Consider the following 67,164-nt stretch of genomic DNA (forward strand, 5'->3'; position numbering starts at 1 on the left):
ACAGAATCACACAGTAGATTGTTTAATGCCATGGATTATATTAAACACCAACTTGGTGAAGTTGTGCCGGCGGCTACAAAGAAGTTGCTCCCTCCGAGTGTCTGAGAGAGCCATGACATGATATCCAGCTAGCCGAATGCATCAGACCATACCTTTAAACAGCTTTTGGAAACATGTTTATGTTGTTAATGAGAGAGTCAACAGCACTAAATGCAACTTTTCTGGATGTTCCTTTTTGGTGTCTTTATGTGAAAGAAATATATATTCATTTTCATATGAAACAAACATTAATGCGATTGATCCTCATCTGATCTGATTGTCTGTGCAAAATTAGGAGCCAATAAGTTTTTTCATCTAGTGTCTTGTCAATCAAAGGCTTAAGTTTCTAGTGCCTTGCTCTCCAAGCCTACTAGCTAATAAGCTAGGCATCCACTTCAGCAGTCAATATATACAGTGTCTTGTCAAAGGCTTAAGTTTTCTAGCTAGGCCAACCCAAATCAGTCAGCTGCTTCACCAAATACACTCGCACGTACGTTGACCTGTGCGAGAGATTTACAATTGGAAGATATTCCAAAATTGGGGCAAAGTTGACATGGAGAATTCCATTATGAGTAATAAATGATCTCTTTTCAAGGTTATTACGTGAGCTTTCTGCGGGTAGAGATGAAAAATAGAAAATAAAATACTAGCTAGCTGCTGTGATCGGGAAATAGAGGGATGGTGGGGATTAATTAGAAGCATAAGGGTGTCCACGATGTGGACATTTGGATAGTCAGATAAAAAAGAGAGAGAGAAAGAGAGAGAGAGAGAGTTAATTTTCTGTTGCTCATCTGTTTTCCAATATGTATATCGGCAATATTGGACCACCCCCCACTTGCATGCACCATGGCTTAAACAATTCTGTAAAACATAAGATATCCATGCCTTAAGAAACAGAAATATTCATGCCTGTAGAGACCCGTGTTTCCTCATTAATCTCTCTCTCTCTCTCTCTCCCCAATATAAAGCTATAACTAGCTCTTATATATTTATATATATATTTATATTATATGTTCGTCGACAAGCAATGTAGCCTTCTTTTTATCGGTTGTTGCATTATCTACCCTTGAAACCATCCACGTCGCTTTAGTTAAGAGCAACTCCTCCAGCCCAACTTGCAGTGTTCTCACAGCATGCATGATTATCTCTGCATTTTCTTTTTATCTGTTTTGGCGTTCTCTATCCGACCTTTTCTTCTACCTTCCGTAGCACCTCTCTTGTCCAATTCGATCTTGTCCTCCCATCTACTACTTCAATTTAAAACTAGCCTTCCTCTCTCTCTCTCTCTTTTGCATCTCTCTCTCTCTCTGTCTATACATGGCGAGAAAGCAAGGAGAAGTGAGCACTCCTACTCTCTATCTCTTAGGCGCCGGGTTGATTAATTTCCTCATCCACCTGCATATATATACAAAGATAATTAACATAGGTTTGTTTTCCTTAATTAGGTGATGTGGCCAAGATTAGTGGCAAACAAGATTCTACGAAAGCCATTGGGAAGCAACAACTTTGTGACAGATTTTCCAGGAAACGACGGTCCGGATGGATTAGTGCTGGAAGCACCAAGTTTTGATCAACCGTCTTCCAACTCTACGTCCCCCATCTTCAATCATCACAAGGACACTAACACACACAAGTACAAGTATGTAATTACCAATTCGATATTTCTTTCCCCAGGTCCACCATGAATACTTAAATTTGTACGTTTCTTGTTAATTAATGTATTCTTATCTCATTCGTATAATTTGGTTTTCTCTTCATGAAGGGTTTTTGTTAGTACATGGAATGTTGGCGGGGAGGAACCACAACAAGATTTGAACATCAAGGATTGGATTGACACATCCTGTGACATCTATGTTTTCGGGTACGTACGAAATTTCCAAAGTTGGATATATATATAGAGACACACAATTAGTTGTTATGTTAAGAAGACCTTTCAATGTGTTCAGGTTTCAAGAAATTGTTCCTTTGAAAGCCTCCAACGTTCTGGGATCTGAGAATAGTAGCATCTGCATGAAATGGAATTCCTTGATCAGAGAAGCTTTGAACAAGAAAACACACTACTACTCTCAAGACAATTTGAAGCACGACAAACATGATCATGATGGAAACCCAAATATTATCGAAAGCAGCAATAATCCACGGGAATTCGAATTCCACTGTATCATAAGTAAGCAAATGGTGGGGATATTAATATCAGTTTGGGTTCGAAGTAATATTCGTCCCTTTATTCGGCATCCAAATGTCTCTTGCGTTGGCTGTGGCATCATGGGATGCCTTGGAAATAAGGTACGTAAATTTATATATACACGTATTTCATTCATGGTGATATTCAAGTTCAAGTTCTGGCATATAACTACTTTACTTGAGAAATCAATAAAGTATATTATGATCCGATATATTGATTCAATATTACAGTACTTAAATCTTAGTTTATCTTAATTACTAATAATTTTCCTCTGGTGTGCTTGCAGGGTTCTGTCTCAGTCAGATTTCGGTTGCATGAAACAAGTTTCTGCTTTGTGTGCACTCATCTAGCTTCAGGAAGCAGAGAAGGAGATGAGAAACTGAGAAATTCTAACGTCGCCGATATATTGTCCCGAACAAGTTTTCCTAGAGGCCCTTTGCTTGATTTGCCACGAAAGATCCTAGATCACGAGTATGTTTGCTAAACTTTTGAAACGGTCCAAACAAATTCGTTATGTGTGGTTAGTTTATTTATACATATATGTAATATTAGTCTCCTGAATCAACGTAGGTACATGAAAATAAGACAAGAATGTACAAGTAAGCTGAAGCACCATTATTGTTTCTTTTCAACTTTGAATTTGTCGTGACAAATTAAGAGCAGCCAAACCCTAAGTCTTAATTAAACAGTAAACTATCTATATTGTCATTAACATTATGATTTTTTATTTTAAAGTAGTTGACTTAATATGTAATTAGAAAGTTAATATTATACAAACCCTAGCTAGCAAGCTAAACTAGTTACTTATATATATATTCTCAACTAGGCGACTAATTATGCGTGGTTCAATATTAATATTGCAGTCGAGTAATTTTCCTGGGAGATTTGAATTATAGAATTTCCCTTCCAGAAGCAATGACGCGATCATTAGTGGAGAGAAGAGAATGGAATGCCTTACTAAAACACGATCAGGTAGTCAAACAATTACTTAATTATACTATATTCTTAATTACAATATTAATGCTAATTTACTTAATTGATCTCACACCCAAGATTTGACATGAATAATTAATTTTGATTGGGATTATTAATGAAGCTGATGATGGAGCTGAAAGAGGGTCAAGTACTTGAAGGTTGGCATGAAGGGGCGATTCAATTTGCTCCCACTTACAAATATTGTCCAAATTCTAATGTATACTACGGATGTCGTCCTGGAAACAAAGGTGAAAAGAGGCGCGCTCCTGCATGGTAATTTTCAGTGCTCAATTAATTATTAGATATAATTAATCTGCAAGTCACTAATTAAATTCATGATTATTAATTAATGAACATATATATTAATTCATTCTTGGTGTCTTTTAGGTGTGATCGGATAATTTGGTGCGGAAAAGGATTGAAGCAACATGAATATGGTAGAGGTACATCAAAATTGTCAGACCACAGGCCTGTGAAGGCAATATTTACAGCTGAAGTTGGGGTTTTGCGAACATTGAGAGGATACCACAGCTTTTTTCTATCACAAAGGTTAGACAAAATTTCAAGCCAGTTTCAAGTATCCTCCGCCGATGATTTTCTATGTAAAGGTAGCACCAGATCATCAAGCTTCAAAATTTGAGTTATTATATACATAAACAAGCACTTAATTATTTTGGTTGTATAACTCGGCGGATGAATGTACAGTGAAAGTTGGTTTTGTGAAAAGCTGTCTGAGGCATCCTTTCGCTTTCGCTCGAATTTTATATAAATGAATGAAGGTTTTGTTTTGGTTCAACAAGCAGTATAACTAATCTAATAATACAGATGCTGATACAAATGTAATTGCAGATATCAATATACGATGCTCGTGCTCCCCACCAGGGACCAGGGTGTTGTAAGCTAACCCCCATGCACCCATGTATCGCATGCCCTATATTTTTAATCCAACTTTCCCAATGTTTAGTGCAACCCAGGAATCAAAGTGCATCAAAATTATTTTTAGGTCTCATTTTTTTTTTAATTATAAAAATAAAAAAAAATAAAAAAAGAAAAGAAAAGAAAGTGATCGAACCATATGAATATGATGATGGTATATGATTGGGCAGTTTGGATATATGAACAAAGTGGTGAGGCCATGGTTTCTAGTGGGACAGTGGGAAAATCATTCTCTCAGCCATTTTCTAAGTGGAAGATCCATCATCCATCTGATCTTCGTTTCAATATAGCAGATATACCAAAGATATGATTTAATAACCACAACTTGTTCCGAAATAAATTATGTGGTTCTTTGTTTGTGGTCTACCAACTCCACACATGCGCATGCGATTTATTTTGGAACACAAATAATGCACTTAAATAAGAGAACTAGAAAAACACAGATACGTATCGCCATAATAATTCATTTCTAAATTAACTGAAGCATTGCAACTAGCTAATCTATCCAATTGTATAGAATTCAACTTTCATGATTCCCAAAATAACCCTCACCCATTCTCCGTTGATATTCACTTAACAATGTTAGTTTACGTCAAACGTGAGTTAGGTCAGTTTTCCAAAGTAGTGAGCTTGTCCTCTTACACCCAAGTTCGAGTTCCCCCTTTCCGTACCTCCAATCCAAGGTAGTGAGCTTACACTTAAATTTTAGATTATTGCTTATATAAAATTTTTTAATGAAAAAAATCTTAGTTACGATCACTTTGGGCCACAATTTTTGTTGCGGTTTGCACCTTTTTGAAACTCCTTGCGCGTGCTATGTGAGTTTGTCTTTTGCTTATTTGGGCTTCGGCCCGCCGTTCAACCCAAAGAAAAAGGCTCAAACCAAAATAAAAAAAATAAAAAAAATACTAAATTTTGGCTTTTACGACGTCGTCTCTTCTGTTAGTGTATTCAAGGGAAAAAAAAAAGACAAGATAAAAGCAATCTTTGACCGTTCAATATGATGGGAACGGTCATGATTAAGAGGTTCCAGTTAGGATCCAGAATAAAAATGTCCCAATTTCAAAAAATGGCGCTTTGATTGATTCAGCAAAGCCAAAGCCAAAGCCAAATTCCAAATTCCAAATTCCAGAGGCGTAGAGATGCAGAGAGGGTGCGCTTCGTCGGCTCTGCCTCTGCGAGCCCGCCTCGTAGACTTGCTCATCCAATCTGCTCACGTACGTCAGTCTTTTATCTGAATTTATCTGAATTTGCTTTATTTTTATACATGAATTGATTTTATCCTCTTAATTCCTCAAATTATCATCGGAAATGTAAAATTTAGAAACTCCAAGTTGCTCCGACCGTGAAATATACCGCATTGTCAATTTTTGCTCATAGATTCTACCCTCGTTGTTTTTCCAGGTAACTTCATCTTAATTTGTTTCATTTTTTGTTTTTTTAGTAAAATTAATCATTTTTTGGTTTATTATTATTACTTTTTCACTTCGCTTGACTTGCTTGTATATATAAAGATTGGAGGAACAAGGCAATGACGTGGAAAACTGGCTTTTACAACCCCTGAGAGAGAGCAATTTGCAGTTGTTTGCGCTTGTTTCTCTATGGATTTCAACCAAAGTAGGTTCTGAATCATACTAGTGTCTCCTGCAATTTTTTTTTTCTTTTTTATAAACTTGACATTCTAATCTCTGTGTCCATATTGCCATGTTTTATATTATTTATAGATACACACTTCTCCTTGTTTGTCTGTGAAAATATTCAAGTCTTTGGGGGACAACATTATCAAGGAACAACACTACACCATTCGAGATTACTTGGAAGCAGTAAGCCAATTCTTATAATTATGAGGTTGATGTAATTTGTAAATGGCTCTTTGCCAATTCTTATATTAAGATTCCAATAACTGCTTTACATTTCCGTTTTTCATGTCACACTGTGATTGATCAAGTTGTTTTGTAGGAGGTGGTCTTAATGCAGGTACACTCATAAGCTCTGGAATTTCTTTTCTTTTCGTTCATTTTAATTATTTACTATTGCACTAAGAGCTACCTATTCTTAATCCAAGGTAGTGAATTTTGAGATTGGTATGAACAATAGTGTTTTTGTATACTTTGAGGAGCTTTTACTTCAATTCAAGTAAGTTTTCATTACTGTTAGTTCCATCCATTCATGATCTGCTTGTTTTCAGGTTTACTAGCTTCATTCCAAACTCCAATACATCTTTCCTGGATTTTTGAGTTCAGGGGAGTGGCAAAGGTTGGGGAACTTGTGAACTTTGAAGCAGGCATGGACATCATGGATCTGATTTATGAAAAGGAGACATCCATGCTCTATACTAATCCTCATTCTCTTGCTGCATCAATCTTGGCATGTTAAATAAGATTGAACCTTAATACTAGTAAATATAGCCAATTCTGATTTTTGTTATCTTATTTTGATTTTATATTGTTTTGCAGGTTGCTTCATATGTCATCACCGTTCCTAAACAGACGTGGGAATTTCCTGTTGTTCCCTGGGGTAAGTTTTCTTGTGTTCTTGATGTGCTTTTTAGTGTTTTTTTTTCTTCAAATCCATTGGTTCAAATCTACACATAATTGCTAGAACTGCTTGACATATTCATTGTTTATCTTCTGCCCACAAACTATCTAGCAGATACTAACAAGTTTGTAAAATATGATTGAAAATTCTAAAGTTACCATGATGCGTGCATACAGTATAATAGTATTAACTAGTGGCATGTTAAGGACTGCTGATTTGGGAATCTATGGTATATTTGTAGACAAGGCTATACAGTTCTTCCAGTTCCACCAGAACACTCAGTTTGCTGCTTTTGTGTATTTCAGACTTGTAACAAATGCCCTGTCGTGAGATATATCCTTGGTAATAGCTAATTCATGTGAAATATACAACCCATCGTTATCTCAGTTAGAAACTGATACGTTGCACTCTTCTTTTCTTCCTTTTTCTATACCTAAGTTTTCGGTCTCCCTTCTCCTACTTAAGTCGTGGCAATTGGGCATGAGATTTTATTGGCCATACATCTCAAGTAGGTTGTAAGTTTAGAGTGCTTGCTCTTGCTGGTGTTGAGCCCCCAAGTAGTCACTTTATCCCCTAGTTCTTACGAGAGAAGAAATGGATGTAAAGATTGAGATTGACACCCTCTTTGGTCTTTTGCCTTTGTACACTGACTATTTGTCCCTCAGCAGTCCAGCCATCTCCCATTCCACAGCCTTGTTTGATCTTTTGACCACCGGCCATATCTATCATCAATTTAGTGGGCCTTTGCTCATATGGTTAAGTGTAGACAAGGTATTAGGTAGGTGGAATGCTATAATGAGGGGGTTGTGGGAGGGGTTCAATCCCACTAATCCAATAAGAGAGAAAATATTGGACTTAAACCTTTTTAATGATTGGATGGTTGGATTGAACCCCTCACCAAAATCCCCCTCATTGTAGCATAGCATCCCCCGTTAGGTAGGTAGGCAGCGGGCTGTGTTTACTTCTTGACATTTGACAAGTGCTAGGACTGTTCTAGCATTGCACAGATGTTGTTAAACCTTCCATCAAGTTGTCACCTCCCTTTTATTGGTGCTTTGATCAACGATGGGTGGAACATTTTGCAAGCTCTCTACGGTCTGATTTCAAAGTGGCAAACAAATGTTAAACAGGGGATTGGGATTTGTCATTTTAGGTTTCTGTCTGGATTGCTTGGTTGGTTGACAGCTTGACACAGAGTAGTGTACTAATTGAAATAATTTTTCTTATGCAGTCAAGTTCGTAACAGGTTGCGAAGAAGAGGATATTCTAGAGATAGTCAGAGACATTCTTAAGCATGTATTGGATGTTTCTTGCTAGATATAAGTTTCTCTCTCAATCTCAAGGCTGAGAACAGGGCAACGTGTCTGGTTTTGTACATCAAATAGGATTTCACTTGCTTGTCTTGGAGATATTGCATTGAAATTTTGGTTGATGAACAAAACGACACACAAGAAAAGAAAGTGCTTGTGTTGGAATCCAATACGAATATAGGTCGATAAAGGGATAGGAAAAGTTGAAATGATGTAAAGAAAGAGGGGCCTTTTCTTTTCTTCTTCATATTAGCACACAAGAAAGTACTTTTAGACGCACACGGCCATTTGATTGATTTCAGTCGATGCCCCTACTTTCTCTTTGTTGGGGTGGGGTGGGGTCCCATTTGAAAACAAGAGAGATGCTAAAATAGTGCTTCAAGTTGTCCCCTTGTGGATTTGCTCGTCCATATTGAATTGAACTATCGGTATGCTGTTTTCTATTGTAATATTGAGTTTGGTGGAGTCTTTGATTAAATACTTGAATATAAATAATTTGTTGGAATATTTATGTATAATTTGGTTTTGTGAAAATTAGCAAACCGTAAAGAATACCGTTAGGTCAAGTGGGCTTGGACTTAAATACGAATAATTCATGTGATTATAGCTAATTGGACTTAATACGAACCAATCATATTATATTACATTAAAACACTTCATAATTTCAGTATAATATATTAAGGTTACAGTCAACATATGATTTTTTGTTGTTTATCATTTTGTATTCTGAGTCTTGCAAATTTAGACCATTTTATTGATGCAATAGCAGTATAATAATGTCCTTCATCTCTGCCCTCTTCTCTTTTCGTTTATTTTTAGGTTATGAACTTATGATGCATGCAGATGCAGTTATATATAACAGCTTCCCCGCAGCCAAATTCGAATAATGACAATAATTTCCACTTCGAGGTTGACATTATGAAACATTGGATGTCATATATACCTATTCATGATCGAAATTACCACAATTAACAATCATGCTTGTACGAATCTCAACCTTAAATGATGGTTCACTTTAATGTCTTTGTTTCAGGAAGGAACAAGTAATTATGAATTTCTGCTATTGCATGTGCTAGGTGAATGGCTACCAAAAACCAATACAGAGACTATTAAATATGCTACATTATTCCCTATGAAATAAACAAACGAAGTTATTTCATAAAGAAAATAAAAATTAAAAAAAGGAGTTTATTGGTTTTCAACCTTGATTTCATGCCATGTAAACCATTGCTTCAACATGAATTGATAAAAAAAAAAATAGCTACAAAACAAAACACAACTACGAGCAGTGAGAGCACACATTTTGTTTTATAAGAAATGCTAACAACCTTTTTTCTAACTCCACGGTTAGAGAAATTGATTGTATTGTATGTGCTTGAGTTATATCATAATGATGGATGGATGATAATTGAGTCATGTTAATCCTTAATTAAACAAGTATGGGGCATCGCCCTCAAGGCTGTTTAAGGCCACATTCCCATTAATTGTGTCGGCTAATAAATCCAAGCAACTAACCCCACAGTCACATTCATTTAGGGCATAATCGTACTAGTATTCCCCACCCAACAACCATATAATCTATCAATTCTCTTTCTTTTTTCTCCTTTATTTCCTTCAAGGGTAGGCACTAGCTCTGATTTTTATCAACTTTTTTTGTGGACAAGGAAGGCGCTAGCAATTGGCTTTTGTAATGACTTTCATCTTTTTCTCCTTTTTCAATCTCCCTTTCCTTTATATTTTACCTAATAATAATATATATGTCTCCATGTGGCTCGTGGTTAGTAACTTTGTACATAGCAGGAAAGTTGCAGAGAAAATGCCCAAGACTTGTTTGGTAGCCTAATTACCGTCATCATCATTCGGCAGTGTACTAGTGTACCTCTTTACCAACTTCAGCACTACAGTCTGTCTGTTGAAGAATATGAATCTCACGTAGAAAATATAATTAAATAAAATATAAAATATATTGAATGGTTCTATTATTAATATCACTGAGTCTTTTTATAAAACCCCACATATATTAAGTTTGATAGGTAATTAAATTGAAAACAATATTAGTGTTGTTAGCAGTGAGCCGCTGGTCCATCTCTATACATGTATTACAAGTATGTAGTTTTTATTCTTGTTGCCTAATTAACGAAAGTGGTAGAACTAATATTTTTTTAAAAGATGGGATGTATGAAAATAACAAGATTCCACACAGAGATCGATTTTCATGTTATTTTTTAGGCACTTTTTCCTCACTTATCCATCTATCTGACGTGAAAAGCTTTTATTTGGGCAGCAGCAGAGTCGCTTGGATTATATTATTCCTACTTATCGTACCTTTACGAAATGACAAACCTTTTTTTTCTTTGGTAGGTGGGGTGCGCTTTCGTTCTTATAATTTATTTTATTCAAGGACTCCTCCAGCGTTGAAATCAACAACTAGACTAGACAATTGTTATGGATAGATAGAACAGGGCTGGCTGTAGGAGCACTGCAAAAGGAAATGCGTAGGTCACTCAACACAAGAACTAGATATATTATCCCAAAATGGGATAGTTTTTGAGATAATTCTTACTTTAATGATTTTTCTATGCATTCAAAAATGATGCAATTATGCAGGGTAGCTCGCGCTCGCTTCATATATAAACACGTTAAATATTATATCATCTTGGCAGACCAAATGATGGAAATAATTATTTTTTTCTTTTTGTCATTTCAAAACAAAGACAAAAGCGTAAGCAGGGGTTGGGTGATTGAGTGGTATAAAGAAAGAATAGAAATTAATCAGTGTTAGTGTTGGAAAAGTAATTGATCAAGTTGCTAGCTGTGATGGAGAAATGAAAAACAAGTAGGAGCTGAGGGACCAGTAAGTAAGGTAACATGAGAAATTTGGTGGTGAAAGAGATAAACAAGATGGCATGGCAAATTGGCAATGGCATTTTCTTTCTATCATTGTTATGATCAATCACTCCAATCCATTTTGAAAAACAGTGTTGGGTTGGGTCCATTGTCATACAATTTTTAATTTTCATGTCCAGCTATAGTTTCTTTGTCACTGTTCTGTTGCCTTGTTTGACGGTCGCTGGTGGTAGGTACCCAGTACCAACTACTATACTCTTTCTTTATCTCTCAGCATCCATCACAGGATAGCACAACACTTTGAGTTTGAGCTATTAATTAAAATCGATTCATTTAAATTATAAATTATTGGAACCTAATCCACCAAACTGACTAATAATTCTTAGCCATATGTGATAATTTTGTTTAATGACATATATAACTGGTAATTATGCAGGTAGATCAGACGTCAATCATTTTTGGTTTGTTAGATTAGATATGCAGATCTGGTGATAATATATTAGATCCCTACTCTACTACGCAGGTACTTTCTGGGTTTCATACATTAGAACTTTCCTATGCATGCAGTTCCTGTTGTTTTTATTACTAATAAAATATGGCTCTTGCTCTTGGGGAAAAACGTATTCTTTATCTTCTGAACAAAGTTATTTTGTAGACCCAAATCTAATCTAAGAACCCTGAACCAAAACACAGCAAAGCAGCCACAACACAAGCATAATACACATGCAAAGCCCCAACCAATCTTACGTTTTCCGCACTCGTGCGTGCGCATGGACTTTAATTATTTATATATGTTATGTCATTTAATTATGTACAGAGAAACGCTGAATTTTTATTTATATTTTTGGAGTTTGGAGCTAGTCCATGTCAAAGGTTGCATTCATAATTTATGAACTTAGTTCAAGTGTGTCCATCTCAATGATAATGTAATAACTCATACCAATCAATCAGCCGAGTACATAAAGGCTGTCGTTGGAAGTATTTCTGTGTTTCTGTGTTTCTGAGTTTCTGACAGACATACCAACCATATCGATGTATTGTTTTTCCTATAAGCAAAAGCAACCAAACCATTTGATTTGGTGCAATGCAAGGCACATAGGTTAATTATAAATTACCTTCAGGTGCATATTGTATGTACAACAAGCTAGTACGATGTAAATATTTGCAAATTCGGGGGTGAATGTCTTACTCGACGACAGTGACCCACTGGTCTGGAGTATGTAAAGCTTACCACATTATAAACATTTTTAAGATAAGGTGTGCTAGTTCAAATATCTTGCTTGCTTACCTTCTTCTTTGCCTGTAATTCAAGCAATATTCTGAAACCATTTCTGGAAGTCCGGAAACCATCAATTTATAAGCTAAATATATATCAAAGGAAGCAGTTTCCAACAGCAATTTTGCATCTTTTTTGTTGCTTCTGCTTTATTTTATTTGAAAGAAAAGAAATTACCATGGTGCTGACCAGCTGCAGAACACAATATACAAGTACATATCATTTTCATGTGTATAAGGAAAGTTCAAAAGTTATATAGGTCTGTATTTCATAAATAAATACAGAGGAGGGAATTAAAATGTCAAATATCAGCATCTTTTAGATTCTTTTTATTTTATTTTTATGGATTAAAACTTAACATCACACACAGCTGTTATGATCTGAGTTGAGTCACTGTGGAGTTTGCACTCATCCCGCCACCACGCGCCTGTGCCCCATGAATTTCCAATTCCTATTTCTGTCTGGAAACTAAACTCCACGCGCAAAAACAGATGCAGTGCTTTCTCCCTCCTACTGTCTCACACGAGTCAATTCCAGAGAGAAAGAGAGAGAGACAGAGAGAAGAATTAAAGTACATATTTAAAAAAAAAAAGAGAGAAACACAAGAAATAATTTAGGCTAATGTGGCGCGCGCAGGATCAGATCCACCTGCAATACACTTGCGCATTCTAGCCTAACCTCAAGCCCATAGATGGTCATCTTCTTTATTATTTAATAATTGCTTTTGGTTTTCTTTTTTGCTTATTACTAAATAGTAAGTCCATTGCCAATAATTTTCTCTTTCTTTCACTAAAGTCTGAATCTTTACCCTAATCATTTCTCCCTCTTTCTGTTGTTTATTTTTTCTTTTCTTTTTTGTTCCGTTCCGTTCAAAGCCCATCTCCGAGATCCTTTGCTTCTTCTCATTATTTCACATTTTCTTGAAAATTTTGATAAAGAAAAAAAAAAGAGCTAAAGGAACTAGCTTGGTAGTAAAGACTGAAGGGAAGGCTTCAGATCTAGGAGAGCTAAGGTTGTTTGAGGCAATGGAGACATGCCCAAGTCTGTCTTGGTCTCTTGGTCTCTCTTTGACTTGAGAAACACTTATTAATACACTCTCTCTTTTACTCTCTTCCTTCTTGCTTTTCTTTTCTGTAAGCCTTTTCATTTGACCTCTGCATCTTCCAACCTCTGCTTCATTTTTGTTGGGTTCTCTTGGTTTATTGGGTACTTCAAAGCCCACCAAGAAACTTGCTTCTACTTCAATTTCTAGAGAGAGAAACAGAAACTAAGTGAGAGAGATCTGTGGAAAATGCTGGCTCTTGGAAGTCCTACCATCAGAGTCCGTACAAGCACCAACTGCAATGTTTTACTCAAAGAGCTTCAGGTCTTTCTCTATTTTGGTTTCTTGTTCCTTCTAAAGAGTAAAAGCTTGAACTTTTTTTTTTTCTCTAGGAAGATAACGTGTGGGTTCTTCTTCTTCTTCTCTTCTTCTTCTGCTGTTGTATGGAAATTTGCTTTTTTCATCATGGGGTTTTCAGCAACTTTAAGTTGTGTTGCTCTATAAAAAAGAAAGCACTGATTATTTCTCTAAAATGTGTCATAATGAGTCTAAGTGGAGCTATAAATTAGGCTCTTTTTTGGTTATTTGAAGTAGAAAAGAAAGTACATGTCTTTGTACCTTTTTTAAGTTAAAAAGTTCCGTAGGAGGTGATCTGTTCACCATAGTTTTCAAACTCAGTTTCTCTTTTTTCGTTACTGTGGTAGATTGAGCATGGTTTCTATAAAACATTTGTTTGAATAATTTTGTGGCTTCTTATGTTATATATATATATATATTTTTTTTTTTTCTTCAACTGGATTTCTCCAATTTCTTGATTTTTCTTGAATTTCTTTGTAAAATCATGCCAATTTTGATGGGTTATCTGTTTTGTACTGATTGTCTTGTTTCTTTTGTGCGTTTGAAAAACGGGGTCTTGCTGAATTGTAAAGTTCCAGAACAATGTGTTTGCTTTGCTATCTTTATTTCAATCGGATTTTTGAGACCAGTTTTCTGTTAACTTGTTTCTCTTCCTCTTTTGGTGTTTGGTTTCTCCTAATGCGAAGTGGGGTATGACCGTATGAGATTTGACTTTCGTTTGGTTACTTTGGATTGTTTTAGACTTTTTTTCCTTGCAAAATGTTCAATTCTTATTACCAGTTGATAGAAATTTAGGTTATTGATTTTTATATTCTACCTTCCATAGTTCAGCATTATTTCTTTCTCCATCTCAATTTTTTTTTTTCTTTCGGATCTGTTGCTGCTATGCAATTTTTGATGTTGAATAGTTCATGGGAGGAAAAGAAGAACGCAAGGTGTTTTAAATTCTGATTCAATTTGATTTAGCTGTCAGCATTTGGTTACTCTATGTCAAATAAAATGTTTGTGACCCAATTTATATGTTGCAAGTTTGTCAATCTCTCCCTGTTGCAAAGGAGAAAGATAATTTAATCCACTGATTCACGTTTCAACAATAACTGTTTTTGTGTTTGGCCTTTTCTTATGAGTGCAGCAAATATGGAATGACATTGGTGAGAGCGAAGCAGACCAAGACCGCATGCTGTTGGAGTTGGAGAGGGAATGCTTAGATGTTTACAGGAGGAAGGTTGATGAAGCTGCCAATGCCAAGGCACGCCTTCATCAGTCTGTTGCAGCCAAAGAAGCTGAGCTTGCAACTCTAATGGCTACTTTGGGGGAACTCAATATTGATTCACCGGTAAGGAATCCATTGGAACTTTGTTAAATGATGATTTATTGACCATTGTTCTGATTCCTCCTTGAATTGTGCTCTACCAATTTAAACCTGCATGGCTTCCGTTTAGTAGTGATTCTATATATCAGTCCAGAATTATATGTTTTTAATTCCTAGGTCATCAGACGTAGGCAAGAATGATAACAAGTCATGAATTGGCATGAAATTGGCAGGAAATATCACGTCCTGTTTGGTGCCCAAATAATCATATTCCATCTCTAGTTACTGTTTCAAAATTGGTAGTGATGTAGAATTGATTCCCATCACTTAATGTCATGTATAGACTTTATCTGGTTGATCACACATTTGTTTCTTCCAATTTTTCTGTTTCCATGATGTGTTTCCCAGGCTTTTAGAAGCTTCCATTCTTTGTCTCATACAATTATGTAGATGTGCACATACACATACGTGTTTTCATGTTGGATGTACATACTGCTAGGTTTTCTTACATAAACAAAGTACAAACCAATTTTTTTTAAAGTTGGTCATCCGATTCTTCTTAAATTTTACAGATACAGAGGGAGAAGCGATCAAATTCATTGAAAGAGAAACTTGCATCTGTGGCACCACTTGTGGAAGATCTAAGAGTGAAGAAAGAGGAAAGAATGAAGCAATTTTCAGATATAAAGGCGCAAATTGAGAAGATCAGTGGGGAGATATCCGGATACAACCATCTCAACAATGCTCCAGTCAGTTCGTTAACCCTGGATGAACAAGACCTATCAGTGAGAAAGCTAACTGAATATCAAGCACATCTTCACACTCTTCAAAAAGAGAAGGTAATTATATTATGATATGAATTCGCTCTCCAAGTTACATGTGGCTGCTTGATATATAATGAGTTGTGACACCCTGGTTCAATGGTTACCGTGTAATTGCAGTTATAAGTCTGTGCAAATGAAATTTAGCCAGATTGCTAAAGTTGGGGAATATTGATAAAATTATTAGTCTGAAGTGTCAATAAGAATAGTGACCTCATTCGCAGACATTTCCAGGAGGTTACAGCTCCATTGTTATTAGCTAAGAATCATATTTGGCTTTGAACATAATTGAAGCTGAAGTGACTGTTACTTTCTGATAATACATTGTGGGTTAATTCTGATAAGTTATAACCAAAATTTGTTAGATAAAAAGAAAGTTGTCATAGATAAGAAATTGTTTGCATTACTAGATGCCTTGCACTGATGTGGATCACATTAGTTTCTTATACATTCTGATAAGTTGAGTATACTTCTGTTTTGGCAGTCTGACCGCCTACATAAGGTTTTGGAATGTGTAAATGAGGTTCATTCTCTTTGCGGTGTGCTTGGCTTGGATTTTGGCCAGACTGTAAGTGAAGTGGATCCTAGCTTGCACAGGACAAGCATAGAACAGTCCACAAACATCAGCAATAGCACATTTGAAGGCCTAGAACAGACCATTCAGAAGTTGAAAACAGAAAGGAAAGCTCGAATCCAGAAGGTAAATTGCTGATCCTACTGTAAAAGTCTTTTGATTCTGACTTTGGAATCATAAGTATAACCCTTTTCCAAAATGCAGCTAAAAGATATTGTAGCGTCACTCCTTGAACTTTGGAATTTGATGGACTCATCAAGAGAAGAAAGGAGTAAATTTTCAAGAATTACTTTAATTCTTGGAAATTCAGAACCAGAAATTCAAGAACCAGGCTTTCTTTCAACAGATATTATTGAACAGGTTGGATAGCAATCTCTTTATCTTTTCATTTTAATTCTTTGAAAGTTGAGAGTAAACTTTCTTCTCTTCTCTTTGACAGGCATCGGCAGAAGTGGAGAGACTCACTGAATTGAAAGCAAGCAGAATGAAAGAACTTGTTATGAAAAGGAGGTCAGAATTGGAGGAAATGTGCAGAATGGCTCATATTGAACCTGATACAAGTACATCTGCTGAGAAATCAAATGCATTGATAGATTCTGGTATGAATCTTCACGCAGTCTTAAAGCCAGTTATTTAGATGCTTATATGTTAAAATATATTGGCAAGGAAAATATATGAATTTGTATAAAAAAATCTTGTTTTTGTTCAGGTCTAGTAGATCCATCTGAACTTCTGGCAAACATAGAAGCACAGATAGTCAAAGCTAAAGAAGAGGCTCTGAGCCGGAAAGAAATAATGGATAGGATAGATCGGTGGCTATTTGCATGTGAAGAGGAAAATTGGCTTGAAGACTACAATCAAGTAAGCTTTGAGAAGTTCTGGTAGTTTTCAACATTTCATGATACGAGAAGGGAATCATACTTAGGAATTTATGATTTATTCTCTCTCTGGCTGTTTTTCTTTTTCTACTTCACTTCATCTTGTTTAACATACCTCTGAAGTTAACTTCGATTCTTGTACAATGTACATAAACAAGAATCCATCTTTCAGATGCCATGGTTGATTACTAGGGCTTCTAGTTTGTACACTTTTTTGAAAATTTCTTATTGAATTCCAGGATGAGAACCGGTACAGTGCAGGGAGAGGTGCTCACATTAACCTTAAACGAGCAGAACGAGCTAGAGTGACTGTAAACAAAATTCCAGGTATTGTTTTCTCTAGAAATCACTCCTTTGTCTGAGGATTCAGCACTGGTAGAGCTAACGAGTTCTCTTTCCAGCAATTGTTGACAATTTGATAAACAAAACGCTGGCCTGGGAAGATGAGAAAAAGATGTCATTCCTTTATGATGGGGTGAGTTACTTTGCAACAAAAGTTCTTGGATGTATTTTTCTGTGATGTCCGCTGTCTTGACCTTTAATAGCAATATTTGCAGGCACGACTGGTGTCAATACTGGAGGATTACAAAGTGAGCAGGCAGCAAAAGGAAGAGGAGAAGAAGAGATCTAGGGTAATTTAACTAAACTGTTGTCAACAATGGTATGACATTAAAGTAGACAACAATTACTGGGAGCCCATATTGGCCGGGAGCTAGAACCACAGAAACGGGCGTAGTTTCTTTTGTTTAACTTATGGCCTAACTATGTTTTGAAATGATCTTATGGATGATTTCTTTAACGTTCTTTTCATTTATAGGACCAAAAGAAGCTCCAAGATCTGCTCCTCACAGAGAAAGAAGCCATGTATGGGTCTAGACCTAGTCCTAGAAAAAGTACCAGCTTTAGGAAGCCAAATGGATATCGCTCAAATGGGAATGGATCCATGACTCCTACACCTCGTCGGAATTCAGTTGGCAGTGGAACTCCTGAGCTCTTAACACCCCGATCTTACTCTGGGCGGCAAAATGGATATTTCAAGGAAATGAGAAGATTGTCTACTACACCACTGAACTTTGTGGCCGTATCAAAAGAAGATACAATGTCATATGCGTCTGTTTGTGGTTCTGTGCTGGGATCGCCCCCTCATGATTGATCTTAATTATTGGAAATGGTAATGTTTTGTTTTCAACTTTCCCCATTGTTTATGCTGTTGATATTTTATGCCATCACTCTAGTGAATGTGCTAATAGAAATTCTTGCAATTGCACTCTACATATGCAATCTCAAAAGTTACGTGTTCGCAACAAATATTTTGCTCCCTCTGCAGTCTCCACATTTGCATGAATCTTGTTCTCGAGTTTATCTGATTAGACCTGGAATTTGGTGGTATTCCTGCAGGAACAGGAAGCTGTTACAAGCTAGACGAACTTACACTCACATAAAGCAGCAGAAACCTTGTGAATATGGAGGGGGTTACTAGTTTATGATTGTAATTTGTTAGGATTACATGGAAAGAGAGGTGACGACTCTGCTAGGTAATAGGTCTTGGAATTACTCGTTAACTTTAGGACTTGCAAATCAATATAGAGGAACTAAATATGGAGTGTTATAGTAGTGTTGTTGACCATGTCCTTTGTGGATTTTTCTTGTGTTTCACGGTTTCACGTGTATATATGGAGCTCCGCTTTGGTGGCTACCATTACCATTTCATGTGGGTGAATCTGGTATTTTTGGAAGATATGGATGTTTGCAGAATCTTAGTAGTGATGCTGCTCCTGGAAAAGAAATAGTGAAGAAATCTGTAATCTGTGCAATTTGTTCAATTTGTCTCGCTACTAACCCAAAGCAAAGCAAACCCTTGGAATCTGTATGCAGTGAACATGCTTTTCTGTTTGTTCTTGTTCAACTTTTCGATTGGCCATTATACCAAATCCTTAATTAAACATACGAAACCAAAGCCGCCCATGAAGAATGAGCAAATATCTGCCAAGCGAGCGTTTTCATAAGTAACCGTCTCACAAGGTAGGGTAGGATATAGGATCACGTACAACCTTCGAACCATGTCCTTTAGTGCTTCCCAGCTTACTAGGTTTGAGTTAGGAAATTGTTAACTTGTTTATGAAATAAATAAAATTATTATCTTTTTATGAATATAATTCAACCAAATCAAACACCATCCAGCAACTCACAAGTTGTATTAAAAGACAAAAGAAAAAAAAAAAAGAGTGGAGAGATTCATTTCTGAGAATTACTTGCCTACTGTAGCACACTGAAAACTGAAACGAAATAATCGCAGTAAAAATAAAAGGGTTCGCAACAATGTAATAGGGCAAATAACACGAATATCGCATATGGCAGAAAGTTGTGGACTTGCTTAGGGGCCAATCTAGTAGTAGCAGACAGCAGAGAGTAGAGAGTGCGTGTAGAAGAAGAGAGACTTTCTCGAGGGGAGCGAGTGAGTGAGAACGGCCAGTGGGCTGTCAGAGTCTTCTTTTGGGACTCCGAGAGAACAAAAACGGAAAATAGAAAAGATAGAGAAATAAAAGAAATAAAAGTGCGGAATGGATGTGGTGACATTCGGTATTATAATCGGCATAATCTTGCTTTTCTTTGCTGCTGTTTGTTTTATCACCATCGAAGGAACCTGCAAACGCCGTCCTACTTAGTCTCCACTCTCCGCCCAAACAGCTCCTTAAACCCCACAGTCTTTAACGGCAACCTTAAATTTTGATAGGTACAATAAAACCGACCTTAACCGACAACTGGGTTTTCTCAGAAAATGGCGTTTTGTACGAAAGGTATGGTCTTGGTTGTTGCTTTGGTTCTTGGGCTCTGTTTGGATCTGAGTTTTGCTTCTGGGTCTTGTGCATCCGCGGCTTACGAGTCTCCTGCTCACCACCACCACTGCGATCATGGGCATGACCATGACCATGACCACGACCACGACCGCCACCACGACCACGACCACGACCGCCACCACCACCACGACCACCACCACGACCACGACCACCACGGGGAGAGCTTGTTGGGGTCAAAGCTTCCTGAGGAATTGGCCGAGGAGGAGGATATGAAATTGTACGGATTTGGATTTGATCAACATGGCCAGGATCATGGTCATGATCACGAGCATTTTGGTGCTTTGCAGCTCTCAGTTACCGGTATTTCTTTTCATTTTTAATTATGTTAGATGGACTTATATTTATTGTGAATTTTTATTTTGTTTTTATTTTCTGGGTCTTGTTCAGAAACTTGTATAATGTGTGGAAGCACTTGATTGTTTTTGCATTACACTACTGCTTGGTTGCTAAGAAAGTGCATGAAACAAATTGAAATTTTGAAGAAGCCAATTGGTGAGTACAGCAAATTTTCGGTTACATGCACATTGGAGGATAGAGGATGAGATGGTGACAAATTTCCCAAGGGAGTAAGAGTCCATTATTAACATGGAACAAAATGTAACCAGCATAGAGCACAGAGAGAGCTCTTGATTTTTTCTATGTACCACATTGTGTACCACCTCTCTAATAGAAGTAGGTTCCATTGGATAGGTGAACTCTACCTCTATACCTCTATTAGAGAGGTGGTACACAATATGGTCTCCCTAGCATTACTCGTAACCATAATACATGCTTCAGTTCTTTCTTATGTATTGTGTCACACCAAAGGAACTGATTTCAAATGTGTGAGCCTGAAACCTTATTCTTATTTCTTCTTTATTTTTGCAGGTCTCTGGTTTCATTCCTTGGGCTGCTCGCTTTTGGTGAGTATGGCTTCCCTTATTTGCCTGATTATCTTGCCAGTAATATTCGGTAAGTGACTTATTTGTTACTTATAAATTCTTATTGACTTCAGCATTGACTTTTCCCTAATTAAGTGATACATTTTGCTTCAAGTAGCCTGTCCCAATGACCAACACTGAATTTATTGCATTATTGCAGTACAGGGGAAACCATCCAAGGCAGTTGTTGATTCGTTGGCTTTATTTGGGGTCAGATTCTTCAGCCCTGTTTATTTAATAGAATTAGTCAAATTTGATATGGTTTACATCTTGAGTACCTATTTAATATGTTTACTCTAAGTTACTTACTGCTTCTCCTGCTTATCTCTTCTTTTCTCTACCGGTGTTTCTGTCCAAACTTTAAATTATGAGTCACATTCAGATTTGCACAACTTTCTATTTCAAATTTTCAATATTTTCCTGTTGACCTTTATAATAATACTTTTGAAGGTTCAAGTGATATTTCTTTCTTCATATCTGCATAATGTTTAATTGGGTGTTGTTATCTGTGTTAAGATTGTCAGCAATTCAAAATCAGAAATTTAGGCTTTGCGAAGTATTTCTCTATAATTTTATAGAACTTTGACCATTGCGTTAGCTCTTGCATTGAAGTAACTGAGTACATATATTGGTGGTTTTTGGAAGTTCGTTCACTGTTTTACCTAGGTCTGAACATAGCATAGAATCTTGAAGTCAATGCCTGGCCTGATTGCTGTCTAAGTTGCCTAAAATGTAGATTGCTAAAGTATGTGAAATGGGAATGGGAATTTGATCATGGAATTTGAATTTCATTTGCAGGCTGGAGCTATGTTAGGAGATGCTTTCCTTCATCAATTACCACATGCTTTTGGTTTGTCATTAATCCAATATGACATTAATCTTTATATTTTGGTTCTGTTACCCAGAATCTAATATTTGTTGCAGGTGGAGGACACTCCAGCTCACATGACGACCATGTAGGCCATTCCCATCATGATCATATTGGACATGAGCATTCAAATTCACATTCACATTCTATGAAAGATCTTTCTGTAGGATTATCCATCCTGGGTTAGTACTGTCTTATCCATGCATCTCTGTGTGTCTGCATGAATACATGTCTGTCGGCGCGCAGATGTGCTAACCTATGCGTCCGTGGCTGTATTTATGATTCTTTGTGCGCAATGTGCCTGCTATATAGTAGTGCTTTCTGACATGATATTTGAAACTGGTCTGCATTCCCATACTAACATAGAAGGTGAAAGAAAAAAAAGAATAAAGGAGATAGCTGGTGATTTCAACACTGGGTTTTATATGATTCTTAATTGGTTCGACTTATTAATTCAGTTTTAAAAATTGAGTTGGCATGTATTCTATAAATTTCTATTTCTGGTTTGTTTGATACTTTTGTTTTTGTAGAATTTCCATCAAAATCTCTACCCCTGCTAGAAAATAAAGGAAATTTTTTGTCTTGTTTGCTGCCATTTCTTTTAACCAGTGAAAAAAAAATGAAGACATGGAAAAATGTTTTCTTTGGACACTATTCAATGCCTTGTTACCATATTTGTTGTTGCAGCGGGAATTGTATTATTTCTTCTGGTAGAAAAGTTGGTGAGGTATGTTGAGGAAAACTCTGGAGGAAGTAGTGCATGGAGTCATGGTCATCATCACCATCATCATAAGACCAACAAGAAATTGAAGGATGATAATGATTCTCATGATGACTTGCATTCAGAATCTTCCAGTGGAAAAGATAGAAGGAAGCTGAAGATGTCATCTGAAGAAGAAGCGGCAGCTGAAGTTTCAAATGATTCTTTGATGGAAAATAATCAACATGACTCTCATATTCGTAAGGTGAGTTAGTTCGCATATTGATTTAGCTTCCAACTTCATAAATTTTGTGTTCCACCTTCGTTTATATGCATCTTGTACAGAAGTATCTGAATAAGTTTTGTGTTGGATAATAAAAATAAAGAAATATCTGAATTCTGTGGCCAATCTAATTTTGTTAATAAAGTTTAATTACTGGACTGCAATTGAAGTATTGGCATATTTCCATCCTGCAGAGAAACATTACGACTGGTGATAAACAAGATGTAGCTGCTGCAGATGACTCCAACCGTGATGCTAAGTCCTCAGATGGAGAACCTACTCGATCACCATCAAATCTTGTGTTTGGTTATCTCAATCTCTTCTCTGATGGTGTTGTATGTTTTTCTTCTTATTTGCAATCAAGCTTGTATTTTAAACAAAACAGGGTTCATGATAAGCCTTATCATCTTATTGAAAGATTTGTTGCCACTACAGCACAATTTTACGGATGGGATGGCTTTAGGAAGTGCTTTTCTGCTTCATGGATCTGTCGGTGGGTGGTCTAGAACTCTATTCTTGCTTGCGCACGAGATTCCTCAAGAGGTTTGAGCTCTCTTTTTTCGTTCATTTAATACAAGGCATCAACATCTCCCTATGTCAAAGAGGCAGTGCTAATACTGTATCGAGACATGGTAATCAATTATGTTATGGAAAATAAACATAAGCACTCTTCATGCAGGAAATGTTATCTTTGTCTAGTAAGAGAGTGTGTTCCTTTAGGAGTTAATTCAGCAATGTTATTTGTTACTGACTTTTAAGTTTCTCTCAAAGTCTGAATTTCGCTATAGGAGTATGGGTGGCAACTTTTTTGGTAGAAGTTTGGTGATCTTTGGATTGGCAGTAATGAGCATAGTATCTTGCGCTAAGCATTTAATCCCCATGATGCAAAGTGTCCTCTCCTCCCTAGTCCCCCCAATATGTTGCCGAAAAAGTGTATTAGTAGGATTAGGGCTCATATTATGGTGGACTGGCTAATATTATAGCGTGATTTACCTTTGTTTCAGGTTGGCGATTTTGGTATTCTTGTAAGGTCTGGTTTCAGTGTCTCCAAAGCTCTGTTTTTCAACTTTCTCTCAGCACTTGTGGCACTAGTTGGAACCGCAATGGTAGATTATTATCTCTGCAGCAGGGTTATTCCATTTTAATTAGTATCTTCAGTGATTGAAAAAAGAGATTAATCTGTTGCTATTGATGCAGGCTCTGCTTTTGGGCAAGAATCCAGGACAGTCATCTTTGATTGAGGTGACAAGAATCTAGCCCAAGAATGTGTTGTTTGAACATTTGGTTTTCATGATCTCAAGTAAATATATTTTAATTTGTTGAATCTGTTTTCAGGGTTTTACAGCTGGTGGATTTATATACATTGCTGTTGCTGGAGTGCTTGCAGAAATGAACAGCAATGGCAGCTCATCATTGAAAAGCACGGCATTCCAATTAACTGCATTGATACTCGGCATGGGAGTTGCCCTATGTATTTCTCTTTTTGAATGAAAGTTGATTACAAATTGGGACGTGAAAATCAATCCAAATGTACTGCACAGGTATAATAGTCAAATTGCAATTATCTCCTTGTCCACCTAATGCCACGGCTGTTGTACGGTGAATGTGGAAAAGGGACAGGTAGATAAAGGAAAGAAGAATGTGGTTAACCTTGCCTCTGTTCGTTCTGGGTAATGTCAGAGGGTGAATTCATGATCTTTACGGACAGTGATCCATACAAGGTGGTGAACGTGCTCTTTTTTCCTCCCCTGTATTGGAGAATCAACATGCTTTTGTTAACTGCCTATTATGAGATTACAGTTGCTCAATATCTTTTGCTTTTCCTGATTTGGATTAGCTGGTTTTAGAACTGCACAAATATAAAGCTTGATATTAAAATGACTTTATATATGCCGTGAATCGAAGGATGCGTTCTTTAATGACAGAGAGGAAACTGACCACTGTTTATGCTAATTCGTCCTTCAATTAGGGGGGCGGTGCTTTTTCCTGAGGCTCTGTTGTACAGCTTGAAAGGTCTTTTTGTTCTTGATTGGCGGCATAGGAATGCGTGGTTTGAATATAGCTTTTCTTTGTTCTTGATTTAAGTTCCGGTTCTGGACATGTTTCCAATTTTTTGCATTCTCTTATGTGCCTTGTCTTGGAGATAGACTTTTATTCAACGGGTATAGCACTTTTTGTTATCCCAGCCGCGTAATGACAAGTGGAAAAACTTTTTCATGTGCCATTGCATTATTGGCCAGGAATAGCAAAATAGTGCTATCCCCGTTACAAGAAAGTTTTTCTGCTTGTGTTGACATTGCCAAAGGGACTTACTGAGCAGAGGTCCCGGTGAAGCAATTGCTCAGTGTAATTGCCTAAGTAACAAGAAATAGAATCTGAACATACGCCAATGAAAGTAGAAAAGGTCCCTGCTACATTTCAGCTTTCTATATCAGCTACAATATATGTGATCAAGATTCAGGACCATTTTCTCATCACCCAGTAATCAAGACTCGAACTTGTCTAACTGCTGAAGCATTTGAAAGATGGTAATGCTCTGGGTTGGGAGAGAAGGAATGGGTGGCATTCGCCTTAGCGGTGATATCATATGGTCACCGCGGGTGAGAGTGTTGTGATGCCTCTTACGCACTGCTCGAACAGCAGGAGGCGGCTCTGCCACTGCCACCACCATCTGATCCATTCTTGGTTTGCTATAAGTTGCTGCAGCAGCAGATGATACTTCTGTTCTCTTACGCATGGCGCTGCTCTCTGACGACCTTTTCTCCTGCCTTCCTCCATCCTGTAAATGCATTTTACATGAGACAATATCAATCTGCATATGTAACACTACCAAGGGTTACATATATGCCTCATAATTTTTGTACAAAGTCCATGCATGTAGTTCATCAGTATATCATAACAAACTCGAAAGATCGACCTATTATCTCATATTGGAACAACAAAATAACAAATTTCCTTGCAAATTTCCTACAAAATGTTGAAATGCAATGCTGCTTACATATGTTATTTATATATACATGCAATTCAAAAGCTCATTAAGGTGCTTATTTTCTTACATCAAGATCTACACTAACTAAACGAAAAATATATGGAAAAACTAGTATGAGAAAACGTTCATCATAAAATTGTACACATATGTAGTAAGAAATGCATATATATATATATAAGATGAACATTTGATGCTGCATGTGCCACTATACATTTGAAACATTCTCTGGTTTAAGCAAATATGTGTATGTAAGGTGAAATAAATGAATAATGAAACTTGCTTACATTGATAACAGAAGAGTCGGGCATGGGGCATTTGACAGGGCGATCTTCATCAGGTGGCTCCAAAGGATGTTCTACTGGCCAGAACTGGAAGTCGACTTCAAGCTGCACATGATTATGAGGAGCTTCCATACCACACCCCCAGCTGCTGTGTTGCTGCTTCTCCCTCGTTTCATCTAAAAGCGCAACTTCACTTTCCTCTCCTTCCTAATTAAAATGGAACAAGATTAAATAAAATTAAATAACAAGATTAATGGATGTTACCCCACAAACAGGCACACTCACACACCAAATACATTATTCACAGTGTATGGAATGGAAATCTTTCAGAGAGAGAGAGAGAGAGAGAGAGAGATAAAGCGAGGGCACTTACAAAATCATCCCCACATGAAAATCCCATAGAGATGTTGTTCATAGTAGTGTTGTTCTTGCATATGCCAGAAAGAGGCAGAGAAATTTTGTGTGTGTGTGTGTGTGTCTGAGAGAGAGAGAGAGAGAAGGGAAAGATAGAAAAGAGAGCTGAGGGAATGAAAAGTAGGAGTAGGAGTAGGAGTAGTAAGTAGCCTTGTATTGTAGGGGGAGAGAGAGAGAGAGAGACAGAGAGAGGTGGCAGTGTGGGATGGTTTGCACAGTAGAAAGAAAGATTCCCACCATTTTCGTCTTTTTGGATTTCCTCAACGTCCTAACTTTATTTTAACCCTTTTCTTTTCTTTTCTTTATTGGGGGTGGTTTGGGCCCTCCCCTCTCCCCTTCCCCTTAATTGCTGCTCTTTCTCTCTCTCTTTCACTTTGTTGCTTTAAAGCAACAGTACGTTCTTTCGACGGGAAAAAAAAAAAAAAAAAAAACCAACAGTACGTTCTACCTCTGGTTAGTTAAATCCTTTTTTTTAAAATTAAAAAAAACCCTTACAATCTCCTACTTTGTGCTTTTCATGGGTTTGCAGAACATGAGCAGAGGAAACGTGAGAGAGAGAGAGAGAGAGAGAGAGAGAGAGAATGAGCTATGTTGCTTTATTTGCCAAGATCCGTATACTATACTAGCAGAAAGTAAAAACATTCACACAGAGACTCACAGGTAGAAAGCACGAGATGCACACTTTAATTAATTTACTAGTAGCTGGCTACTTAGCCGCTTCATTTGTTCATTCATTTCGATGCAAACTGCAAATTGCAAATTGCTTGTTTTCTAAAAGAAACAAAAAAGCAATTTGCTCCCTCGCTGACTCACAATCTCATCATTTCAAGATTTTGTTGTCTCATCTACTTCTGTTCTGTGACTGTGTCACTGTCACTGTCACTGTCTTATGCCTGCATGTTAGTAATAGTACTACATGTTTCTTGATATCATAATTTCTGAATTTGAAATATGAATTAGCAGTAATGACCAACTTCATGAATTTTTTCTTTAATTAATCCTTTCAACTTCATCAACTTTTTTCTTCAATTTAAGGGAGCTCCAATTAGCCATAATATTTGGGCTTTTACATCCTCTCACTTTACCCAAAACAAATAATAGGATTTGACCTTTTGCCTCAAATTTGGGCCGAAAGTAAGCCCAATGCTTTCTTAAGCTGGATCATATCTTCTTCAGGCTTAAAAAAACAGAGGGCTTGGAGTTGAGTCGAGGGTCAAAGCTCACCTCATTTATTTTCTTTTTAATTTAGGGATTATATATGAATTGTCTATCGATCCTGAACCTCATCCACTGCACTCCGTTTAACTTTAATATTTGATTTCAATCATTATAAATTTAAAATTATCATCATATCTCCCTCACTGGCCATTGCTGTAAATGTCCTTTCCTTTGGCTACAAATAAAATAAAAGCGCGTTAAGAAGCTGCTTCATGGTCATAGACATAGAGAGAGAGATAGAGGCTAACCAACCTTTGAACAAGTCCAATCCAACAACGCATCAGTAAAAAGAATTTCTAGATGTTTCTTATTCTGGTCTCAATAACAGCTGCTACAGCCTTGGTGCTCTTCTGTTCTTGAGATTCCATCACTCATTTCTTTTTAGGAAAATCACTCAAAAAAGATTTTCATTTCTAATTTTCGCACACGTACGTACGTGCACCCAATTATAGCTAAAATAGGGAAAATTAAAAGAAGAAGAAAAAACTAAAAGAATGTAAGAAAGGACACACACAAACAGAGAGCTAAAATAGGGGATTGATTTGCTTGAGAATCTGCCGGGAACCGACCATTTAGAATAGAGTAGGCAAAAACAGAGAGAGAGAGAGAGAGAGGGGGAAATGAAAATGAAACTGTGGAAAAAAGCTGCCGGGCTTATCAAAGACCGGAACAGCATATGGGTGGCCAGCATCTCCAGACGGACCTCGTACCGGAACCCGGATCTCGAGGCCATCATCATCAAGGCCACCAGCCACGACGAAACCCACGTCGATTACAAGAACTTCCACAGAGTCTACCAATGGGTGCGCACATCTCCTCTCTACCTCAAGCCCCTCCTTTGGGCTCTCTCTACCCGCATGGACAAGACTCGCTCTTGGGTTGTCGCTCTCAAAGGCCTCATGCTCATGCACGGCGTTTTCTGTTGCAAAATCCCATCCGTTCAGAAGATTGGCAGGCTGCCTTTTGATTTCTCCAATTTCTCCGACGGCCATTCCAAGTCCGCCAAAACATGGGCTTGTGATGCCCTGGTTCGCTCCTATTTTACGTATTTGGACCAAAGATCCGCCTTTTTTAGTACGTTGGTGATCAAGAAGAACAAGGGCGATCAGGAGGAGCCTGCATTGTTGGAAGAGCTCGGGAGATTGCAAAAGTGGCAATCTTTGCTTGACATCCTTCTTCAGATCAAACCAGAGCTGAACTTGACGATCAGCACTCATAACAACAACAACAGCAGCAACACCACCGCCAACAACAAGGTTTATCTTATTTCCGAAGCCATGATTTGTTTGCTCACAGAGATCTTCGACGTGTATAGCAGGGTTTGCAAAGGGATCGCCCAAACGCTTTTGAAGATATACGCGGCTCCTGGCAAGCAAGAGGCACAGCTGGCGCTTGGGGTTGTTCAGAAGGCAGCAGTTCAAGGAGAAGATCTCTCCTTGTACCTTGAATTTTGCAAGGAAATGGGCATCCTCAGCGCCACGGATTGTCCTAAAGTTGAGCAGATTCCGGAAGAAGATATTAGAGACCTCCAACGGATAATCAATGAAGCTTCAGTGAGAAACGAAAACAGAGACGTGAAAAATGGTGTTGTCGATCATGCACAGGAGGAGGACAAGGCCATTGTGATGATGAGACAAAGAGAAAGCAGCAGGGGTAGAAATAAAATAATGGTTTATGATCAGCAGCAAACGGCATCAAAGAGGGCCTTCCAGACAATCATCACAGACAAATGGGAGGTGTTTGAAGAAGATTTGATCAGCTGGGTCAGCGCAGATACGACTGGTTTCTCTGATGTGAGCAGCAATACCACTATTACAACAAGTACACCGAGTAGTGCTGTGGGTACACAATACAGAAACCCTTTTGCTTCAGCCTCTTCAAATATGATGATACCTTATAATGCACCTGCACATAACCAAGTTCTTCCAGATTTGATTAGTTTCTGACGATTTGCTGTTGTTGGATTAATATTGAAAAGTTTCATTCCCTTGTTCCCCAGCAGCAGCTTCGTCAATACCTGCAGCTCAATCTCTCCCAATTTTTGTGGATCTTATATCCTCCCCCTTGGGCCTCTTACTTATTAATTAATTATCAATAGATGAATTCTTAACTTGATTTCTTCCTGACCCTTTTTTCTTCATTCTCCATTCTTCCTTTTCTGTTTTATCTCAAGTCTTAAGTTAATCATCATATTGATATATTATCTGCAGACTGCAGGTAAGGTAACATACATACACAAAGTCATGTAGATCAAATATAATAGTATTTTCATAACACAACAGGAATCACTCTGCCAGAGAATTGTTTAATCGGACAGACATTACAAATTTGTAACAATTAGACCCAATGAACTAGTGTTTTTTTTTTCTTGTCTTGGGCCCTCGACAGCTTTTCTCTCTCATCGTGGAAGTCTTATGTCCTCTGTAACTCAAAATTTGCTAAAAGTTGCCTTCAAAAGTAACAAATGGCCACCATGTAGTTTTTGCATTATTTTCATATTTCCCCACTATACTAAACCGTATTCACTCCATCTCATCTCTTGCCAATATTCTGAATACATTTCCGAGACAATTATCCACTCCCCTTGGAATTTGGAATGTACACTTTCTATTTTAGTAACACGAAAGTATGTAGATAACTTTGAGCTGTCTCTTGTCTTGCCTAAGCTTTTGGCTCAAGTTATGGCCGTTAAACTTTTCCCGTCTAAACAACAGATCTTCCTACATTCGCCGGTTTATCAAGAGTACGCCGGTTTACCTTCACCAACTGTCAAGTTGTTAATCACCACCACCATTTTTCACAGACTTTGCATCCATCATCTGGATCACAACACTGACCCCAGATTCAGCTTAAAGTACAATGGGTAGATTTTGGTTCTGGACATTAAAAAGAGAGAGAATCGCTGGAGAAAACTTTGCATCTTAAGTTCACAGAATTTCTTTCGTTTCCATTTCATTTGTTTTGAAACATTCTTAAATGTAGAAGTAGGTTACATCGTTTGCTTATATCAGTATTAAAGGGAAACTAACAAAACTATCAAATTACAACATGCTCTCTTTGTTGCGCGTTATACAATTGAGACCATCTAACCATCAGCAAACAATGTGTAATAAGTTACATATTCTGAAGGTTTTTCTTTTCAACAAATCCATAACAAATGCACTACTAACCTAACTACTAAAACCCTGCTATGAAGGGGCTGCTCTTGTGTAATTTTCACTTGTGTCCCTTTAAACATGTTAACTAATTATCCTATCAACTATGTCCTTGATCACATTAACAAGTTCACTTTAAAGACATGTTCCACACAAAAAACCTACTACTGATAAACCTCTAACTGAAACTATCAGTTTCCTTCCAGAGACACCAGTCAATCAATGTTTGAAACAAAAGTAAAAAGATTTGCAAGACACACAGCAAAGTCCACATAATATTAGAGTCTTAAACCCCTTTCCTCAACCTTGTCACTTCTCTAATGCCCTATTTCTCTTGCATACACCTATATCACAGCCCTCCACTAATTTCCCTCTCCATTAGTATCACCTTCTATATCATCATGTTCCTCTCCAAGCCCCTATAGACAAGAGTTTCCAGGTTCTTCTATGCCCGACACTGTATCAGTACAACACTAAGAGACATGACACGAATAGGTAGAGCATCCTACATGAAATCGAATTTAGTAGTTCTAAGCCAGAGATGCAATCCACATACAACATAATACTACAACAGAACTAGTCAAATACTTGGGAATATAGGCAATCATCTCAGACTCCCCTTTGATCAGTTCAAGTATTTTGCTAAAAGTTGTGGGGGAATAAGGTAACATTGCATTCCAGTAAAAAGATAAATGGGTAAAGGAGTTTCAGTGCAAAATATTAAGAGCATTAGATTAAACGGAGATTGTATACTATCCAGAAACAATTCAATAAATGAGAACTCATCCGCACAATCCTGGTGGCCAGAAAATTCAGCCCTTATCACATAAGCCGAAAGGAAAAATAAACAAAAGAACAATTCCAAATTTTAGAAACAAGTATCATCCGTCATGACTGAAAATTGAATGACTACAAAGTATCTGATAGATCTCTGCAAAAGGTCACAGAAATATATACAGGTGAAATAGACCAAATGCAACTGAAGTCCCACTAATGGTACCAACATAGCAACTCTACCTGATTGTGACGAACTTGTTGGTACCATGTCTTGCCCAATGACCCCTCAGATCAATTGGGTTAGCAAAATTATAACCTTCAGCTGCAAGCTTCTCCAACACCTTCTTGAAAGCACCCTGACTCATTTTTCTTCCAGCTATCCTTGCCCCACGTCGCTTAGTACTCATTGGCAAAGGGTACATAGATACGTTTGTGGTGCAACAAGCAGATTGCCAACCACCACAGCCCCACCTATAACACTGTTGTGGAGCTCCAGTGCATGAGCAGACGGGAATTGGAATACCTGAAATATCCATATTAATCCCGTTTATCACAACATCCAAACTCTTCTTTGCTGGCTTCACACGAGGAACTGATGGATTGTTATTATCTTTTGGCTTCCTCGGCTTTTTCACTTTTGGAGTTTTTGGTGCGCCCCCGCCGCCTCTTTTCTTTGATGGGCCACCTTCCTTATTGGCAACTGGCTCTTCTATTCTCGCCACCCTCTCATCCCTTGACGAATCAGGTGGCTGTAAGATCTGCAAGGAGTGAGCTCCTGAAGTTTCTGGCAGAACAGCATAGTTAGGATTGGCAGGCATCATATTGAGGAATTTATCTCTCTGGTTTACCCAACTGTCCCTCATATAGTTCAGTGGAACAGGAGCATCTGATACAACACAATCCCGAGGATGAAAGGCTCCATTGGAGCTAACCATGACTGCGGGATCACGCCCTGGGACAAAAGCTTTTGTATCGCGCTCTGCCATGCTTGACATGAGCTGCAGGCCAAGATGGCCTTTAAAAGACGGCTCATAATAGCCCCAATTGCGCATGTTCAATGCATCATCATCCATGAGAGCTAGAGATTGAGCAGACAAACAAGCATCGTTATGTTTTGAATTGGCCCATTAATGAAAGTTTTTGAATAACAATAAAAGTGGCCATCGAATAGCCCCCTGAGGCCATGGAAACAAGAAACAAAAGGAAAGAAAGAAAAACAAAAGAGATAGGGAGATAGAAACAGAGCATAGCTCAACCAAATCACAAAATTAGGACCTAAAAGGCAGATGTAAACACAAAATCATCAGCAAAAAATGGATCTTCCTATTAAATTAAATATCAAGCATTTGGTTGGCAGCTGATAAAATGAAGGATAACACAAATACTATCGATCCTTCCTAAATCCCCAAGTTTCATTCAGATCCAAAAGAACAAAAATTTAAAATGAACAAAGACCAATTGTGATGAGCATGCAAATATTTTCATCTAATGGCTTATTTCTGAAAAATGAAGATCCTTCCCTATCCAATAAATAAATATGCGAATTCCAGGATCAAAACTTCTGTGCATTTCCTACACTTTCTCAGCAGCCAAACAGAACCCAAGTAAAAAGACCAACACCCAGATCTATATTTCCATCTTAAAGCAAACATAACAGATTAGGGTTTCGAATCTGATAAATTGGGATCTGAGATCTGTGCACAATAAGGAGAAAAAAATAACAAATTCATAATAATTTTGAAGCTTTCAAATATATAAATATGCACAAGAATGTAAATGGCAGGTTAATAGTACAAGGACCCATATATTCAAATTTTAGAAAGAGAGAGAGATAGTGAGAGAAGAGAGAGGAGAGAGAAAACTTACTTAGGTGGGTGTAAACGGCTCTTTAGGGTTTTGCCCTTCTGGAGAGAGAGAGAGAGAGAGGTGAGAGGAGAGAGGAGAGAGGAGAGAGGAGAGAGAAACCTGAGAGAGAAAGAGAGAGAAACTTATGAGATAGAGAGAGGAAAGAGGAGAGAGGAGAGAGGAGAGAGGAAAGAGGAGAGAGAAAGCCCTAAAAATGAGAAAGAGAGAGAGAGAGAGAGAAACCTAAATTGGGGTATCTATCAAACTTATAGCTGTCACTTTAAAATAAGGAAAATCTAAAAGGCTGATGGATAAATATATTGATATATCTTATGCTATTTTTATTTTTATTTTTTCGGTCAAAAAAATACACGATGCATCATATGTTGAACAGCCGAAGTTTGTAAGGGCAAGTGCCATGTGACTTAGACAAATATTTTGGAGTCTTTTTTTTTTCTAAATAAATATTTGAAACTCAAAAATAGTAATTGAGACTTGAGATTGAGTGGAGTCACCACCACTTCCCTTTATTCTATAACTTTCTTTCTTTTTCTTTCTAAGTAGTGACTTTGTGATTTCATTAATCTATAATTAGACACCCCCTCAATGATTTATAGAACATATGTGGTATTTTAGCTTTGGTAATGTTTACAAATATGGAATTGAAGGTTTATATGGGAAAAAAGATTTCTATGTTTGCTTAAAAAATTCAACGAAATAATATCTATAAATCTTAGAAGTAGACATAAGTTTGTTGTGCAACCATTATTTTCTCTCATTGATGCAATCTAGCACAGTTGGAAATGACCTTAATTTGTAAACCAATAGTCGAACTCCTATGACACATTGGCAGTGTGGGTGAGAAAACCTCATCCTCTAATATCTCTTGTATTAAAAAATAAAAAGGGTCTTACTAAAATCCAATTCACCATGAAATATACAAGGATGTCAAGCCCAAAACTAAAAAACAACTAACTCAAATCAGACTTGGGCCTCACAACCCAAAGGAGGATCCTTAAAAAAGAAAAAACTGAAGACTGCAAGGGAGGAGCTCAAAGTGAAGACAAAGCTCGTAACCGATCTTTTAATCCAAAGACCATGAATATTTCTTAAGGTAGGAGGGCTGTGCATTGTAGCTCATGAAGCATGGGAAAAAAGCTTGCAAATTAATTATGTTGACACCATAACTGACCAAGCAACTAGAAGAAACTCTAAGCAAAGCAAGAGGAGTCCCACATCGGAAATCTACAAGAAGTGAAGACTCCCTCTCACCTATAAAAGCATACCACTCTCCACTTAAGAGGGGATTGGAAACTGAGCTGGGCTCCCTCTTCAGGACTCTCCTGTTAGTCTGGCCTTCGAGTCCTGGGTCTCCAGACCCGGGGACTTGACCCCTGGGCTCCAGACTCCAAACTTTGTACCTTAGACCCTAGGCCTTCTTCCATTTATCTTTGGGTCTAATCCCCTTGTACAAATGTAAACAATATCATAATGAGAACATCTTCTCTGTGGACGTAGCCCATTCATTAAGGGTGAACCACATATATCTTGTCTTTTGTATATTCATAAACTGGCTAAGTCCTCACATACACGCAGAAGGTCCAAACCTTCACTCATCATCCATCACACCTCATCACTAAGTTGGACTCAATCTTGGCCCAACCATTTTGAGCATCAACAGTTTGGCGCCGTCTGTGGGAATTGACACAAAAGGCTTCTGTCGTTCTCCCCTTCTCCAGTGCTCTTCGGCACCCATACAATCAACATCACCTAGGCTGCCGTTAGGCAATGCCTTACTGGAGCCACCTTGAATGCCAGGTCAACAAATTGCAGAAGATGATATTTTAAGAAAAAGCCAATCAGTGTGGCTATACTTTGCATGGCTTGCAGGGCCAACCCAACATCTCAGTTCAAAGTACCGACCGACACTTCTTTGAAGAGTAAAAATATGGGGACTTGAGCTTGTCCCACAAGCTCCATCATTCGGCGTGCGCTGCCTTCGGCACCCCACCATACCCTTGCCATGGTCACGACACCCTTGCTTGGCTGACCCAGGTTCCTTACAACAGTACAAGAGACCCCAGCCTTAGCTCCGAAGGTCTATCAGTCGGAGCTTGCCGAACGAACTTGAGTCTTCTCCTTGCAAAAACCCTTGCAGCCATCTATCTATCTTTCAAAAGCTCTTGCCAAAGACACCCCAGCTCTGGCAAAAGCAGTTGAAACCTCACGGCACCAATTGAAGCCAAGAGAAATCGCGAACGCCTTGAAGGACCAGCTAAAAACTTTGCCCACACTTCAGAAGGATCGAAAGGCTCCAATCACTTCCTTGCCGTCAGTCAAGGACCCAGACCCTAGACGGTCCTAGATTGGATGAACCCCCCTCCACGAACAAATGATGAACGACACCACGGACCCAGCTCCAACTCGATGCAAAAACTAGGCACTTAGACCCACTCTTCGCCGAAGACAGATCAGCCCCTCACCAAAATACCTTCGAATATCTCTTGCCGGTCGGCACCTCCTCCGAGCTGAACTACGGACCCAGCTCCGAATATATTTTGGAGCCTAGCTTCCCTGCCGAACGGCAGGGAGCATGCAGAAGGTGAAGGAGTGACTTATCAATTTTTGGCTGACCCAGCCCCTCAAGCTAAAAGGTGACGACATGTCTTAAGCTAATAGGGGACTTGCACCTCCTCTCCCCAAACCCTGGCCCTTATCTCCAATCTTTGGACTCCCTTACCGAAGGTATAAAAACCCTAGCTATAAAAGCACAAGGGCCCAGCTACAAAAAGGCCCCAGCTACGTTTCAAAAACGGAAGGACCCAGCCTCTAAAAATCCGAATCTACCCTCAAAACCCTAGCCACCACCTGGGTCAAGGAGGCTTGCCGAAGCCCAGCTTTGGAACCCGGCCCCAAGGCCATTGCTCAAGCCCAACATCGCATAAAACTCCATTGCTGAAGTTTCAAACACACCTTCGCGCCACCTTGGCCTTTCTACTAAACGAACACTCGGACCCCCATGGACCCAGCTCGTAAAGTGCCCCCCAAGACACCCTTTCCAAATCTGGAAGCCCCCAGCCCCCGCTGAAGCCCAGCTCCACATAGCACAAACCCCAGGCCTTTGCCAAAGCCCAGCTCATGAGGCCCACCTACCAAGAACTTGGAAACTCGCGGGATCAAGCCCCTCATTCTTCCTGCCGAAGGACAAGCCCTTGCCGAAGCTCTGAAGGCCCAGCTCCAAGGACATGCCACAAGCTCAAATATCCACAAGGTACCCAAATTTCTTAAAATAATAATAAAATTTGCACATATGCATTCCTTCTCTTCGGCACCCTCGTGCCCAGGCACATTGCCTTGCCCCATGCAAGCTTTGTGTCACCTTTGGCATCTCATTTGCCTTCGGCACCCCCGTGCCTAGCTTCACCTTCGGCACCCCCGTGCCTAGCTTCACCTTCGGCACCCCCGTGCCTAGCTTCACCTTTGGCACCCCCGTGCCTAAGCCCACCTTTGGCACCCCCGTGCCTAAGCTCACATTTGGTATCCCAGTGCCTAAGCTCCCCTTCGGCACCCCGTGCCTAAGCTCACCTCCGGCACCCCGTGCCTAAGCCCACCTTCGGCACCCTAGTGCCCAAGCTCACCTTCGGTACCCCCGTACCTGAGCTCACCTTCGGCGCCCCCGTGCCTAAGCCTACCTTTGGCACCTCCATGCCTTGCCACATGCAAGCTTGTTTCGCCTTAGGCATCTTCTTACCTAAGCCCACCTTCGGCACCCCGTGCCCTTCGGCATTTTATATTGCGACAAGCAAGTCTTATGCCTTCGGCACCCCCGTGCCCAGCTACTTCCTCTTGCGACATGCAAGCTTGGCACCTTCGGCACCCCATGCCCTCCGGCATTATTGCGACATGCAAGCTTGGCACCTTCGGCACCCCATGCCCTCCGGCATTTTATATTGCGACACGCAAGTCTTATGCCTTCGGCATCCTCATGCCTAGCCCCTTCCTCTTGCGACATGCAAGCTTGGCACCTTCGGCACCCCGTGCCCTTCGGCATTTTATATTGCGACAAGCAAGTCTTATGCCTTCGGCACCCCCGTGCCTAGCTACTTCCTCTTGCGACATGCAAGCTTGGCACCTTCGGCACCCCATGCCCTCTGGCATTATTGCGACATGCAAGTCTTATGCCTTCGGCATCCTCATGCCCAGCTACTTCCTCTTGCGACATGCAAGCTTGGCACCTTCGGCACCCCATGCCCTCCGGCATTATTGCGACAAGCAAGTCTTATGCCTTCGGCATCCTCATGCCCAGCCACTTCCTCTTGCGACATGCAAGCTTGGCACCTTCGGCACCCCATGCCCTCTGGCATTATTGCGACATGCAAGTCTTATGCCTTCGGCATCCTCATGCCCAGCTACTTCCTCTTGCGACATGCAAGCTTAGCACCTTCGGCACCCCATGCCCTCCGGCATTATTGCGACAAGCAAGTCTTATGCCTTCGGCACCCTCGTGCCTAGCCACTTCCTCTTACGACATGCAAGCTTGGCACCTTCGGCACCCCATGCCCTCTGGCATTATTGCGACATGCAAGTCTTATGCCTTCGGCATCCTCATGCCCAGCCACTTCCTCTTGCGACATGCAAGCTTGGCACCTTCGGCACCCCATGCCCTCTGGCATTATTGCGACATGCAAGTCTTATGCCTTCGGCATCCTCATGCCCAGCCACTTCCTCTTGCGACATGCAAGCTTGGCACCTTCGGCACCCCATGCCCTCCGGCATTTTATATTGCGACAAGCAAGTCTCATGCCTTCGGCACCCTCGTGCCTAGCCACTTCCTCTTGCGACATGCAAGCTTGGCACCTTCGGCACCCTATGCCCTTCGGCATTTTATATTGCGACATGCAAGTCTTGTGCCTTCGGCATCCTCGTGCCTAGCTCTTCCCCTTGCCACATGCAAGCTTGTTTCGCCTTCGGCACCCCCGTGCCTAGGCCCACCTTTGGCACCTCCATGCTTTGCAACATCCAAGCTTTGGCATCCCTTTGCCTAAGCTCACCTTCGGCACCCCTTTGCCTAAGCCCACCTTTGGCACCCCTGTGCCTAAGCTCACCCTCGGCGCCCCCATGCCTAAGCTCACCTTCGGCACCCCTTTGCCTAAGCCCACCTTTGGCACCCCTGTGCCTAAGCTCACCCTCGGCGCCCCCTTGCCTAAGCTCACCTTCGGCACCCCCATGCCTAAGCTCACCTTCGGCACCCCCGTGCCTAGGCACATTGCCTTGCCACATGCAAGCTTTGTGTCACCTTTGGCATCTCATTTGCCTTCGGCACCCTCGTGCCTAGCTTCACCTTCGGCACCCCTTTGCCTAAGCCCACCTTTGGCACCCCCGTGCCTAAGCCCACCTTTGGCACCCCCGTGCCTAAGCCCACCTTTGGCACCCCCGTGCCTAAGCCCACCTTTGGCACCCCCGTGCCTAAGCTCACCTTCGGCGCCCCCATGCCTAAGCTCACCTTCGGCACCCCCGTGCCTAGGCACAATGCCTTGTGACATGCGAGCTTGTGCGTTTGGCAAACCACTCTGCCTTCGGCACCCTTGTGCCTTTAGCATCCCCTTTGCCTTCGGCACCCCCGTGCCTAAACCCATCTCTTGCAACATGCCTTCAGCACCCCCCATGCCTAAGCCCACATTCGGCACCCCGAGCCTAGGAACATTACCTTGCAACATGCAAAGCTTTGTATCGCCTTCGCCATCCCAACTCCAAAATTATGTCAGTATCCAAGGGACCTAGCCCCCTTCCGAAGGCTCAGCTCCAAAACAAACTCCTAAGGCCAAGCTGAGTACTTAGGCCTAGCCCTTGCCTAGCCCTATCTTGAGCAAAACAGGCTCAATAAAAGCCATAGATGGCCCTTACTGATCGGCACCTTGGTCCCCCGCCTAGCCCAACACTCAGGCCTAGCCAAATATGCAGCTTAGCTCCTTGCGAAGCCTAGCCTCCTTCCAAATTCCAAAACTCCCAGCCTCTGGACACTCATGCCAGCCCAAACTATAACTAGACTCCTTGCCAAAACCATTGCGGCCCAGCCCTTGCTAAATGCCCAGGCTAAACCCACATGACCCGGCTCTTCCTAAAGTGCCCGGCTCTCCTGTTGAAACATTAAGAGGCCAGCTCTTGATGTTGGGCCCAATTCCATGCTGAAGCCTCAAAAGCCAAGCCCGTGTGGGACTCTATTTTTCTCTCCACGCTCCCTACCGTTCGGCAAGGAAGCTAAACCCTCAAGCTTTGCTCCTTTACCGAAGCAAATGGCTGACCCAGCCACCAAAAAAAAAAACAAAAAACAAAAACAAAAACAAAAAAAAAAACAAAATTTGCACCTGCCGAACGGTAGGCAACATGCAGAAGGAATTTGGGAAGTGAAAATGCCCACTTGGCTAGCTACTTGGCTGACCTAGCCACAAAAAAAAAATAAAAATAAAAAAAATAAAAAATAAAAAAATTGCACCTGCCGAACGGTAGGCAACATGCAGAAGGAATTTGGGAAGTGAAAATGCCCACTTGGCTAGCTACTTGGCTGACCTAGCCCTCCAAAAAAAAAAAAAAAAAAAAAAAAAAAAAATTTGCACCTGCCGAACGGTAGGCAACATGCAGAAGGAATTTGGGAAGTGAAATTGCCCACTTGGCTAGCTATTTGGCTGACCTAGCCACCAAAAAAAAAAAAAAAAAAAAAAAATTGCACATGCCGAACGGTAGGCAACATGCAGAAGGAATTTGGGAAGTGAAAATGCCTACTTGGCTGACCTAGCCCTCCAAAAAAACAAAAAACAAAAAAAAAAAAAAACTGCCGAACGGCAGGAAGCATGCAGAAGGTAAAATGGGGACTTGCCAATTTTTGGCTGACCTAGCCCAAAAAAAAAATAATAAAACCTTCTCTCCCTCCAAACCACTTTGGTTTTTTGTTGCAACTTCTCTCCCTCCAAAGTTCTTCTTACCCGGGGACTTGGGGGACTGGGGATAGTGCACTATACGACTTGGAAGACAAACTACGGTGTTGCTCGGCCAGTGCACTTAAGATTACAAATCCCCAAGCAAGAAGTACCTTCTTACTCGCGAACTTGGGGGACTACTGTTGACACCATAACTGACCAAGCAACTAGAAGAAACTCTAAGCAAAGCAAGAGGAGTCCCACATCGGAAATCTACAAGAAGTGAAGACTCCCTCTCACCTATAAAAGCATACCACTCTCCACTTAAGAGGGGATTGGAAACTGAGCTGGGCTCCCTCTTCAGGACTCTCCTGTTAGTCTGGCCTTCGAGTCCTGGGTCTCCAGACCCGGGGACTTGACCCCTGGGCTCCAGACTCCAAACTTTGTACCTTAGACCCTAGGCCTTCTTCCATTTATCTTTGGGTCTAATCCCCTTGTACAAATGTAAACAATATCATAATGAGAACATCTTCTCTGTGGACGTAGCCCATTCATTAAGGGTGAACCACATATATCTTGTCTTTTGTATATTCATAAACTGGCTAAGTCCTCACATACACGCAGAAGGTCCAAACCTTCACTCATCATCCATCACACCTCATCACTAAGTTGGACTCAATCTTGGCCCAACCATTTTGAGCATCAACAAATTAATTGGCTAAAAGAAAGGGTAGTTGGGCAAGAAATTTTGCGTTTATGTTTGTCCCTCCCTAGGCACATAAGAAAAATCAACATGCAAATCCCAGCTGACCATAGAAATTGGCGGAGCATAAAGTCATACCAATGGTGAAACTGAAACACTTGCCTTATCGAAAGCATGGTGCCTTTAATTTACTCCGCAGCTGCTTTATTCCATTGCCGCGATAGAATTGCAAGGCCTGTTTTTGAAATAAATCATGCACATAGCACTCAGCTATAAGCCTATAACCTGATGAAGAGGCCCTTTTGGGTGCTCACTGCTCCCCAATTTTATTTCCAGGCACAAATTGCGTGCGTGATCTAGCTAGCAGTAGTACTATATCTAAGGCTGGGGTTGGTTCCTCAAACCATGACCTTCAAATAATATTATTTGTTTTTGGTCCAGACATATATATGTTATAATCAGATTGCTTGATCATGCTTCTTCTTCTTCTTCTTCTTCTTATTTCTATATTACTCCATGCCCCTATATAAACTACCTTCCTCTCTGTCCTGGCCGATCCTTGCTAACACCCAACACACAATGACGTCCCATTTAGACTTTAGTGGGTGCAAGAAGAGGAAGAGAGGTGAGAGGGTATTTAGGTTCAAGAGCTTCGGAGAAAATGGGTACCCAGTTGGGTTTGTTGGGTCGTCATTTAGGGAAAATGTAAAGGCCCTCCTTGAATACGGGCATGTGGAGGGTGGTAGCCTATGCAGCACTAGTTCTACTGGAATGAAGTGTTGGTCATTTCAGCTTCAAGTCCATCGCCATGCTCCTGCCCATGTCGTGCTCTTTGTCGTTGAAGAACCTATCGAGGCATCGCTCAATCGCCATTGCAAGCAATGCCAATATGTCGGTAAAGTTCTAATTCCTTCCATCGATCTAGCTCTATTTAATTTAATTTGAAAGAGAGTCAAGCCTAATAATCATATGGTGGTAGCTAGCTAGCTATATATAATATATGATGGCCCGCCGGCTAATTAATTCCATGATATGTATATAGCTCAGGCTGGGGGCAGCATATGGTTTGCAATAAGAAGTACCACTTTGTGTTGCCTTCCGCGGACACAATGGTGGCAGCGGCAGCTTGCTTGAATTGCAAAGGTGGCAAAGTCTCCTCCTCCGTTGGCAATGGGGGCAAACTAGTAGACACGGCAGCAATTAATGGTAATGGGGCTAATTCATCCAATAGTTTAGTGGAATTAGAGGGTCATACGATGCACGGTGTGTTTCACTCTAACGGCTTCGGGCATTTGCTGTGTGTCAATGGGCTGGAAACCGGTTCTGACTTGGCTGGACACCAGATCCTTGAATTTTGGGATCGTTTATGCACCGGATTGCGAGCAAGGTACGTAATAATATTAAATCTGAAATTCTTTTTGATGTTTTACCTAAACAAAGAATGAACAAAAGTACTGTATTATATTTGGTACGTAGGAAAGTGAGTTTGAATGACGTTTCACAGAAGAGAGGCATGGAGTTGAGGCTAATCCATGGAGTAGCATACAGCGAGCCATGGTTTGGTCGTTGGGGTTACAAATTCGGACGTGCAAGTTTTTGTGTCACTCAGCAAATGTACCAAAAAGCCATTGAAGCATTACAAGGCATGCCCTTATGCTTGCTTATCCACGACCATCTTGCCACTTCCAACCATGACATTCCTCTCATCTTCTCAAGGTATCACACACTGTCAGACAATTCTTTGGTCACTCTTGGTGACCTTTTCCATTTCATGCTAGAGCTCAAGTCCCGGTTGCCGCCCACAGACCAAAATTCATGCATTGATTCCTCCTATAACCCGGCAATGTTGGTGGAAACAAATTGTAGATGGTCCCCGAAAAGAGTTGAAATGGCGACTCGGGTGATTGTGGAGGCCTTGAAGAGGGTTCAGTTTAGGTGGGTGTCTAGGCAAGAAGTTAGGGACGCCGCTCGTGCCTACATAGGCGACACGGGGTTGCTAGATTTCGTGTTGAAGTCGTTGGGGAACCACATTGTGGGAAATTACCTGGTTCGCCGCACCTTAAACCCGGTGACTAAAGTTCTTGAGTATTGCTTGGAAGATATCTCCAATCATGTGTCCCCTAATAACCAAGATGGCTTGCTCAGGAACAATCCGAAAATGAAAGCTTCGTGGTACAAGATTTCGAAATTCCAGTTGATGAAGGACATGTTCTACTTGTACAAGCACATCCTCAAAGACCAGAAGCTGAGCAGCACAGGGATCTTTTCAGCCATACCAATGGCTGTAAGAATCATTATTGACTCCAAGTACCTTGTGAAGGATTATTGTGGTGGTGAGGTGCCTTTGGGGGTTGAACTAGGCCTTCAAGGCAAGTCAAACATCTACTGCACCGTGATGCTAACAAACACCGATCACGAAGAGCTTGATCATGATCAAAACTATAATAAGATTACAAGCAACAATGCAACATTGCCACCCTACGAGTGCCTCACGCTGAAGAACAATGCGACAGTTGACGAGCTCAAGAAAGAAGTGGAAAGGAATTTCAGGGAGATTTACTGGGGATTGAGGGGGTTTGTGGTGGAAACAATTGGAAATTTGAAGAATGCGAAGGGGACAGATATGGTTTTTGGGTTGGTTGAGGCGGGTCAGAAGATTGTGGTTGAAGGAAGCAACAAAGATATGAGAGGGCTTGTAAAACAGGAGATGTATGAATGTGGGCGGAGGGAGTATGTTGTGGATTGCCCTTGTGGTGCCAAGGAAGATGATGGGGAGAGAATGGTGGGGTGTGATATATGTGAAGTCAGGCAGCATACGCTTTGTGTTCGAATACCAAACAATGAACAAGTGCCTCATATATTTCTCTGCAATCGATGTGAACGAGAAATCATACTTTTGCCTTCTCCATAGCTCTGCAGCAGTAGCAAGTAGCAACCAATATTACTTTTATTTATTATGATCCATCCCTTTAATTTCTGGTGTCATTAATTTATGTCATTTTAATTTTGGGAAGATGTTATGTAATCTGTCAAGAACAACATCAGATCAGTCAAGTAATTTCGCAAGTATACGTTAGTTGCAGCATCATTCATGCTTGAGCTTTTACCATTTATTTATTTATTTTCATGATTTCATGGCCCAAATCCAATATATCATCTTTTATCTATTCTGGGCCTTCGGATTTAACGTTGAGCTGCTCGAAGACACCCACACTACTGGGCCTTTACATAACAACTATACTAATTTTCTTTTGGGCCGATTGCGATTATACACAAAATGAATTGATTTATGAGAGGACAACACACCAAAAACGACCATCTCATTAAACTGAAATGAAAAACTTATCTCAAGCGTGATTGTTCGTAAAGGATCCTTTAGTGTAGTGGTTTGAAGCAATTACTCCTCTAGTCCTAGCATACATATAGTGTGTGTGAATTTAGTATATTATCGTCCCTCTCAATAAGAAAGGTGTTTAAAAAAAACTAATTAAAGCTTATTTTAACTGGGTACTTAGGGCAATTTATTAAATTTCATTTCTATATCGACAAAGAAAAAGGAAAGAGAAGTGTTAGACCCCATTACAATTTGTAACGAAGGTTTTTGGAACAAGTGTTATCGATATATATTAATTAAACATCCAACCATTTCGTTTAATTAGGGCTAAATAAAACGAGAAACTTGATGAGCACCCAATTTATGCTTGTGGTTGGTTGTTGGAGTGTTGCACGCCTAAAAAGAGAAACATTTCCTTCAACTGCAAGGATCAATTTTTTTTTTCCCCTATCATCTTTCAAACGGCAACAACTTTTTATTGACTTGTATCCCCTAACAAAAATAAAAATAAAAACAAAGGAAAGGTCTACACCACCAAATTTATTTTTAACATTAATTTTTTTGGGGTAAGATCATGATATGAACGTTTTCCTTGTGAATATAAGGAGAGAGTAGAGAGGCGGGTAGAAAGATTCAAATAAATGCACTATTTACTGCACTATGATAATTGCTATATTTGACGTTTGACCACCATGATCATTCCAACTGAAAACCTTCTTTTTAAAGCAGATATGTAAGTATAGAAATCAAACAAAGTTTGAAGTTGGAATCAAAGATCAAAGAAAGCATCCCCTGATCCACAGTGTATTGTTGGAACCCAAATCATTGCTTCATTTTCCCTGTAGAGACTAGAGAGAGAAAGAGAAACGAAAGTGGTGCGGTGTAAAAAGTAAATGGTTAAATGTTGAAGCGGTTAAAACTTAAACTGGATGAGTTTCTGTTCATGGGTATATTTGTCCCTGCGTACTAGTTTGGGTTAAGCTTCCAAGACCGCTTCACTTTCTGGAAATTACTCAGTCCGTAGTCATTTTCTTTATTTTTCTAATTATTATTGTACATTTCCTTTTGGCTAACTTTTCTTCCCCTCCCCGTATGAATCTGTTTTTATTATTACGTAGGGCAGGTAACTTGTCAGACTCTGACATTACCCACTACATCTCTCTCTCTCTCTCTGTATCTCGTTGCATTGCATATACTGTACACAGAACACAAAAATACAGATTTATCCGAAAAATAAAAAATGAAAGTTCCATGAAGGTGGAGAAAACAAACAAACAAATGTTCTCTTCTGTATGGTCTATGCCTTGAGTGCGAAGAAATGATGGATATGCATGGGCATGTTAATCATAGCTAACACTGTGGGTTCTAAAATGTTCGATTTGAAACTAAATACTTTTTATTTTGTCTCCTTTTTGGTTTTCAGTGTGACAGTAAAGAATGGAATAGATGCCAACTTTGGTTCACTTCTCGGGATACCAACACAGCTGAACCAGACAAACGCCTCACTCAGCGCAATAACACAAAGGTTTTTTGGCCCCTACCCATCGTCAATTTCAAATTATTGAAGCACCTCCCTCGTATACTTACTCAAATATTTTTGTTGGATTAATGTTTGTAGTACATTGCTTAATTTGAAGTTGCAAGTGAATTAAATACACAATTCCTGACCAAATCTCATTAAGAGCGAATGAATTTACAAATTACAAATTCATTTCTTGAAAGAGACATGGAAGCAGAACTCCGCCTTATATATGTTAATTAAATTAATTAATGGATCTCAAAAAAGTAAAGTTAAAGCTATATATACATAATTAATTGGACTTTAGGGCTAAGTCAACATAATTTTTTAAAGCTTGGGTTGCCACGTGAGAGAAGGGATTAGTTTTAAGAAAAGGTGATTAGATTTGGAATCCAGAACACTTGGGAGGGAGGGATGATTGCTTTTTTTGATGCAGCAATGCATGCCAGCATGTGATAAGAATCCTTCTCCCATCATCCTACCATTCTTTCCAACTCAACAAGTATAATAAAGTAGGGCAAGCATCTTCTCCTTTTTTCTAATTATTCATTCTTAAAAACCCTACCCTTCATCACCTCCATCCATCATATTCATATTCATATACATATATATAAGAGATTTTCTATTTAAACCTCGTACTTCTCTTTGTTCACCTCAATACTTAAATTATTAAGCTGTAAGTTTTATTATTGTGTAAAAAGACAAAAAAGGTCATCCAACTTAATAATTAACCATAGTACATCTATACAGACACCCCACCACTCATCATATTAAGTTTTAGAAAAATACAAACTTCTCTACATCCTATTGCCATATTACTCTTCTCTTTTAAAGACGTAGAACATTGACGAGCTTACCTCTTTAAATATGTGTGGGAGTTGATGGAAGGGCTTATTGATTGTCAACTCAATAATACCCAAGTGTTAGAATTCCAGTTACAGTTCTTGGAGAGAGGTAAAGCTGTTCTCTTTCTCTAGAAAGTATTAAATTTCGGGTTTGGGGTTCCATTTGTCTGTGTTTTTTTTTTCTGTTGGGAACAAAGAAAATTGTGGTGTTTAAATAGAAAATCTCTTTTATTTCTTATTTTTTTCAATTTGGGGTGTATTTAAGGGTAGTTTAGAAAGATAGTGGGGTTTGCTTAGAAATTGTGAAAATTTAAATTAAAAGATGGGGTGAACTAAGAGAAGTATGGAGTTTATCTCTGTGAACACATTAATTATATTTTGACATGTGTGTTCTGAACATTTGTCAAAAAGTAATATCTTTTTTTTTTATAAAAAAGATTCACATTGTTGTATGTTTTCACTTTTGTTGTTGTTCTTGTGTATTTACTGTTCTTGGGATAGAAACCAAACAAGCCCTTAATTCTTGAGTAACTTTTTGGTATGAGAAGATGCTCTAACTATGGAGAATGAAATCTCAGTTTCTGGCTAGGCAATCATACATTAAGGAGAAAGTTCAACTCTCATTTGCTAGATTTGTAAACCAAGGATAATATATATATATATATATATATATATATATAAAGCTAATTTAATTATAAATATATGTCGCACATGTGTTTTGGTGTCATAAAGATGTAGGGTGATGATGATGATATACATTCAACTTCCATCAATTATTAATTTGATATCAGAGTTATCCCTAAAATAATGGACAATTCTTTGTATTCTATAAAGTTGAAATTCGACCTCTCTCTTGACCGGTAAGAGCTAATAAGCTTTTTTTCCAAAATGTTGATAAATATTAATTGTTAAAATTAATTAATGGTAATTATTTCAGTGTCACTTTCTTTTGTGGGTGGTGGGGAGTAAAAAAAAAAAAGAAGAAGAAGAAAAGAGGTGAGAGAAATATTGAGTATAAAAATTATCCCAAATCCTGCCAGTGATATGAATATGCATGCAATGCAAGAGCGGCAAACATTTTTGTCTTGAAGTACTATTATATAATATAATAATAATAATATGGAAAATTAAACTTAGAGAGAAATGATTACTGCAGCAGCCAGCCCTGATGAAAATGACTAATCGTGCTACCTTTTACCTTCTGAAAAGGAAAAGCTGCTTCAACAAACATGTTAATCTGGATTAGCTCGCCATCATGAATCATGAAACCAGTACATGTGCCGAAACTCCTTAATTATTTCTCTTATTATTGTCATTTAATTTAATTTATAAACCCAGATTTTACCTGTACCTCTTGTTTTTTACTTTATGTAGAGAGGGCTGAGGAGAGAGATAGCTAGAGTGGTCATGTGAGGGGGGAGATGAACTCACGTGGAACGGGGTTGCCTGGGCCTCTGCATTTATACATGCAAATTACAGTGTGACGAATAATGACTGTTTGTTTTCTTATGGGAAGGATGTTTTTTTGTTTCTGTCTAATTCTGTGTGTGTACTGTGTGTATGTGTGGGGCTCTAAATTTTAAGCATCAGTGTGATTGGGTCAGCCAGCCAGCCAGCCAGCCCCAAACCCCCACTCCCAATCCCAACCCCAAACCCAACCCAACCTCCTCTCTCTCTCTCTCTCTCTCTCTCACACACAAACACACACACGCACACACATGCTTTATCTCCCTATACTCTCTTTCTATCTCTTTTTTTTTTTTTTTTTGTATAGGTAGAAGAAAAGAGCTTTATAAACAAGACTTGCCACAACCTTACCTGCTCAAGGTGGGGGGTCATTGAAACAAAGAAAGAAAAGCTCACTGAGAAAGGAGGAAAAAAAAAAGCTAGCTAGCCAAAAAGCCTTAAAGCTTAAAGAAAGTTGATTGCAGAAAGCAAGAGCTTTTCCTCTTTCTCTCTCTCTCTCTCTCTCTCTCTCTCTCTCTCTCTCTCTCTCTCTCTCTCTACATATGAAATGGAGAGATTAGAGTAAAGCTGAAACCCACTAGTCCAACTTCACCTGCAGCGCCCTGTACATGTGTGTGTAAGGATTGATTGATTCTAGTGCTCTCTCTACTTAATTCCCCCAACATATAGTCTTGAAAAATTCACCCATGTTGGACAACCACACTGCTTCTTCCTCTGCTGCTCCATCTTCTTCCTCTCATGATGCCTTAGAAAATGGAGGAGCCACTCACAAAAGAAAAAGAAGACCAGCAGGCACACCAGGTAATTTATTTATTTAAAACTTCATTAACAACTCCAATATCCCACAAACCCTCTTCTGATTTTTAATCTTCCTCTTGTTTTTATTTTTTGGGGTTTTGATCGTTTGATTCACACATGTCTGTTTATAGATCCGGATGCAGAAGTTGTGTCTCTGTCTCCCAAGACCTTGCTGGAATCAGACCGGTACGTATGCGAGATCTGCAACCAAGGATTTCAGAGAGATCAGAACCTGCAGATGCACAGGCGACGGCACAAGGTGCCGTGGAAATTGCTAAAGAGAGAAATTGCTCAAGATCAGGTCATCAAGAAAAGGGTGTTTGTCTGCCCGGAGCCCAGCTGTCTGCACCATGACCCTTGCCACGCCCTGGGCGATCTTGTTGGGATTAAGAAGCACTTCAGAAGAAAACACAGCAATCACAAGCAGTGGGTGTGCGACAAGTGCTCCAAAGGCTATGCGGTTCAATCTGATTACAAAGCCCATCTCAAAACCTGTGGCACCAGAGGACATTCTTGTGACTGTGGCCGTGTGTTTTCCAGGTTTGTTCAATTTACCATCATCATTATGCTTTTTTCAAAAGCGCCTAGCTTTTTCAACTAGCCAGGCCAAAATCATCATCTGAAATCTGAACATGGTCGGTCAGGCTTTCTGTTGTGAATCATTTATTGCAAGAGGCCATTATAATTTATAGTACCATATACAGTGTACTGGTTGATAGCTAGCCATAGCCTAGCTAGCTCCATTCAAATGTTATGGCCTTTCTTCCATTTTCGTTCAAACCCTAAAAGCTCATCCCGTAAAAAGCATGTTAATTACCTGTCACAGATAAGAACAAATCTTGAAATCCTACAATCTACCTTTTTTCTTAAAATAATGATTTATCTTTCTTGTTCTTGATGGCATCGGTTTCTGACCATCATGCTTCTCATGTATGCATTCTTCTGTTCCACTCCCTCTTTCGAATACTGTATAAATCAGTTTCCTAACAGTAGCACATGACCTCATCGATCCTCATGCTTGCTAATTGCCTTTTTTTGTGTTCTTCTACTGCAGCTTACTGTTCCCAATAACATACAGTTTCCGGCAATATTTACCTATCTTTGATAAAAAAACTGCCATACTATATTTTACTTAATTATTTCTTTATATATATATATATAGGTACCCCACATGATTTCTTTTACTTACTTTTTAAACTCGTATTCTGTTTTAATTTATGGAACCTAATCATATAATCCATACTACAGATACTCCCAGTCTATCAATTTAATATTCATTTGCTTCTTGGTAACCCTACATATATATATATATATATATATATATATATATATATATATATATATATATATATATCTCAAGGGCTTATGGCTAACGATCTTGTGATAATGTGTGTGTGTGTATATATAGAATTATAGATCTATATATTCAGTTTGAATCATTCTACCTTATCGTGATTTCAGAGTGGAAAGTTTCATAGAGCACCAAGACACTTGCACAGTCCGACATGTCGTCAGGCCAGAATTCCAGGTGGCACTGCAGCCGGCCTGCTCGTCTCGAACCGCATCGAGCACCAGCCCCTCCAGCGACACCAATTTCAGCATCAACAACAACAATAATAATAATGTCCCTCAAGTCTTGCCTGGTCTACCAATGCGGCCAAACCCAACTCACCATCACGATCATCAGCGTGCGCATGCTCTTAATAATCCTCACAGTTCTTGTAACCACCAGCAGCAGCAGCAGCAACAAGTCCATAATAATAATATTCTGGAACTTCAGCTCCTTCCATCCTCCAACACCCGCACTATCTCCCCACCAAATTTAGACGAAAACCACGCGACCCATTTGAAGCTTTCTATTGGCTCATCGTCATGTGATCAGCGCGGAGATGAAAAGAAGGATCAAACAAGGCAGCCCAGTTCATCAGGTCTAAGAAGAAGCTGTTCAAATGCTGAGAAGATGGACGGTGCTGGGCGCACGTTGGAAGTGGCAAGGTTGAAAGAGTTCGCGAGCGAAGAGTTAAAGCTGGCCATGGCTGAAAAGGCGTACGCCGAAGACGCTAGGCGAGAAGCCAAAAGGCAAATAGAGATGGCTGAGCTGGAGTTTGCCAACGCCAAGAGAATGAGGCAACAAGCCCTGGCTGAAATGGAGAAGGCTCAGTTCCTCAAAGAGCAGGCCATGAAGAAAATAAGCTCTGCCATTTTGCAAATCACTTGTCAAGCTTGCAAGCAACACTTCCATGCTTCTGCAACAACCGCCGTGGGACCCTCTGATGAGACCTCTCTTGCGATGAGTTACATGTCCTCCGCCACAACCGAAGGAGAAGGAGATCACGATCAATGACCCCACCGGGCACATGATTATGATTGATGATCATGCAACATCAGCTAGCAAACGATACTGTTAATTAAACCATATTTTGTAATTGGTTTGGTAACTCTTTTTTTACGTTTTTATTGTTTTCACATGCAATGCTTATCTTGTAAACAGACAGACGTCTCACAATCTTTTTTCAGTTTTCATCAGTTTATTATTGCTTTATGAGAGTAGGGATCTTTATTTCTGACCATTGTTGGGGTATTGGTTGAAGAGTGTTGTAATTGGGTTCTTGTATTTAATATTTTGATCTATTAAAAATATATATATATATATATATCTTCATTTGTTACAACTTACGAGAGAGAGAAGAAGGAAAAAAGAGAAAGTGACTTTTCTGGGTTTGCTTTATACATTCAATTCAGTGGTGCATTAATATTTAATAGTACCTTCATATGCATTACTCGTAATTTAAAAAAAAAAATACTTTGTTGTGTTTGTATTATTGTATATAGCGCTTAATCAAAAGAGCTAAAGTCGCTTTATTCGTTGGAAGTCATAATTTGAGTCCTAACTTTATCAGCACTTGCACTACACACACTACTCAGTACTCAGTACTCAGTACACAGTACACAGTACACACTACATGCTATGACAGAAAAAGACAAAAAGAAAAAAGCACCCCTCTTTTTCTTAGAAGCTTACCCTTAATTTGTCTTGGTTCTGAGAGAGAGTGATTTATAAGCATGCATGATTTGGTTAAAACTAAGTTTAGATGGCATGGCAGCCTTGATTGGGTTATAGCTAGCGACCCATAGTTAACAAGAGTAAATTAATTAATTAATTAATCATGGACAGGACAGTGTTGGATTCCATACGTAGAGAAAGGCAAGTTAATTTGGTGGATTAAGTTTATGTAATGTCGGGGTTGGGACCCTGTTGCTAAATGATAGGAAAGCTCCTTTCAGTTTCAGAGATGCTGACCTACATATACTTGAAACCAAATTGAATTAATGGGGAGAGAAAAAGAGGGTACTGTCAACTGTGTGAGAAAGATGGGAGGTCGTTTTCAATGCATTTGTAATCCTTTTAAAGGCTATTTAAAATAAATAAATAAATAAAAAACCAAGAGAGAGAAAAAGAGAAGACCATGTTTTTCAGTGCCACTGTTGGAATTGTTACGCTCAGGCACTCGTCCCTGTCAAACATAAACAACACACACAATTCAATCACTCATGTGTGTGTGTGTATGTGGTTATATTTATATTTACACACACATACATACACATACATATATAACTTTATCAGAGTCAGCCTGCGCAGCAGCAGAACTGCACAGTGCCTTTTCATTAATTTTATAGGCCCAATAACAAGGAGATGAGAGCTGAAGGAACACCCAAATTTAATGTTAAAGATTTTCAGAAAAAGTGCGTGTGGTTGCTGATTTTCTTACACCATTCAAACCAAAGCAAAAAGCCAACTTCAAACCAAAGCTGCTCCAAAAGGATTTCCATTTCTCACTCTTCTCTTCTTACCTTTGCTTTTCCTTGTCTCTTTCTCTCTCTCTCTCTCTATTTCTCTCTCGGGGCCACGTGCACCTCTTTCCCACCTTTTAATGTTTGCCTTACTTTTCATGGATGTCTAGTGGATTGGCTAGCTACCGTATCCATCCGCATATGGTTAGCAGAGACAAGGAAGGGAGGCTTTCTTTTCAAAATTTACCTCTTGCGTGTTACGGGCATCTTCCATTTTCAATTTGCTTTTTATCCTTTCACAGTTCACCCGCTAACACTATGAATATCAACTCTCATTCTTTTTTTTAAGGTGAGATCCAAGGGTATCCACCGACGACAGTAGTGATTAATTCCATTCGCCCAGGTAGCTCTCCCAATGGAGGTAAACGGCTGGCCACAAAATGCGCTCCATTCCTATGGGCGGGGATCGAACCCCCAACCTCATAGTTAAGGAATGAGGTGGATTGAAATGAAAGGAATTATACCTAAAATTTGAATAAAGATATTTGTATATTACAAAGGAAGAGAGCACTGTATCTGTATATGAAGAAGAGAGGTGGCATCTTTTAGATAAATAGAGACAAAACCTTTTTCCGACATCAACCGTAGGGTAGCGAGTGGATGGAACTTTCCATTTCGCCTTACAGCAAGTCAGATATTAAAGAAAGAAAAAGAAGAAGAAAAAAAGTAATTACAAAAAATTTCGAAAAGTAGCTAAAGTCACTGTTCGTTTGCCTTTGCCCACTCAAAAAGTAAAACTAAAACTTAATGTAGGACGAATATGTATATTCCCTCCCTACTTACAAAAGTTGGGGGGAAATAAATATCTTTCTTCAGGGTCTGTCCCATGTCTTAATTAGTTTATATCTTCATCCATATATGATATATATCCCCAACCCCCAACAAGAGATGAAAAATCAAAACCACCCTACTCTGGAGATTCCAGGAGATTCCATTACACAAGGCACAGCTTCCCTGGATATTTAAACTAATTGTTCAAGACATACTTGAATTACTTCAACAAGTTCGGATCCGTCATACCTATCGAGAAGCAAATATGGTAGCATCTAGCATATGCACTGTCAAATAAAGGACATGAGGTCTCTTCTAGTTGTATATGGCTCGGTAAGTGATGAAATTAGCTTCAGTAAACCACTAAATTTGAATAGCGCAGTGTGGACCATCCTCTGCTATATATGCATATTGGTGATGGGGGCAGGAAAATAATATCATGAGTGATTGGGTTAATGTATTGTAGCAGTGTAGGCATGGCATGGCATGCAGGGACGGATTTATATTTATGTAGATGGGGTCTAGTCTTCGTCTTGATCTATCACTCAGTGCTAGCTGCAGGGCACCAGCATTATAATCTTGCATCTCAATAAATTATCATCATTCATTGTACAGTACCTACAGTTTCTTTTTTCAAATCTTATAATTTTTTTGGCATCAAATCTGTGCAAAATTGTATCCATAAATACTTGATGATATGATACACTGCTCTCAGCCTCTCAAAAACCCAAGTTGGAGCTGGGTCAGATTCTAAATCAATTTAGACCCAACCCAAGTTACAAATATCACAACTTTAGCTCAAGCTAGCCCAAGTTTTCTAATAAACCACTCAGAAGCCCAACAAGATTTTCAGCTTGGCCAAGTGCTTCTGCTGCGTGGACTGGACTTCCGGAATTTGATTGAAAGTTTGACATACGTACATACAGGGATATGTGACTCAAAACTTTATTGAATAAATAAAGGGGGATTTATAGATGAATTAAGATCAAGTTCCTCTCAGATCCCTTGGAAAATTTTATTTGTGTTCATCTGCTGGCACATATGGAAATGGAGGAATGAGTTTATCTTTAAAAATGAAGCACCGCTACCTTATAATATGCGAGAAATAATTTTGTCTGATGCTAAGGAATGGATTAAAGCTACTGCTGCCATCCAGAATAATATTGATAGGGTGCATGTCATGCTGGCTTGGATTCCCCCTGTTTTGGGGGTGGTTAAACTAAATGTGGACGGATCCCGCAAAGAAAGTACTGGAGCTATTGGTGCTGGAGGAGTTCTCAGAGACCACCTAGGACAATGGCTTGGTGGGTTTGCTGTCAATTTAGGGAAAGGAAAAATTCTTGAAGCTGAGTTATGGGGCTTGTTTTTTGGCCTAAAGCTTGCTATGGAAAAACATGTTGATGATGTTGTTATTGAAATGGACTCAGCTATTGCTGTGAAGCTCATACAGAATGCTGAGGTGGATAATTTTCATCCTACTGCTGGCCTGGTTAGTAATTGCAAGAGGATCATGAACCAGTTTAGAAGGGTTGACATTCAACACATTTATAGAGAGAGGAATTCTGTTGCAGATGGTTTAGCTACTTGGAGTCACAACCTTGACATGGGGTATTGGTACCTTGATGATAGCCCTGTTTGGATTGGCAACCTGTTGACTGATGATTCACTGGGGGTTGCTAAGACCCGTTTGATAAATGTTGTGTAATCTGTGTGTTTTTTCCTTTGGGGTTCTTTAACCCCCTTTTCTCATCAAAAAAAAAAGATCAAGTTCCGGTTTCAGTCTGATTGACGGTCACAATGGTGTTGCCATGAGTAGGAAGCTTGCGGAGAGATTTGCCAAGTTGAGGAAGTTGTCAACTTTTGATAGATAGTCATCTAACGAAAGATGCGCAAAACTGTTATTGCGTGACTGGGAGTGTTCCATTTCTCATATCTATAGAGAACAAAACATTGATGCTGACCATATGGCACATATTGGTCAAAGTTCCAATTTGGGTTATCATGTTGTTGACCTTCCCCTTCCTTCTATTGTAAGCCTCTTGGCAAATGACTCTGTTAGGATGACCACTGCTAGGCTTGTCCCAGTGTAGTTTTCTCTTTGGTTTTCTTTCTTGGGCTTCGGCCCTCCTTGTAACTGGAAAAAAAAAAAGATGCGCACAACTAGTATCCATGATATGCTTAATATAAGAACTAGCACCAAATCTTGCACCTACTCCCGTTGCTAGCAGGGATGATATAACCTGCATGCAAGTGCAACCAATCAAACAATATAGGTAGAATATTTTTCAGGTTGTATTTCATTCTTCGAAAGAAGTTATTTATAATACAAGGTTATAAATCCTAATAGGGTTATACTAGAAAATAAGATAAAGTTCTAATTACATAAGATTTATACAAAAGGGAAATAAATAGAATCCTAATATACTAGGAAGTAAATCTCCTAATTACACTAGGATCTCGGCAACACTCCCCTTCAAGTTGGAGCAAAGATGTCGCGCATGCCCCCTACAAGCCGTTGATAACGCTTCTTATCAGTCGGAACTTGATTAGGATATAACCCCAATTTATGATTCTGCTCACTAGGGGTATCAATCGGTTTACAATACAACATCCCAGTTTCTGCAAGTAAATCAAAAACATACTTTCTTTGTGATAAAAAGATACCATGTTTAGACGTGGCAACTTCAATCCTAAGAAAGTACTTTAAATCACCCAATGATTTCATCTCAAACTCAGAAGCCAGATACTTCTGAAGACTATGTATTTATATATGATAATCTCCAGTCACAATCATATCATCAACATAAATAATTAAAGCCGTCAATTTCATCTTTATGACGCTTTAGAAACAAAGTATGATTTAAGTTACTTTGCACATACCCAAATTTCTTCATAAATGTAGCAAATCCTCCAAACCACACTCTTGGAGATTGTTTTAACCCATACAAGGACTTCCGCAGCCTACACACAACACCCTCCTTAGAGGTTACAGGAATACCAGGAGAAAGATCCATGTAAATCTCTTCATGAAGGTCACCATGTAGGAATGCATTTTTGACATCAAACTGCAATAACTGCTCTGATACCATGTTAAATTCAGAGGGACGGGCCAGCGGCCCACTAATAACAACACCGATATTGTCCCCAACTTAACCACCTACAAAGTGCAGTAGATGTGGGGTTTTATCACAAAATGCCTTGGTATTATTAGTACTAGAACCATTTATTATATTTATTATTTTATTTAGTCAAATTTCCGATGTAGGACTCATATTCTTCAACACGCCTCCTCACGTGGGACCATCACATAGTGGGCCACACGTGGAGCCAAGTCCACATCAAAGTCAATCATTTAAGCCCAACACGTGAGCACCACATATTGGGTAAAGAGTAAGAGGTAAATATTCAAGCCCAACATATGAACACCACATATTGGGTAAGGATACATGCCCAATTCATGCCCAGTCAATCAACTTGGCTCTGATACAAAGTCAAACAATATGGGTAGAATATTTTTCAGGTTGTATTTCATTCTCCGAAAGGAGGTATTTATAATACAATGTTACAAACCCTAATAGGATTATATTAGGAAATAAAATAAAGTCATAATTACATAAGATCTATATAAAAGGAAAATAAATAGAATCCTAATATACTAGGAAGTAAATCTCTTAATTACACTAGGATCTCGCTAACACAACCATCCAACAATTAATATTAATTATAAAACTCAGAGAGAGATGATGGAGAGCTTAATTTCTTCCAAAAAATGAAGAAGATGGAGAGCTTAATTAACCAACCTTGTCACCATAAAATTCAAACAGAACAAGACCATGATGGTCTACTAGGCGTTTCCCCGAACTTACATAGCGGATTGCAAACGGAATTTGCAACAATGTGTAGGCCAGTCCAATCACAACTGTACTCATCATGTACCTGCAGCATATTATATATATGTTAATCAGAATCAGACAGACGAACACAATTATTATAATAAAAATAATAATCCCGAAAGGAAAGGGTAATTAATTGAGAGAAAGAGATCAAAGAGATGGAGATACTGCTAGGAGTTGAAGTCCTTGACCCAATCTTGACATGCAATGCAAGGCATGGTCAGTATTTGAGTCAGCTGCAAGGACGATGAGAGAAGTTAAGAGGAAAATCAGGCACAGGACTCTCAGAACAAGCGCTGTGATTGCCTTCAAATTCAATGCCATGGAATTTAACTTTTTTGCGTTGGAAATATGAACACACTATTAATTGTGGCGTCCGATATTTTATTTTAAAAAAAGAGCAGTCAACTCATGTTGTCTATTGTCTCTTCATTGTGGCGTATGGACACAACTCATGTTGTTTTTGGTTTTGTAATCAAATGGGATAATAAATCCATTAATCAAGGAAATATGAGGAGGTGATGCTCCGCTAACTAAGGTACTTAATTTTTTACTTTAGGCAGTAAATATATTGGCTTCAACCAAGAGTTACATTACCTTTTACAGTGACTAAAAAGACAGCCACTATTTATAAATAATAATAAATAAAAAACAAAAAAAGGCCGTCCCCTAATTACATTTGTCAATAGAGAAATACGATAGATTGCATTCATAATTCAAGCCTGTATTCAAGCCTAAAGACCATTAACCACAATGACCAATACAAATAAAACATAATAACCATAAAGGGTTAATAATAATATATAAAAACTTGTACACGGAGTATATAATTAGGAATGAACCATTAATATTCATTTTAATTAAAAAAGTTTAAAATCCTAAGTAGAAATATCGGCTTGAAATAGGCCCAGGACATGGCGGGCCTACACCTTGACCTTTTACCAAACCCGAATACCCGACTTAATTTACTGACTTTTATGATCAAAGTTCTTATTAGCCCCAGTAAGTAAGTTTTGGAAATTCTAAGCCGCTATGCTCTGTTGCTTGCTTCCAATTAGCCAGTGGTCAACATGTATAGCTAAAGAAGAAAATAACGATTTGCAGAGTAGGTACAAGAAAATCATTAATATCCATCTGAGCAACAAATCTTACAAACATTATATTCTTACAATGATGATGATGATGATGATGATACTGATAAACGTACAAGAAACATACTCCCCTCCCTCCCCTGTTTCAACTTTCAAGCACTATTGCTGCTTCCATTTGTTGATCCAGGCATCAGCTCTCTCAGCATGGCCACCACCTGCAACATGTTAGGCCTCTTGGATGGGAAGTCATCTACACACTGCAGTGTTATCTCCAAATACCTCACCATCTCTTTCACTTCTTCAGCTTCTGCTTCATCAGTTCCTTTGGTTACTGAAAGCAACTCTACGTCTATCACTTCCATCTGTTTCCCTTCTCTCACCTTCATCTTCGCCCATCCCACCAAGTTTGTGTCCCCAAAATCCTCCTTGTCTGTTGGGCGTTTTCCAGTCACAAGCTCCAACAGGACAACCCCAAATGAGTAAACGTCGCCTTTTGCAGTGCACCGGAAACTTTGGTAGTATTCAGGTGGAACATAACCAGGAGTGCCTGCTAGAGTGCTTACGCTTAAGTGGGTGTCAAGAGCACTTATGAGCCTTGCCATCCCAAAATCAGAAACTCTTGCTTCCATTTCATTGTCCAACAACACATTGCTTGACTTCATGTCTCTGTGTATAATGTGAGGGATGCAATTGTGGTGGAGGAAACAGAGTCCTTTTGCTGCACCTCTTGCAATCTTTTTCCTTTCCTCCCATGTTAGAATCCGCCTGTCACGTGTCTTTGTTCTTCCATGGAGCATTTCCTCAAGGCTTCCATACTCCATGTACTCGTATACTAGCAGCCTCTCTTCACCAATTTTGCAATAACCCAATAAGGGCACAAGATTCCTGTGCTTGATCTTACCCAGAGTTTCCATCTCGGCCATGAATTCGCGGTCACCTTGGCAGCTTAACCGTATAAGTTTCTTGATTGCAACACTTGTCCCGTCTTTCAGCGTTGCCTTGAACACTTCCCCAAAACCTCCGCACCCTATAAGACTATCTGCTGAGAAGCCATTGGTTGCCTCAATGAGTTGGGAGAACTTGAGCTTCCTCAGCTGTCTTTGGAAAGTTGCAACATTAATGCTCAAGGGTTCTTTCTCTTTGTCAATTTTCCATGTGGTGGCTGCATGGGATGCTTGCAAGCGATTAAGCATCTTCACCTCCTTTGCTTCCTTTCGCCTTGTGCGCATGGCAATTGCCCACACAATCAGAACACAGACAGAAGCAAGAGAAATCAGAACCCCCAAGACAATGCTGTTAGCCCATGATGCAACCGATGGCCTTCGTCTTCCTTTGCCTGCATCCTGGTCACTTGGAGTGGTGGCTGGTTGGTCATTGCTGCTCTGGCACTCAGGTAATGGAACCCCACAGAGTCCAGGGTTGTTAGCATACTGGGTAGCAGGAAGTGTACTGAGCTGCCCTCTTGTGGGAATTTCGCCCGTTAATTCATTGCTGGACAGATCAATTTGAACCAAGAAAGATAGGTTGGAGAATGAATCAGGGATATGACCCTGCAGTCTGTTATGGGATGCATCAAACACCCCTAAATCTTTGAGCTTGCCAAGTGATGCAGGAATCTCACCTGATAACTGGTTGTGCGATAACTCAAGAACTTGTAATGCAATCATGTCCCCCATTTCTTCTGGGATTTTCCCACGCAGCTGATTGTAAGAAAGATCAAGATACTCCAGCGTTTGGTACTTCGTAAAGAGACTCAGGACTGCGCCAGAGTACAATCTGGTGAAATCACAAGTCTTCAGTGTTGGGTCCTGCTGAAGCCTTTCAGGTCGGATTCCGGCAAATTCTAATAAACCTCCTACTCCTTTACAAGAATTCCCAATATTCCGTACAAACACCAACGTATTGCCAGAGAGAATTCCGCTCAGGGATTTGGCCCCAAGCTGCCTCCCAAGTCGAGGTGGGATCTCTCCAGTGAGTCTGTTGCTGTTCAAATCCAACCAAACCAAACTGCTGCAATTGGCCAGTTCTCCTGGTATCTGCCCACCCAAGCTATTGTTCCCAAGTTGCAGAACAGCCAGTCTTGTCAAAAGGCCAAATTCTTTCGGGATTTCCCCACTTAGTTTATTGCTTGTGAGTGATATCCATTCGAGATTACTGCATCTGAACAGTTCAACTGGGATCTCACCAGTTAGGCGGTTATTGTTGAGAATAAGATCCTTGAGATTCCTGCAGTTTCCCAAGTCTGGTGGGATTTTTCCCTCTAAGCCATTGTACCATGCTATTAGCTGCTGCAAATTCTCCAGCTTCCCAAGCTCAGCTGGAATTGAGCCATTGAGATAGTTTAAACTGAAATCAATTGTCTTCAGCTGTGAACATTGTGATAGTTGAGCAGGGATTTCTCCAACAATGAGGTTGTCTGGCATTCTCAGCTCCTGGAGTGAGGAGGCTCCTGGGCATATGTCTGGGGGGATGACACCAGATATTTTATTAGAGCTCAAGTCTATAACCTGTAGACTTTTGCAAGCTGATATGGAACCTGGAAGTGATCCAGTGATGATGTTGTTACTCAACAGCAAGCTCTCTAAGGAGCTAAGATTCTGGAAGATAGAATCTGGTAGGGGACCTGTTAAATTGTTGTTAGACAGATCAAGAAGTTCCAGCACAAAACATGAGGAAAAAGTTGCTGGAATTGGACCAGTAAAGTTGTTATATGAAAGCTTAAGTTCGACAAGTGAAGTGCATGCATTTCCCAACTCGGGAGGTATCCAACCAGTGATCTGATTGTGAGAAAGGTCCAATCTCTGTAAACTGGTGAGTTGCCCAAATGATCTTGGGATTTCTCCCGTCACATTGTTGGATGATAAACTCATAGTTTTGAGACTGGTGCAGTTTGCCAAAGACATAGGAATGGAACCCGTTATACGGTTTCCTGACAAATCAAGCTGCAGCAAAGAAGGGCAAGAATATTTCTCAATTTGCAAACCCGAAATTGGCCCGGTTAGATTGTTGTAAGAAAGGTCGAGAGTCTGAAGTTTGTCAGAATTCAATAAGAGATCTTTGGGCAGAAGACCTGTCAAATTGTTGAAAGCAAGGTTTACAAAGACGAGGTTTGGACACTTTGAGAAAAGATTCTCAGGAACAACACCAAAAAGTCCATTGAAAGATAAATCAAGCTGTTTCAAAGCATATGGGAGCTGAAGCAGAGAGGTAGAATTTACACTGAATGAATTTGTTGGCAGTTTTAAGACAGAGAGCATATCTAGAGAAGCCAAGGGATCAAAAGAGATTGTCCCCACAAGGTAACACTCGGTGAGATCGAGCTGAGTTGCTCGGCCCATAGAGCATGTAACTCCATACCAGGTGCATGGATTCCTGCCAAGCTGCCAATCTGTCAAAACTTCATTTGGGTCCTTCTGAATCATCTTTTTGAACGTGAGAAGAGCTTCTGCATCAGTCTTGATCGACGAAACACTTTGTTCAGCTGTAGAAACAGAAACAAGGTCTACCAAGACCAGTATTATAGAAAGATGAAGAAAAAGCTGAACTGGATTAATGCTCTCCATTGATGAAACAAGTTTCAATTCTCAGGAAGGCAATTGAGAGAGAGAGAGAGAGAGAGAGAGAGAGAGAGAGAAAGAGTGTAATGTGTAGAGTGAGAGAGTGGTGACTATGATGAGAATTTGTTGTGGCAAAGCAAAGGGGAAGCTTAGCTTTAGGAAAAGAAGTTGCTTTTTGTGTTTTATAAAATGAAAAGGATGGAACGTGGGAAGGAATAAGAAAAGAAGGGAATTGGATTGAAGTTGGTGGTGGGTGTATACTTATACGGTTTCTGAGTACCATGAACTGTAGGGAGAGAGACAGAGGGGAATGTAGTGAGGGGTTGATTTGACTTTTGGTCAAAAGGGGTAGGATCCACATACACATTCCACAGACAGGTTCTATCTAAGATCGGCGCTATATTAGTATATATATAGCAAAAAAATAAATAATATTGGGGTGTGCATGATCAAGGGTCACTTTTCTGTCAGTGAGCGTGAGAATGTTCCCTATTAGGAATGTGATAAGATACACTGTGCGGGGATTTTACAACGCGCAAAGAAAAGAAGTCACTTCCCCATTTGAACAACTCATACTTGTCTCTGAGTCACAGTCATGCTGCTGCTGTGCTGCATGCATTTCATCCACCACTTGCTTGGTTTATTAATATTTCTAGGAAGTACGATCTATTGATAATTGTTTAAGAAAACACTTTTAACTTCCAAATGGTTTTTTTTTTGGACGAAAACTTCCAAATGGTTGCTCTATTTGGTTTTGGTTGGTTACATGACCCAATTAAGATTCATTTCATTCCTTGAGTTCACCTCTATTGTATTTGGCTGAAGGGTTCCATTTTCTTTTTTCAGTTCCACTCAAGGTCATCATTTCCTTTATTTTTCTTTATTTATAAATTAAAATTTGAAATCTTGACCCTGCTGTATTTATGGTCGTCTGAACATGATGTAGAATAAATGACTGAAGCGATAGTAGAGGCAAAACTGTCAAGCGCCAACTCCTCTTCTATCGCTTCAGCCATCTGTTCTACATTAGAACAACTGGTAGATCATACCATTTTAAGCCTTCTGCTACATTTCCATGGCAGACATGCACTCTAGTTTGAAGTTTGAACCCATTTTGGCATTCAAATAAACCCAGTTTAAACCCATTTGGTAATATAATCAATATCCAAAACCGACTGAGAGTCAAATTAGGCATAGTTGAGCTTGTATTATGGAAGAGTGAGGAAGTGATACGGTTCAATTGGTGAAACATTGCCCCCAGCCTGAAAAAGATAAAAATAGAGATCGAGGGAGTGAACAAAAAAACAGAGGCCCACATATACAGGGGAAACATCAATGCACTCTGTGGTTAATGGCATTTGGCATGGGAGGTTATGATGTCCCCAGTTGGTTCCTCTTTTGCTTTTCTTTTTTTGTTTTGTTTTTGTTTTTCTGGTTGGCAAGCTGGGCTGAGCTGAACCTGAGCCCCTTATCCTATTCGAAATATTCATCCTTCCAACCCTCGGATTGGTTTAAAGTTTTGAACCAATTAATCTGGACTTAGAAAAGTTATGACTTTATGGCTGGTTTTGGGACCATCCTCTGCTTTTGTTTCACTTTGACAGTTGATGGGATGATGTATTCTTGGATTCTGAAATGTAAAGTCAGCTAGTAGCCTAGTGCTAGCTATATAATGATCTTTGAATGAAGCCTTGATATACACAAGCTAATTTACTTACTGGTAACATTATCTACCGCTTCAACCAAACTCCTCCCCATGGTAAACACATCTTAACCAACAGTAAATCCTCGGTAGTCAAATGGAAATGGACCAAGTGAAGATACAAGATGCTTGTGCTACAAGTTACCCGTTTGTCTAGTCAAATGTAGATGTACTTGCAGTTGCAGAATATGATGGAAACACGATAAAGAAACTTCCCATGCATATCAATGAAATTAATTATTCTTTCTTCCCAATTTGAAATTGGTTTCAGTTAATAATCGCAGATGTGAAGCATTCTGTTAGCCTGTTTTTCAATTATTAGTCTCCCCCGACCCAAATATGCTTTTGAGTTTACACACACTCTCTCTCTCTCTCTCTCTCTCTCTCTCTCATCCACAAAAATGAAATAGGGATTTGAACACAAATATGAAACAGGGAAAGTTTCTTAGTACATAGTTGTATACATGTGAAACTAGAAACAGGGTTTTAACTGCTTCACATCAATCAATCAATCATATGATTAATGATGGTAATATATGTTAGCATATTATGGTGGTGAGGTGGGAGACCGCAGCCGGTGATCCTCCGCAGCATAAAAAGAAATGCCCTTCCTTAAAGTAAAGCCTTAAGGATGTCGACGGATGAGCATATGTATTAATATTAATATTAATTAAGCAGATTAGTGAGTGCCCCCTCAAAATTTTCAACCCAATATTAATTCTTTGTTTCTCATTCTTGAGAGAGAGGCTCAGACCCCTCCAATGAGAGAGACTACTTGTAGTAGAAAGTAACTAGAAGAACCAGGGAAATCCACTCCACTCACTCCAAAGTCCAAGACTGTAGAGACACTGCACAACTTAATGATAAAGCAGGATTGCATCTTGACCGTAATAAAGCTATTAGAATCTGTAATTATTACATTTATAATTAGTGCCCAACTTTGTCCTTGTAACAATCATTTTCGTTTTGGGGCCTGTTTGTTTATACATGAAACTTTGGTGCTGATCTTATCGCTTCACTTCACACTAGAGTTTTCTGTCTTGTTTTCCTTGGTTTCCCTCCTCCATTTTACCATACACATACATGTATAGTTTGTATGTGCCATTTTTGTATCTGGAGTTTCTGTAAGCACACCATCTTTCCTTTTCTGGAGCAATTTGTTTGGAACAAACTAATTCTTTCTTTCTTTCCCTAGTTTGCTTCGAGCAATGGGGGCACTTACTTAGGCAAAGTGGCAAGTGGAAAGGCCATCATATAACTAAAGGCTTTCAACCACTTCTCAGGCTTTCTGCTCAAAGCCTGATCAAAGATAAAAATGTGACTGTTTCTTTTGAGTACGTATAATTAAAAAGAATCATTATCGTCTTCACAGTTTGGTCAACTCTCTCTTAGGAGAAAAAACCCTTCACTTTAAATCTTTCTACTGGATGGATAGATAGATAGAGCCTACCTGACAACTTTTGACGCAGAAAAGAAGCCTATAATTTGTATTTCTTCTATATCTACCAGAAAACAAAAGAAAACAGAAAACGAAAATGAGCCTCACATTTGAAAAATTGAATTTGATATGGTTGATGAATAGGCAATTGAATCATACAAATATGATATGTAAGCCACTCAAGTTTACTGAAAATATGAGACGGACGGTCCCTATACATGATAAAAATCCCATCCCATCCCATCAAAAGCCATGAAACTTGGGAACACCTTTACCCCAACAAATACTTGCACGCCAAGGGAATCATCTTCATCATTTGCAAAGACCTTTTATTTCATTGAGGCCAAGATTTTATACAACACAACACAACACACCACCAAGACAAAGAGGGAGAGAGAGAGAGAGAGAGGAAAGTTTGAAATTGGAGAGACAAGAGGGATGTGGTTTCTTGGGGTCACCACCAATCATTTGGATTTATGTAAAAATGCAATTAGTGGGAAGTGATATATATCAGTCGGGGCCCTTTGGCGTGCCATCAACGACAACTTTGGTCTTACCCCTTGAACATTTGTAAACCCTTTAATTTGCATCAAAAGCCACACCCCAAAACAACGAGAAATACTACTTCCCTTATATATCTTCATTCATCCAAAACTCATCAATCATATCTTTTTTTTTTTTTTTTTTTTTACGTAGTAATTAGTCATCCCTTATAATAAAGTTATAACTTACAAGTGTTTATCTTAATTATTAGCTAGGTTTAGTGTTAATCTTCTAGTCCTTTGAATTAACTTTGACTAATTAATAGACTTCTTCTAGCTAGGTAATATTATTAAAGATCCTCAGAGAAGGTTTTGGTTTGAAAACAGTTGAGTGGGATTCATTCGATCAGCAAGAAGATCTAGGTAGGGCATACCTTGTAATCATAAGTTATGGGCAGGCTTAATTGTTGGAAATTCTATCTTCCATTCATCGAACGCACAGTATTTATCCATAACATATGTCAATAAAAGTAAAGGGGCATTTCATTTTGTGCTCTCATTCGATATATATTTGACTTTGAAATGTAATGCTAGACCCTAGAGAGATGAGAAATCATTTTGCATGTGATAATTAACAGTAATGCTCTCTTCTCTGACTGAGATTATTACAGTCCAACTAGTCCAACTTTGTCTGTAAACTCCGACTCTTATACAGGGAAAGTTCCTTGTCATTTTAACTTTGACCTGGACTGCATTATACAATCAGGGTGATGGGCCTTTTAAAGTAATGATAACGGCTTGGTTATTGGGCCTTTAATTTTTATTTTTTTATGACACAAGGGTTAAAAACCCCCAAACAAAACCTACACAACGCGAATTAAACGGGCCCTAGAGACCCCAAGCATATTATCAACCAAAGCCACTCCAGCCCAAAGAGGCACTGAATCAAACCAACACAAGCCTATGTCCAGATTATAGCTTCCATTAGCAAGACATTGGGCCTTCAATTTGAGGTAGAAGAATTCCTTTGATCTCCGTTTGAATGAAGGAATTTAAAATTACATAAAATTCTTAAATGACAGAATTTAGATCTCTATCATTAAATTTCTAGTAATTAATAATTTCAGTATTTGGATTTATGTATGTCGAACTTTGTAAATGACCGAAATTACAGTGAAAATGAAGTCCTGCTCAATTAGAATTGTGAAATGACGACTCTTTTGGCGGAAATTAAATTCGGGAATCTCGATCCCCAATTTTCACGATTTTTCCCACGTCATTTAATAAGTTCCATGTTTAAGTTGCCAAACAATGGAAATATCAATTTCTTCTCTTCAATTTTCGACTTTTAGCTAAATCCCGAGTTATTTTCCTCCATCCAAATGGAGGGTTGGTGGTGC

At 39.3% G+C, this 67,164-nt stretch overlaps 10 protein-coding genes and 1 long non-coding RNA gene across 14 annotated transcripts; 7 read left to right on the forward strand and 4 right to left on the reverse strand.

The window, feature by feature from the left end:
- The first annotated feature begins 1,125 nt into the window (after positions 1 to 1,125).
- Positions 1,126 to 4,003, forward strand: LOC110762773 (DNAse I-like superfamily protein). Its single transcript, XM_021965458.2, has 8 exons — positions 1,126 to 1,377; positions 1,485 to 1,678; positions 1,802 to 1,900; positions 1,986 to 2,325; positions 2,511 to 2,695; positions 3,088 to 3,196; positions 3,321 to 3,472; positions 3,587 to 4,003. Exons 1-8 carry the CDS (start codon positions 1,357 to 1,359, stop codon positions 3,837 to 3,839), a joined length of 1,353 nt encoding a protein of 450 aa, XP_021821150.1. The 5' UTR covers positions 1,126 to 1,356; the 3' UTR covers positions 3,840 to 4,003.
- Positions 4,004 to 5,189: 1,186 nt separating this feature from the next.
- On the forward strand, positions 5,190 to 8,952 carry CYCJ18 (cyclin J18). 2 transcript variants are annotated; one of them, XM_088253706.1, is made up of 9 exons: positions 5,190 to 5,352; positions 5,460 to 5,539; positions 5,650 to 5,752; positions 5,860 to 5,958; positions 6,095 to 6,112; positions 6,201 to 6,271; positions 6,379 to 6,502; positions 6,592 to 6,652; positions 8,803 to 8,952. In XM_088253706.1, exons 1-9 carry the CDS (start codon positions 5,278 to 5,280, stop codon positions 8,868 to 8,870), a joined length of 699 nt encoding a protein of 232 aa, XP_088109832.1. In that variant the 5' UTR covers positions 5,190 to 5,277; the 3' UTR covers positions 8,871 to 8,952. The 2 variants fall into 2 exon arrangements, with proteins under 2 accessions (XP_088109832.1, XP_021821069.1); XM_021965377.2 differs by lacking the exon at positions 8,803 to 8,952 and adding an exon at positions 7,905 to 8,418 and having other exon boundaries at positions 5,191 to 5,352.
- Positions 8,953 to 12,681: 3,729 nt separating this feature from the next.
- On the forward strand, positions 12,682 to 18,913 carry LOC110762740 (65-kDa microtubule-associated protein 6). Of its 2 annotated transcripts, none has more exons than XM_021965417.2 (12): positions 12,682 to 13,472; positions 14,638 to 14,841; positions 15,390 to 15,656; positions 16,123 to 16,338; positions 16,417 to 16,572; positions 16,652 to 16,811; positions 16,922 to 17,073; positions 17,330 to 17,417; positions 17,492 to 17,565; positions 17,648 to 17,722; positions 17,908 to 18,261; positions 18,489 to 18,913. In XM_021965417.2, exons 1-11 carry the CDS (start codon positions 13,398 to 13,400, stop codon positions 18,241 to 18,243), a joined length of 1,803 nt encoding a protein of 600 aa, XP_021821109.1. In that variant the 5' UTR covers positions 12,682 to 13,397; the 3' UTR covers positions 18,244 to 18,261; positions 18,489 to 18,913. The 2 variants fall into 2 exon arrangements, with proteins under 2 accessions (XP_021821109.1, XP_021821111.2); XM_021965419.2 differs by lacking the exon at positions 12,682 to 13,472 and adding an exon at positions 14,249 to 14,440.
- Positions 18,914 to 19,433: 520 nt separating this feature from the next.
- IAR1 (ZIP metal ion transporter family) lies at positions 19,434 to 24,638 on the forward strand. The gene is made up of 11 exons (XM_021965420.2): positions 19,434 to 20,248; positions 20,816 to 20,899; positions 21,029 to 21,078; positions 21,667 to 21,718; positions 21,793 to 21,918; positions 22,424 to 22,701; positions 22,914 to 23,054; positions 23,155 to 23,262; positions 23,724 to 23,825; positions 23,917 to 23,961; positions 24,055 to 24,638. The coding sequence occupies exons 1-11, from the start codon at positions 19,870 to 19,872 to the stop codon at positions 24,208 to 24,210; spliced, it is 1,521 nt and encodes a 506-aa protein (XP_021821112.1). The 5' UTR covers positions 19,434 to 19,869; the 3' UTR covers positions 24,211 to 24,638.
- Positions 24,639 to 24,905: 267 nt separating this feature from the next.
- LOC110762742 (uncharacterized) lies at positions 24,906 to 26,533 on the reverse strand. 2 transcript variants are annotated; one of them, XM_021965421.2, is made up of 3 exons: positions 26,363 to 26,533; positions 25,993 to 26,196; positions 24,906 to 25,531 (listed from the first exon to the last, which is right to left on the reverse strand). In XM_021965421.2, the coding sequence occupies exons 1-3, from the start codon at positions 26,402 to 26,404 to the stop codon at positions 25,205 to 25,207; spliced, it is 573 nt and encodes a 190-aa protein (XP_021821113.1). In that variant the 5' UTR covers positions 26,405 to 26,533; the 3' UTR covers positions 24,906 to 25,204. The 2 variants fall into 2 exon arrangements, with proteins under 2 accessions (XP_021821113.1, XP_021821114.1); XM_021965422.2 differs by having other exon boundaries at positions 24,906 to 25,498; positions 26,363 to 26,529.
- A 1,528-nt stretch (positions 26,534 to 28,061) lies between these two features.
- LOC110762782 (putative clathrin assembly protein At1g25240) lies at positions 28,062 to 30,021 on the forward strand. The gene has a single exon (XM_021965467.2). It carries the CDS (start codon positions 28,242 to 28,244, stop codon positions 29,565 to 29,567), a length of 1,326 nt encoding a protein of 441 aa, XP_021821159.1. The 5' UTR covers positions 28,062 to 28,241; the 3' UTR covers positions 29,568 to 30,021.
- Positions 30,022 to 31,481: 1,460 nt separating this feature from the next.
- Positions 31,482 to 33,653, reverse strand: LOC110762795 (protein BASIC PENTACYSTEINE2). Its single transcript, XM_021965483.2, has 2 exons — positions 33,420 to 33,653; positions 31,482 to 32,631 (listed from the first exon to the last, which is right to left on the reverse strand). Exon 2 carries the CDS (start codon positions 32,624 to 32,626, stop codon positions 31,790 to 31,792), a length of 837 nt encoding a protein of 278 aa, XP_021821175.1. The 5' UTR covers positions 32,627 to 32,631; positions 33,420 to 33,653; the 3' UTR covers positions 31,482 to 31,789.
- Positions 33,654 to 38,157: 4,504 nt separating this feature from the next.
- Positions 38,158 to 39,439, reverse strand: LOC148297908 (uncharacterized). Its single transcript, XR_015833025.1, has 3 exons — positions 38,848 to 39,439; positions 38,639 to 38,766; positions 38,158 to 38,530 (listed from the first exon to the last, which is right to left on the reverse strand). It is a non-coding gene; the product is annotated as an uncharacterized LOC148297908 (long non-coding RNA).
- Positions 39,440 to 41,467: 2,028 nt separating this feature from the next.
- Positions 41,468 to 44,145, forward strand: MS1 (RING/FYVE/PHD zinc finger superfamily protein). Its single transcript, XM_021965495.2, has 3 exons — positions 41,468 to 41,910; positions 42,063 to 42,402; positions 42,492 to 44,145. The coding sequence occupies exons 1-3, from the start codon at positions 41,532 to 41,534 to the stop codon at positions 43,924 to 43,926; spliced, it is 2,154 nt and encodes a 717-aa protein (XP_021821187.2). The 5' UTR covers positions 41,468 to 41,531; the 3' UTR covers positions 43,927 to 44,145.
- Positions 44,146 to 48,521: 4,376 nt separating this feature from the next.
- Positions 48,522 to 51,650, forward strand: SGR5 (C2H2-like zinc finger protein). Its single transcript, XM_021965498.2, has 3 exons — positions 48,522 to 48,981; positions 49,110 to 49,518; positions 50,440 to 51,650. Exons 1-3 carry the CDS (start codon positions 48,867 to 48,869, stop codon positions 51,320 to 51,322), a joined length of 1,407 nt encoding a protein of 468 aa, XP_021821190.2. The 5' UTR covers positions 48,522 to 48,866; the 3' UTR covers positions 51,323 to 51,650.
- A 6,949-nt stretch (positions 51,651 to 58,599) lies between these two features.
- BRL2 (BRI1-like 2) lies at positions 58,600 to 62,366 on the reverse strand. Its single transcript, XM_021965507.2, has one exon. The coding sequence runs from the start codon at positions 62,146 to 62,148 to the stop codon at positions 58,738 to 58,740; it is 3,411 nt and encodes a 1,136-aa protein (XP_021821199.1). The 5' UTR covers positions 62,149 to 62,366; the 3' UTR covers positions 58,600 to 58,737.
- Between the last annotated feature and the right edge of the window lie 4,798 nt (positions 62,367 to 67,164).

The sequence above is a fragment of the Prunus avium genome, chromosome 1 (assembly GCF_965620075.1).
Source record: "Prunus avium chromosome 1, drPruAviu1.hap1.1, whole genome shotgun sequence".
NCBI lineage: Eukaryota > Viridiplantae > Streptophyta > Magnoliopsida > Rosales > Rosaceae > Prunus > Prunus avium.

What these genes read in the sequence shown, in the direction of transcription:
- LOC110762773 (XM_021965458.2), top strand. Translation starts at nt 1,357, where the DNA reads ATGGCGAGAAAGCAAGGAGAA. An exon ending in ACTAACACACACAAGTACAA is followed by an intron (nt 1,679 to 1,801) that starts GTATGTAATTAC and finishes CTCTTCATGAAG; the next exon opens with GGTTTTTGTTAGTACATGGA. An exon ending in AAGAGGCGCGCTCCTGCATG is followed by an intron (nt 3,473 to 3,586) that starts GTAATTTTCAGT and finishes GGTGTCTTTTAG; the next exon opens with GTGTGATCGGATAATTTGGT.
- CYCJ18 (XM_021965377.2), top strand. Translation starts at nt 5,278, where the DNA reads ATGCAGAGAGGGTGCGCTTCGTCGGCTCTGCCTCTGCGAGCCCGCCTC. An exon ending in TACCCTCGTTGTTTTTCCAG is followed by an intron (nt 5,540 to 5,649) that starts GTAACTTCATCT and finishes GTATATATAAAG; the next exon opens with ATTGGAGGAACAAGGCAATG. An exon ending in CTCTATGGATTTCAACCAAA is followed by an intron (nt 5,753 to 5,859) that starts GTAGGTTCTGAA and finishes TATTATTTATAG; the next exon opens with ATACACACTTCTCCTTGTTT.
- LOC110762740 (XM_021965417.2), top strand. Translation starts at nt 13,398, where the DNA reads ATGCTGGCTCTTGGAAGTCCTACCATCAGAGTCCGTACAAGCACCAAC. An exon ending in ACACTCTTCAAAAAGAGAAG is followed by an intron (nt 15,657 to 16,122) that starts GTAATTATATTA and finishes CTGTTTTGGCAG; the next exon opens with TCTGACCGCCTACATAAGGT. An exon ending in AAATGCATTGATAGATTCTG is followed by an intron (nt 16,812 to 16,921) that starts GTATGAATCTTC and finishes GTTTTTGTTCAG; the next exon opens with GTCTAGTAGATCCATCTGAA.
- IAR1 (XM_021965420.2), top strand. Translation starts at nt 19,870, where the DNA reads ATGGCGTTTTGTACGAAAGGTATGGTCTTGGTTGTTGCTTTGGTTCTT. An exon ending in TATCTTGCCAGTAATATTCG is followed by an intron (nt 20,900 to 21,028) that starts GTAAGTGACTTA and finishes GCATTATTGCAG; the next exon opens with TACAGGGGAAACCATCCAAG. An exon ending in ATGACTCTCATATTCGTAAG is followed by an intron (nt 22,702 to 22,913) that starts GTGAGTTAGTTC and finishes TCCATCCTGCAG; the next exon opens with AGAAACATTACGACTGGTGA.
- LOC110762742 (XM_021965421.2), bottom strand. Translation starts at nt 26,404, where the DNA reads ATGAACAACATCTCTATGGGATTTTCATGTGGGGATGATTTT. An exon ending in TTTCATGTGGGGATGATTTT is followed by an intron (nt 26,197 to 26,362) that starts GTAAGTGCCCTC and finishes CATTTTAATTAG; the next exon opens with GAAGGAGAGGAAAGTGAAGT. An exon ending in CCGACTCTTCTGTTATCAAT is followed by an intron (nt 25,532 to 25,992) that starts GTAAGCAAGTTT and finishes TTACATATGCAG; the next exon opens with ATTGATATTGTCTCATGTAA.
- LOC110762782 (XM_021965467.2), top strand. Translation starts at nt 28,242, where the DNA reads ATGAAAATGAAACTGTGGAAAAAAGCTGCCGGGCTTATCAAAGACCGG.
- LOC110762795 (XM_021965483.2), bottom strand. Translation starts at nt 32,626, where the DNA reads ATGGATGATGATGCATTGAACATGCGCAATTGGGGCTATTATGAGCCG.
- MS1 (XM_021965495.2), top strand. Translation starts at nt 41,532, where the DNA reads ATGCCCCTATATAAACTACCTTCCTCTCTGTCCTGGCCGATCCTTGCT. An exon ending in CAAGCAATGCCAATATGTCG is followed by an intron (nt 41,911 to 42,062) that starts GTAAAGTTCTAA and finishes TATATAGCTCAG; the next exon opens with GCTGGGGGCAGCATATGGTT. An exon ending in TGCACCGGATTGCGAGCAAG is followed by an intron (nt 42,403 to 42,491) that starts GTACGTAATAAT and finishes TTTGGTACGTAG; the next exon opens with GAAAGTGAGTTTGAATGACG.
- SGR5 (XM_021965498.2), top strand. Translation starts at nt 48,867, where the DNA reads ATGTTGGACAACCACACTGCTTCTTCCTCTGCTGCTCCATCTTCTTCC. An exon ending in AAGACCAGCAGGCACACCAG is followed by an intron (nt 48,982 to 49,109) that starts GTAATTTATTTA and finishes GTCTGTTTATAG; the next exon opens with ATCCGGATGCAGAAGTTGTG. An exon ending in TGTGGCCGTGTGTTTTCCAG is followed by an intron (nt 49,519 to 50,439) that starts GTTTGTTCAATT and finishes TCGTGATTTCAG; the next exon opens with AGTGGAAAGTTTCATAGAGC.
- BRL2 (XM_021965507.2), bottom strand. Translation starts at nt 62,148, where the DNA reads ATGGAGAGCATTAATCCAGTTCAGCTTTTTCTTCATCTTTCTATAATA.